The 69,924-nt window shown below is 48.9% G+C and overlaps 2 protein-coding genes across 4 annotated transcripts in view; both read right to left on the minus strand.

Annotated features, from left to right (window-relative positions):
- The window catches only part of Znf385a (zinc finger protein 385A), a 27,608-nt gene extending 27,555 nt beyond the window's left edge, over nt 1-53 (minus strand). The window contains exon 1 of the mRNA XM_008839156.2: nt 1-53. This exon is cut by the window's left edge and continues 18 nt beyond it. The gene's annotated coding sequence lies outside the window, so the exon portion shown is untranslated.
- Nucleotides 54-4,390: 4,337 nt separating this feature from the next.
- Nucleotides 4,391-28,635, minus strand: Itga5 (integrin subunit alpha 5). Of its 3 annotated transcripts, none has more exons than XM_017799669.2 (30): nt 28,147-28,635; nt 21,347-21,477; nt 19,656-19,768; nt 19,404-19,527; nt 18,917-18,978; nt 18,773-18,818; nt 18,405-18,530; nt 18,150-18,194; nt 17,972-18,015; nt 16,294-16,350; nt 16,072-16,124; nt 15,583-15,791; nt 15,159-15,350; nt 14,909-14,954; nt 14,631-14,732; nt 14,435-14,490; nt 14,181-14,335; nt 13,740-13,877; nt 13,561-13,628; nt 13,336-13,486; nt 13,153-13,245; nt 12,962-13,041; nt 12,771-12,851; nt 12,564-12,669; nt 11,970-12,122; nt 10,264-10,347; nt 10,052-10,165; nt 6,722-6,823; nt 6,068-6,187; nt 4,391-5,424 (listed from the first exon to the last, which is right to left on the minus strand). In XM_017799669.2, the coding sequence occupies exons 1-30, from the start codon at nt 28,518-28,520 to the stop codon at nt 5,341-5,343; spliced, it is 3,309 nt and encodes a 1,102-aa protein (XP_017655158.2). In that variant the 5' UTR covers nt 28,521-28,635; the 3' UTR covers nt 4,391-5,340. The 3 variants fall into 3 exon arrangements, with proteins under 3 accessions (XP_017655158.2, XP_029422432.1, XP_008837398.2); XM_029566572.1 differs by lacking the exon at nt 18,917-18,978 and adding an exon at nt 19,159-19,220 and having other exon boundaries at nt 4,393-5,424; nt 6,722-6,820; nt 28,147-28,548; XM_008839176.3 differs by lacking the exon at nt 18,917-18,978 and adding an exon at nt 19,159-19,220 and having other exon boundaries at nt 4,393-5,424; nt 28,147-28,544.
- Between the last annotated feature and the right edge of the window lie 41,289 nt (nt 28,636-69,924).

Below are 69,924 nucleotides of genomic sequence, written 5' to 3' on the forward strand. Positions count from 1 at the left end.
TCCAGGCGCCCGGGGTTCCGCGTCGCTCTGTCCCGGGGGCCGTTCTGGCCGGGCTGGGGGTACGGGGGGGGGCGGGGAGGAGTCGGGGAGGAGCAGAGGCGGGCCGAGGCGGAGCGGGGGCGGGGCCCGCAGCAGGTGAAGATCGGAGGGGGGATCCCGGCTCCCGGGGCTCGCGAGGGGGCGTCCTGGCCGCCTCCCGCTTCCTCCCGCCCTTCCGATCGCTGCCCCCGGATCTCTGGGTTTAACGATGTCGCCCCAGCGGGGGCTGGGGAACCAGACGGCTAGAAGATGGTGTGAGGTGATGGGGGAGGCTGGAAACTAGGATGCCTGGGTTCCCGAGGGGCTGAGCCAGAGGGCGGGAAGTAGCACTCTCGATTGGTAGGAGACTGGGATTCCTAAGTGCAGTGGGGAGGGACGGAGCCCGGGTCCGGTAGGGGCAGTGATGCCCCTCCAGAGGGCTGGGCTGGGCCGGGAGGTGCAGTGAGGTTGTTTGGGACCTAGTTTGTTCTTCCGCTTCGAAGCAGGATGTCTGGGGGCAGGGTCAGAGGTGAGTTGGGGGGCTGAAGATGGATCCGAGGTTGATGTCTAGCTGGGTTTTTAGGGCATAGGAGTGAAGAGATTGCAATCAGTGGTCCTGAGGAAGTGGACACAGAAGCTTGCCGTGGCCATCATTAGAGAGATGACAGAAGGTCAAAACTAGCCAGGTACAACCTTGTAGAGATGTCCTGGACTGAGTTGGGGAGGAGGAGCCTCAATAGGGGGCATTCTTTACCTCGGAGACCTCTGGATTGAAGAGTGGGGAGTGCGGGGCAGAAAGAGCTAGGGAGATCGCCTGAGGAGGGGGCGGTCTTAGGCTGTACCTAAGGCAAATAGGAGGTGTCTGGGGAAGATGCCGCTGCTTCAGCCCGAACCTGTCTGTACCTGCCTCAAGCAGAGCTCCCAGAAGGCCAAGCAGCCAGCTCCAGGCCAACCCCAGCCAGAGGGAACCGGGTGTGGGGGGTGGGGGTGTGTGTGAGACTGGGAACTGGCTGGAACACTCAGGGTTTAGGGAGGGCGGAAGCAGGGATGAAAAGAGGGATGAAGGGTGGCAGAACTGGAATTCTGAAGCAGTTTAGAAGGGGGAGGCACTCCTGCGTTCTGGAGGGAAATTGCCTGTGGATGGCCAAACTCAGATGCAGGAAGTTCGGGTTCCTGTTGTGGGCCTGTTGTGGGCCACCAATGTCTGCCTTCCCCTGCTCACCCAGTTTTGAAGAAAAGATGTTTGCACCTGCCCAGATGCTCCAACTCAAGGCCAAGTGAATGATGGGGGTGTCTTGGTCTCTGGAACCGGGCACCCTGTTGCTCACATCCAGTCTTGGGGGAGGGTGTGGGGCTTCTGGGTCCATCCTGAGCTCCTCTTGCTCTGAATCTAACCTGCCTCTATCTCAGGGGACTTGCACATCAGAAATCTTGATTATTAGACTTGGGCCCTTCTGTCCTCTCCCATGTTTTCTCACCTGGGAAGACTCAGGCTAAACAAGAGCCTGTGGGCATGGTTAATCTGAGGGTCTCCTTTGCCCTCAGGCCTTGTCTGCTTTCCCACACTGCCCCCAGAGTCTCAGAGTTAGTAGATCTCAGAAGAGGGGTAGCTTGCTTACTATGGGGAGGCAGCTGGCTGGAGGGCAGGGTGACCTTGCAGGCAGCTGGGGGGGGGCATTGTGTGGGGTGAATTCATTATTGATGAACCCTGCACCCCAGGCTACTAATGAGCTCAGGCCTGCTGCCCTAATTGATGTCAAGAAACTTGAGACCCCCAGATCATCTTCCCGTCTGCCAGCTGCCTCTTCTGAGCTCCCTCCCCCTCCCTCATCTCCAGCTGCTCTGTTCACTTCCTTCTTTTCTATCTTCACACACAGACAAGGAGAGGGTTCAGGCATCCAGTTCCCCGATCCCCCATGCTCTTCTGGCTTAGTCAAGCTTCAGAATTGGAGACACATTCTATCTGCAGGTTGGGAGGTTGAGAAGAGGGGACTCAACTCAGAGGAGTGGAAGTAAGCTCAGGGCAGACACAGGGACTAGACTGCATTCATGGCATTCCTGAGCCCAGGGAATTCCTTCCTTCTGTTATATATCCACAGGAGAGATGTCACTCTCTCCAAAAAACGCAGACTGACATATTCATGACATACTCCCACACTGACATACCCATGACACCAGCTCAATAGTCCCAGCCCATTTCCCTTCCTCATTTCCTCCTCACAACAGTGGGAGAAATTTTCAACTCTGGTCCATGGAGTTTGGCAGCTACCTTCCCAACCCTTCTTTCAAGAAGAACTGCTTTTCTTTTCCTTCCTTCCTTCCTTCCTTCCTTCCTTCCTTCCTTCCTTCCTTCCTTCCTTCCTTTTTTTTTTTTGAGACAGCGTCTCCCTGTAGCCTCAGCTATCCTGGAACTTGCCTATGTAGACCAGGCTGGCCTTGAACTCACAGAGATCTGCCTGCCTCTGTCTCCTGAGTGCTGGGATTAAAGGCGTGTGAACTACTTTTTGCAGGAATTGCTTCCCTGAGAATTCTCCTGTTGCTGTACTTGGATGCATTGAATGGTTCTTTGCCTCATCATGTCTCTTCCGCCGCAGTTCCTCTTCCTTTATGGGTTCTGGGAAGATATTCCTGAACTATAGAATTCTAAGAACTCACACTGGAATGTGGCTCAGGTGGTAGACCCACAGGAATATTTTGAGGTGATGCAGTCTGCTAAGCGGGAGTCTGAGTTAATGAAAATAGCTGATGGGAGAGTTGGGGCTCATACCTCCCTTCCCCAATTTCCCAGAAATTTGTGGCTATGCTGCCCTCTGGTGGTGAAACCCCAGTCTAGTGTGACATGAACTTCTGCCCCATTCCTCTCCTGCCTCTTGTGCATCAGCACAGGCCAGGAGGACCCTGGCATGATTTTTCTTTGAAAACCTGAGCTTTGTGGCATGTTGGGTAATAATGAGGGCTACCACAGTCAGGCAGAGCCGAGCTGGATTTGCTCTGCCATGCAGGGTATCCTTGGGTGAGTTACATAAGCTCTGGACCTGTGTCTCCTCAGGTAAATGGAGCTAATAGCACCTACTTTACAGTATTGATAGATATTAGATGAGACCTGGGCTGGGGAGATGGCTCAGTGGGTAAAGCACTTGTCACACAAACCTGATAGCCTGAGTTCGACTCCCCAGAACCCATATAAAAGCCAGACACAGTAGCATAATGGTTCCTACTGGGAGACGGAGGTAACCAGAAAAGAGCTGGAGGCTTGCAGGCCAGCTAGCCTGATGTACTCAGTGGTGAACATGAGAGGCCCTATCTCAAGTGAGGTGAAAGGTGAGGACCGACACTCAAAGTTGTCTTCTGATCTCCCTTTTGGTGAGGTGGAACTCGCATGTGCACACACACAGAGACACAGAAATTAGATGAGGTCATAGTGAACTATTTAACACCCTTTCCTCCTTGCACTACCACATGATAGCAGTTAAAACAGAACAAAAACCCAAAGGGGTTGGCAAAATGGCTCAGCAATTAAAGGGCAAACCTGGACTTGAGTTTGATCCCCAAAACTCACACGGCAGAACTGTTTCCTGAACCTTATCCTCTGACTTCCAAATTGTGCATGGCATGTCCCCCTGTCCAACTGTAAAAGCCTGGGGCTGGAGACATGGCTCCGTGGTTTTGAGCACTTACTGTTTTTGTTGAGGACCTGGGTTCAGCTCTCAATCGGCATTGATTCCAGTTCCAGTGGATCCAACCTCCATGGGCACCAGGCACACATGTAGTGCACATATATACATGCAGACAAAACCCTCATACACGTAAAAGTAAATATTTAAAAATGTGAAAAACAAACTCAACCTAACAGGTATTCTTCCAATTTAGTCCCATGTCCTGTCCCCCTTTTGCTCTTTTCAGGGAAGCCCACGTGAGTGTCCTGTGTCACCGCCTCCATTTGGACCTGCCCCTCTGCATTTCGTCTGTATCAGCAAACCCAAGGAGGAGTTCCTTCTCTTTCTCCCTTGGTGGTAGGGAAGACCAGATCTGGTTGGGGCTGGATGAGAGGCAAAGTAAACAAGCCCTCCTTTCTCACCTTTATGTATTTTGGAGACAGTGTCTCAGGTAGCCCAGCCTAGCCTTGAACAATGCACAGAATGTATGTAGCCAAGGATGACCCTGAACTTCTGATCCTCCTGCCTCCATGTCCAGAGTGCTGAGATTCCAAACTGATGTCACCACACCCAGTTCCCTTCAATCACCTACAGTCCTAGGGGTCGCACTCCTGGCTCCAGGGGGAACAGGGCATAGGACACAGGCATCTCCTTGCTATGCTTCCTGTTTCTAGGATGGGTTCAGAAAGTAGGATGGAAGGATAAACTGCAGCTTCGGTCAGTGGGGCAGTGGGTAGGGTTTATTGCACTTGCAACAGAGTTTAAATAAGTTTTAGGGGTGGGTCTAGAGCTGAGGGGAGGGTAGGACAGGGAAGGAGGGGCAGCGTCAGTGCAGCTGGTGGGCAGAACCCAGGTCCTGCAGGCCTGGGGCTCCCTTTCCTCTGGAGAATGAGTGAGCCTGCATCTGGCCAGGCTGAGGTTCCAGGTCTGTTGCCATTTGTGTCCTGGGCGAGTTCTGACTTGTCCTAAGTCGGGGATGAAATAGGCCAAAGTTCCAGGTCTCAAGCAGACCCAAATGCAGTTCTGGATCTGCTGGCTTAGGCTCTCAGTGTCTGAGGCTGGGCTCCAGATCAACCCCAGGTTCCACACTGGATCTGGCTCCATTCTCATTCTCACTCCCCTGGAGATGGATCTGGGCCACCATCCACCTTCGGGATCTGTCCTGAGCTGGTCCTGGAGTACCATCCAGTTAGTGTTCTCTGTTGGCCCTCCAGGATGGAGGCTGTGGAGCTCCCAGGTCTCACTCCCCGAGTCCCAGATTCTTAGCTGTGGGCCTCCTTTGGATCTCTGGGAAGGCCAAAGTTGCATCTCTGCAGGCTGGTGCTACACAGGAAGTCGGGTGGCATGCCTGGCCCAAAGAACCACAACTGGATTCCCTACTCCAACTTGTTTTCAGGAAAGTCTCCATAATGCAAAGGCTGTAGGAAGGCTGGGGCTTCTGTCCCTGGACCTGAGGCCCCCATCCGTGAGAGGGCATATGTAAACGAGGGTCCTTCACAGTGCATAGGGGGAGGGATCCCCAGCTTCTCGCCCCCCAGCTCTGGCCCTTCAAGTATGTCTCTGGGCTAGGGAACTTCTCCCCAGCCCTCAGCACCTTCAGGAAGTGCCTGGTCCCCTCCCTGTTGGGGACTGGCTCTTCAGATTGGGAGTCTGGGATCAGGAGGACTCAGGCATCGGAGGTGGCTGGAGGCTTGAGCTGGGCTTTTTCCATGGCAGTTCCGTACGGGAGGGAGCGTTTGAAGAAGCCAAGCTGATTAAGAGAAAGAGGCACATTGAGAGATCACATTCCAGGGGAATGAAAACTCTCCTGCCTCCGACCTCCCTATCCTGTCAAAGTGGCTTCTATGTTCACTAAGATGCTTCTCCAAGGGAATGGGCATAAGGGCAGGGGTGATTAATTACGGTGGACTCTTACTAATATCACTCTTACTAATACTGCACGGCTGTGGCCACCTGGGGAACAAGTCGGGTGACACTGAAGCCACAAATTCTTCCTACCCTACACTTAAGCTTAAAAATGCCCCCAGTTAACCCAGGAAGGGCAAATAGGTTCAGCTGAGGTGCCACATCTGACTGCCTAGCAGTGGCTGCTACCTGGGGACTCCAGGCCACTTTGGGAAATCTGTGATCATTTACTGATGGCTGCCTCAGATTTTTGGAGCAAGTGACAGCACAAATGTCATGTGTTTGTCATCTGTGACTTTCCAATATGGACAAATTTATCCAGAGACAGGAGGACTCTTTGTAAGCTAGGGGCTGATTGAAGGCAGGGGTCCTAGGAGACAGCATGGATGGGGTTTGAGTAGCCAGGGCAGTGGTGAGGGCCTATGCTGGAAAACGGATCTGAGGTGGATACTTGGGGTTTGCTGGGTCAAGGGCAGGATGCGGCTCACCTTGTAGAGGATGTAGATGAGCAGACCTAGAAGCAGGAGGCCGAAAAGGACAGCTAGGATAATGATCCAGAGGGGCACACCGTTGCCTTCTGCCCTGCTCCACTGCACAGCTGTGGCCACCTGGGGGACAAGTCAGGTGACACTGAAGCCACAAATTCTTCCTACCCTACACTTGGCTCCCTCTGGTTGCTGGATCTGGACTTACTTAGCTGTCATTTTGAGCTAACAGCATTGTGAACCCAAAGATGGAAGTCTGCTGTGCAATATTGTCTCTTGCTTTTGCAGGTTCACATGCACTGTTCCCTCTCCCAAGAATCTTCTTGAACTGTCAACCTGGTTGGTTTCTTCAGGTCTCAGATTCTATGCTCCTTCCAGGAAGCCTTCCCTGATCCTGAAGATTCAGGTGTTCCTGTGATGGATTTCTATAAACTGCCTGGCATTTGCCGCTGCCCACTAGGCTATGAAATCCAAGAGCAGAGACCCGTGTTGCTCTGACCGGTCGGTTATCTCTGGACCTACACAGTTCCTGACATAGAGAAGATGCTCAGTAACTTCTTGCTGCAACAGAAGACTAGCCTTTACCTGTGTCCCACTCCTGCTGCTGACATCATTAGGCCTGTGTTCCTTGACCCAGATCACCGACTCTGAACTCACCTGAAGTTTCTTTTGTGGTATCTGCTGAGGCAGGATTTGGTACGGCATCTTCAGGACTTCAAACACAGCTTCACACTGCAGGCTAAACGGCTGGTGCTCCTGCTACAGGTGGGGAAAGGTGGTCAGGGTAGCCCTTGTGGAATCTAGAGGACACAGGGCTTTCCCCATGGTCTGTCTTAGGCTGTGATCGTTCCCTATAATGGACTCATTCTCTCCTGATGTTTCTTACATGAGATAATAAATGTGAAATTGAGTAATTATAACTAAATAATATATAATCATGTGACTACATGTTCAATAAGAATTCTTAGCTGGGCGTGGTGGCGCCCACCTTTACTCCTGGCACTTGGGAGGCAGAGGCAGGTGGATCTCTGAGTTCAAGGCCAGCCTGGTCTACACAGTGAGTTCCAGGTCAGCTGGGGATACAGGGACCCTGTCTCAAAAAGACCAAAAAAAAAAAAAAAACCCAAACAAAAACAAAAACAAAAAAACCCAAAAACCCCAACAACAAAAGAATTCTGTTGAATCATTAATGGGGTTATCACCTAGAACCATGGCTTTGGTCCTAGGTAGCCCCAGCTGGCCTGGAACTCACTATGCAGACCAGGCTAGCCTTGAACTCAGAGTTCCGCCTGCCTCTGCTTCCCAAGTGCTGGGATTAAAGGTGTAAGCCACCAACACCTGGCTCATCTCCAACTTTCTTTAAAAATTTTTTTAAATTACATTTACTTTGTGCATGTATGTGTACACGCTGGAGTCAGTTCTCTCCTACCACATGGGTCCTGGAGACTGAACTCAGGTTGTCAGGCTTGGTGGCAAGCACTCTTACCTGCTGAGTCACCTCACTGGCTTTGTCCCCTATTCTTTCTTTCATGCTGGTTTGGTGTTGGGAATTAAACCTACAACTTTGTGTTCTAGATCCACCAGTGAGCTATATCCCCAGCTCTTTAACATACATGTGTAGGTGTGCACATGTGTGTGTGTGAAAGCTAGAGGTGGTGTTTTCCTCAATCACTCTCTACCTTATTTTAAAAAATATTTTATTATTTTTATTTTATATGTATGAGTGTTTTGCTTGCATGTATGTAAATGCACCATGTGTGTGCAATGTCCTGCAGAGGCCAGAAGAGGGTGTCAGATCCCCTGGATTTTTTGGGGACAAGGGTGAGCCAAGAGCTCACTAATTGTCTAGACTGGCCATTGAGCTCTTGAGCTCTGCCTGTCTCTGCTCCCACTAGCTCTAGGGTTACAGAGGCATGCCACAACACAAGCTTTTATGTGGGTGCTGAGGACCCGAACTCAGGCACTCATGCCTGTGTGGCAGGCACTTTGTCCACTGAGCCATCTCCCAAAGCTGGCCCCCTTTCTGGCACATTCTTTTAAAAATTTATGTATATGAGTGTATTGCCTACATGTGTGTGAGTGCACCCATGCTGTGCAAAGCCCACAGAAGTCAGAAGAGGGTGTTGGATTCCCTGGATCTGGTCTTACAGACAGCTGTTAGTCACCATGTGGGTGCCGGGACTCCAACCTGGGTCCTCTGCAACAGCAACAAGTGCTCTTAACTGCTGAGCCATTTCTCTAGCTCCTCCAGCACTTTTTTTATTATTCTGAGACAGAGTCTCACTATGTTGCCCAGGTTGGCCTTGAACCTTTGGTCTTCTAACTTCAACCTTTTGAGTAGCTGGGATTGCAGGCCTGTGTCACCAGTTCCAGTAAAAGTCTTTAAATATGAGTGTTTTGTCTACATGTATGAGTGTACCACATCCATATGATGCCCACAAAGGCCAGAAGAGAACCCAGAGTTTCTGGAACTGGAGTGACAGATAGCTGTTAGTGGTCATGTGGGTGTTGGGAACTCAACCCAGGTCCTCTTCAAGGGCAGCCAGTGTTCTTAACCACTGAGTCATCTTTTTAGCCCCATTTTTTTTTTTTTTTGAGACAGGGTCTTCCTGTAGTCATAGCTGGCCTAGAACTTTCTAGACCAGGCTGACCTCAATCTCAGAGAGATCCTCCTGCCTCTACTTCCAGAGAGCTGGGATTAAAGGTGTACACTATCAAGCCCCTCCTTTTTCTGTTCTTTGAGGCAGGGTCTCACTTGATAGCCCATGCTGGCCAGGAACTCATGGCAATTCTCTTGCCTTAGCCTTTCAAATGATGGGATTTATAGGTATGAGTCATAGTATCTGGTCTACCTAGTCTTTACTTAAAAAAAAATTACTCTGTGTGTCTGTGTGTGTGCAGGTGTGCACATGCATGTACCACTGCATGCACATGGAGGTCAGAAGACAACTTGTTCAGGCTGGGTCTTTCTAATTTCTGCCACTGTAAAGCATACTCCAGGCTCACTGATCCACTGAACCCTTCTTTTTCTGTGGGTTCTGGGAATCAAAGTCAAATCATCAGACTCGAGCAGTTGACTAGCATTTTTACCTGTTGAACCATCTCCCCAGCCCATGTTTCATTCATTCATTTATTCACTCCCTCACTCACTAACTCACTCATTCATGCATGCATGTGGAGGTCAGATGACAACTCAAGGGAATGGGTCCTAGGGATCAAACTCAGGTTGTCAGGGTTGGAGGCAGGCACTTTTACCCACTCACTCACTGAGCAACCTCACTGGCCCTCCTCTCCCTCTCCCTCTCTCTCTCTCTCTCTCTCTTTCTGGTTTATGTGTGTGAACACTGGAGGCTGATGTCAGAAGTGTCTTTCTTGATGGGGCTCGACCTTATGTATCAGGGGGCAGGGTGTCTCTGTGAACCCCGACCTTTTGGTCTTGCCTACACTGGCTGGCCAGCTTCTTCTGGGGTCCCCCTGTTTCTGCCTCCAGCATGCTGGAATCACACACAGGTGGGCTGCTACACTAACTAGGCATGCATGTCAGTGCTGGGGATTTGAATCTCAGCCTTCTCTTTCCATGGCAAATGCTTCACCCATGGACCCAGCCTCTCTCATGATCCTGGGTGTGCTAGGTAAACACTCTACTACCCCTCTACACCCTCAGGTCCCTGTCCTGTTTCTCATTCTCTACATGCTAGTCTATCAGTTAGCTGGGCCAGAAAGGGAACCAGTTGCTCCTACTGTGGCCACGAGGTGGCGCCAAGGACACATGCTGGGCTAAACCAGGGTAAGGGAGGGGAGCTATGTGCCCTGCGTGGTGCCCACCGTGCATTAAAGGAGAGGTGAAAGGGCAGCAGGAAAAGGGCCCCAGTTCAGGCAGGCCTGAAGGCGAGTGTGTATGTGTGCGAAGGGCAGCAGGGAAAGGGCCATGTCGTCCAGGCAGGCCTGAAAGTCAGGGTTCGGGCTGCACACGGTTCCCTCACCTACCTGCAGGAAGGTCTTGGCCCAGACTCGGAAATGCAGCTGCAGACTTCGGCTCTCCTGTCGCTGCAGAAACCCCAGCTCACAGCGAAGGCTGAAACACTTAGCTTCAGGACATTTCTTGCAAGAAAGAAGTTTGAACCTAGAATTCTGGCCATCCAGAGAACTCAAACAGCTACCCAGACCTTGGGGCCTGCCTCCCTCCCCGCATAACTTACCAGGATCTGTGGCCCTGAGGAGGCAGGACTCCAGCCTGGAGCCTCTCGTTTCTGCAGATGGTGTGGGGAGCCCTCCGGAGCCAGCTGGAAGAGAGCTAACCCTTAGCTGCCTCATTACACACCTAAGTCAGCCTGCACCAGGGTTCCAGAGCAGTGGGGACTTGCTTCTTTGTTTCTGTCTCTGAGTCCACCCACCCATCTTCACACACTGTGTTTACATGGAGATGTACACACAAGTCAGTAAGTCCCTCCTGCCTCAGGGCCTTTGCACAGGCTGTTCCTCCATTTGGAAATGTTTGTACCCTGTCTCACTTTATTTACTTAGTTATTTAGCAGTGCCAGGATTGAACCCAGGGCCTTGTACATGCTAGGCAAGTGCTCTGCCTGGCTACTGGCTACCTTTTGAAGAGGTTTACTCTCCTAAGTCAATTTTATGACTCATAGCATATTAGCCAAGTTTGCCTTCCTCCCTACCCCCTTCTCTCCTTATCTTCTTCCCTCCCTCTTTCCAGAGTCTCACCACGTAGCCTTCGCTGGCTGTCCTGCTTCCTTCAGCTCCTTTGCTGCACATGTCAATATGTGCCTACTTAGCTCTGCCACTTTTCAGTCCATCTTTTCTTTTTTTTGGTCTTTTTGAGACAGGGTCTCCCTGTAGCCCCAGCTGTCCTGGAACACACTATGTAGACCAGGCTGGCCTCGAACTCACAGAGATCCACCTGCCTCTGCCTCCCGCGTGCTGGGATTAAAGGTCTGTGCCACCATGTCGGCTTTTGTTCTTTTGTTTTGCATCTTTTCATTTTTAATGTAGACCACTGGCCTCGAACTCACAGAGATCCACCTGCCTCTGCCTCCCGCGTGCTGGGATTAAAGGTCTGTGCCACCATGTCGGCTTTTGTTCTTTTGTTTTGCATCTTTTCATTTTTATACTCAGGGTGTCATGTAGCCCAGGATGACCTTGAACTCACTATGCAGCTGAGGATAACCTCGAACTTCTCATCCTCCTACCAAGTACCAGGATTACAGGTGTTCACCACCACACCCGGCTTCATCACTTTTCAATACCTGAATTTTCTTTCTATTTTTATAGTCTATCAGCCTCCACCAGAACACAAGCTTCAGGAGTGTGGGGACCTTGCTCATTTCATTTGGTATTTTTTTTTCCAGTCTCGGCAGTGTTCACTTTAATATACTCGTTCCACGAAGTGAATAAACACACTATAAAACAGGCATGGCGGGGGCTGGAGAGATGGCTCAGCAGTTAAAAGCACTGGATGCTTTTGCAGAAGACCCAGGTTGAGTTCCCAGCACCCACACAGCAGCTAACAACCATCTCCATCTGTAACTCCAGTACTAGGGACTCTGATGCCCTTATCTGGCCTCATCAGGCATTGTATGCGTGGGTGCACTTAGCATACAGTCAGGCAAAACATTCATACACATTAAAAATATAAATGGAAAAAAAAAGGCACAGGGCAGGAGAGGAAGGACAGGCCTGAAGAAGGCTTGGAGGCAGAGGGGGCACAGATCTGGGTCCAGGAGCACACCAGGACACAGAGAAGGGTACTTAAGTAGAAAGAGGCAAATGTGCTGGATAAGGGCCTTTTTCTTTTCCAGAGCTTTGATAGGCCTGTGTCTCCCAACTATTCCAGTGGCCTCCTGGTGACCTTCCCCAAAGGCCCTCCTCCACCCCATGTCGGTGTCCTCACCTCCAGGCCCTGTGAGTTGGGGGTATAGTTGGAGGTACAGTTGCTGAGTCCTGTCACCTTGGTCACATAGAGGAGCTGCTGGCCTTCCAGGGCCTGGGGACAGCTGAGCTCCAGTACACCCTGGCTGATGGAGCTGGGGCCCTGGTTGATGAGCTGAGGAAGATGAGTAAGGGTAAGGAAGGGAGGCTTCCCCAGCACACAGGCCTGGCTCACCACCCCCATATCCTGTCCCAGAGCTCCTGTCTCAGGAGCAGAGGAACATGAGGGCAATGATAAAGCCCACTTCAGCCAATGCCCTTAAGATAGGGTCTCACTCTGTAGCTAGGACTAGTCTGGCCTAGACCTCACAGCAATCCTCTCACCTCAGCCTCTTGAGTGCCGGCCTTCCAGGTCTGCCTTAGCCAACACTGATAGACAGTCCTTCCCAAGTAGAGGGCTGGGTTGTCCTTCCTCTGGCCATCTCTCAGGAACCTTTGGCATTCACTGAGCCCTCCTCTCTTCCTCCCCCTCCTCACTCTGATCCCAGGGGCTGTCACTCACTTATGCTAGTTCCTCCTTCTCTTTCCCCTCATTGACTCCCCCCACCCTTCTCACCTCATAGACATGGTGGACAGCCGGGCCCAGGTCTTCCTCCTTCTGAGGCTGGTCTCGGGGATGCCAGTCACTGACTGGGAAGAGCACGGACTCAGGCTTGGAGACACTGAGGAGGAGGGTGATTTAGAGGGGGCAGGAAGGGCCTATGTGTTCTTCCCCAGAAGTCTATCACTCCTCTGAAAGGCCCCATTCTGCCTGGGTACTTACCCATTAAGGGAGACTTCTGCGTGAGCCTCCACAGAGAGTAGGAAGGAGAACATGTTGCTCTGGGAGTTGTTCAGGTTCTTGCTGTGGGATGGAGGCAAGACTGAGGCAGAGCCAGGAATCTCCTGGGCCCACACTGGCCCCCGTACCACTCTCCCTACTCTACCCTTCCCTCTGCCCCACCCACTTCCTACCTGAGGATCTGAAAGTCAAACTGGATGGTTTTCTTAGTGTCCCGAACATGAGGAACTGTGAAGCGAAGGCCACCCCAGAGCTGTGTGACAGGGAGTGGAAAGGGGCTGTGAGAGTGGGTATCTAACTAAGCTCTGGACTGGCTTCGCTCCCGTGTCCTCTCACACAGCCCCTCCTCTTCCACCTGACTTACATTGGCACCTGCCTTCATGGGGTTGCCCAGGTCACACACGAGCAGGCGGCTCTGGTTCACAGCGGAATAGTCGCAGCTCAGGCTGGAAAAATTCTAGGGGTGGGTAGGCATAGGTCAATCAGTCTTTGTCGTCCCTCTGGAGAGGTAGCGCCACCCCAGCCCCACTTGAGAGTCCTTTCTCACCCCTGGGTGTCTGACGAGTCCTGAGTATTCGGCCTCCAGAGGGGCCGTGACCCGAAGCTCTGCTTCATAGGCACCACCCTCACCCAGATTCTGGGCATGGAAAGTCAGATTCAGTGAGTTCTTGTCACCGAGGTACACATGTTTCTTATCCCTGGTGGAGGGGACACACAGGGTAAGGACGCTGAGATATGACTCTTCAAGCCAGGACAAGGGGGCCCTACTCACCCGTACACCTCCAGCTGCAGGTCAGGCACACAGATGTTATCTTCACCACAGTCCAGCAAGATCTGGGCCTGGGGAGCAGAACAGCCTTGAGAGAGGACCCATGATCCCAGGGTTGCAGGCACCTCTCCCCAGGGCTCCACTCCGGGTGCCAGGCCTGTCCCCCTCCGGTTATTCCTTACCTTGTCCTCTATCCGGCTCTTGGTCTGGTAATGTAAGACTGGCTGGAGGCCATGGCTATCCGTGGGGGCTTTGGGGTCCAAGGAGAAGTTGAGAGCAATGTGAATCGGGGAGAGTTTGTCTCGGAATTCTGACTCGTTCTAGGGCCAGGGGAGAGAGTATACAGGGTCAGAGGCTCTGGGGCCTAAGTGGCCTTCTCCTTAGCCTCACTTCCCCCTTTATCTGCTTAAGGCCCAATTCTGACACTTCACTGCTCTGGAGGCCTTGGCACCTGGTCCCCAGCTCTTCTGACAGAAGGGCTCCTTCCTTAGCCTCTTGAGAGCCTCAAGCCCTCTGGGGAGTGGGGGGTCCCAACCCCATCAGACCCTCCCCGCCTTAGGAGGGCATCTGTTCTTGTGTGGTCATCCCCCATGGTCAGGGCACCCCCACCCTCAGGACCATACCCTGAGGTAGATCTTCATCTCCCTACAGTCCTCTCGAGCCCCATTCTGGATGAACAGGGTCTGTGTAAAGGTGGCCTGCTTGGAGGCCAGGAACAGCGCCCGCCGGATCCCTCCCTTCTGTTTCTGCCAGTCCAGCTGCAGCTCCACCGCCAAGCCTGTAGTCGGGACGCACAGTGTTCGTCTGCGTCTCCCTCCTGTTCTACTCAGTCCCTCCATCCCACCCCAGGCCCGACACACTCAGAAGTGTCCCTTACCTATGGAGTTGGGGACGTGTTTTCCCGAGGCATTGAGGCAGAAGCTAAGGTTGATACTGAAGAAAGGCCAAGGAGAATACACTGAGTGCAACGGGAGCCCAGGCTAGGACATTCCCACTTGTTCCCTCCTGAGGCAGACGTGGCCCCCCTGCCCCCTCGAAGGCACAGATCTCTGCAGGCTCCTGGCTCAGCTCACCAGGACACAGGATTTCCCTCCAAGCTGCAGCTGCGCTCCTCTGGATTGAACATGGCAGGGAAGATGTAGAGGGATGCGCTGACAGAAACGATGGGGCGACCCCTGGCGAGAGTGGATGCAGGGTAAATAGAGTTGAAGCTCCTCTCAGGGATAGGCCTGGGCCTCAGGATGCCAGTTCCCTGGGCAGTCTTAGCTCCTTCCCCATTCAGAACTCCCAGTTCCCAGGACACTGTAGTTCCCAGTTTCCCCAGTCTGCCTCAGTCTCCCTGAGTTCATACCTGTATACCAGAGCCTTGTCCACACCAAAGGACCCCACAATCAGATCTGCAAGAAGCCAAGACACAGCCCTTTACAGCAAGCCCCAAATCAGGATCCGTTCTTCCTAGGCCTTCTCTTTCACTACCAAAGAAGCCCAAGTGAGGGAACTGCGCCACCTGGTGACAACAGCCTAGAACTGCACCCCGGAGCTTAGGAAAGAAGTGGAGGAGTCCAGTGAATAAGATGAAAGGGGTGTGGGACACAACTCACCAGGGTATCCATTGCCATCCAGATCTCGGCCTCCTCTGAGAGCAGAGCCAAAGAAGTCTGGGGTGTGGCCAGTTGCCCACAGGGGCTGAAGAACCTGGGAAGGCTTAGAGCCTAGTCCTCCTGGGCCTCCGGGGAATATGAACACGACTCCCTGCTGGGTTTCCCCACCAAAGGGAGCCCCAATAGCCACATCTGCAAGGCAGAGCAGAAGACATGGAGTACAGAGATAGAAATCCCTTCCAGGAACCTATTTTTTTTCCCCTATCTGTCTGTCAATCTCTGTTCTAATCTCTTCAAAACCCAGATACTGGGACTAAAGTTCAACTATCCCTGAGGAGTCAAGGGCTGGGAAATGAGCTGACACCCTCCCCCAGGGGTGTCAAAGACCCACCCCCCATTCAGCCTCCTGAGTCATGGTGCTTACCATTATAGCCATCCTGGTCCAGGTCCCCCAGGGGTGTCAAGGAGCTGCCAAATCGGCCAAACTCATCTTGGCCAGTGAGGGCGAAGGTGGGTCCAGGTTCTATGCCAGCCGGGTGCTGAAGGTAGACATAAACCCTGCCTACCTCCTGAGGCCGACCATCAGCCGTCCGCTCCATGAGCAGGGGTGCCCCCACCAGCAGGTCATCCAGCCTGGAGGAAGAGCAGACCCAGGCATCTTGGTACCCTGTTACCACTTCCCACTGTCCTTGTGCAGAAAGTCCCAGGCATCCTGGATCCCCAGGAGCCTCCCACAAGTCAGACTTGAGGGTTCTGATGTCGTAGCCAGCCCTCCTCTGCCCTGACCAAGGAAGGCGAACATGAATGAGAGTCCAGAGCAAACTCGCTGAGGACCTCTCAGCCTGCGCTGTCACTGTCCCAGTCCACTCTCTCCTCCTGGATCTGGAAGGTGCACCCCTTTCTCACCACTCACCCGTCCCCGTTGATGTCAGTGGCAGCCACAGCATAGCCAAAGTAGGAGGCCATCTGTGGAGGGCAAGGGCAGGAACAAGGTTGGGGTCAATGAACAGGATCAAGAGGGGCTATGATTGGATATTCAGAGGCTCCAGGGAGGCTGGGAAGTTTGACATTATTGGTTCAGGGCTGAGGTTCAAGAGGGGTGAGGTTCAAGAGGGGTGAGGTGGGGTGTCCTCACCTGTTCCCCTGAGAAGTTGTAGAGAGAGTGGATGTCTGAGCCATTCAGGATGGTGACCTGAGGAGAAAGGCCTGTTGGTCCTAAACATCCCACAGTTCAAGAACAAATGGTTCCTCAGAGGCACCGAGCACTCGTCTTTCTCCCTCCCAGTTTGCCCATCCCTTCCATCTCCAGGCTTTAACCACCCTCTGGGTGCTTCTTGGTTTTTTTCCTGTACCTGATCAGTTACTTAGGATTTCCATCCCTATCCATGAGAATTTATGATCAGTTGGGGAAGTACAGTTTTGGTTTTCGATTCTCCTCAGAAACTAAAGCAGAGCTTGGTAAGAAGCCGACCCTCAGTAATTATGACTGAATACACCCTGGAGCCTCCAACCCGACAGGTTCAAAACTTGAGCCATCCTTTGCTTACCAGTCCCCCCAGGCCACTCATATCTCCTCTGTCTCCTTTTAGCCAAGGACCCCAAGTTTCTTGGATCCTGCTCTCTGACCCACTGTTCTGCTGTGGCCTGGCGTGAGCTACCCCCAGGACTGCAGCCAGCCAGCCTCCATGCCTAGGCTTCCCCGCTATAGCCAGTCTAGCCTGCACACTCCAGAGGTTCCCTGGAGTCTCCTGTTAGTCTCTACCTCTTGGCTGGTCCTCTGAGGCTCTGGTGTCTGGCCTTACCACTGCCTATGCTTGCTTGGCACTCCCTTATCCCCCTCACCCTCAGTCAGCCCATGAGGCTGCAAACTAGACCTAGAGTTCTGCTCTGTACCCTTCACACTTATGGTTGGGATGCCCTCTTGCCTCATCTCTGTGAATCCTTCGCAGAACCTTCTCTGACCCACTCTCTCTTGAAAGAGGTTGCATCTTCCCAAAACCATGTGTGCTCTTACCTTGATCGCTTTTCTAAAACCTACAGTTCAGAGAGAATATGGGTTTTGGTATATGGTAGGCCTGGATTTAAATCTTTATTCATCTGCTTATTAACTGGATGACCTCAAGCAACTGACTTGGTTTCTTACACCACAGTTTTCTCATGTGCAAACTGTGCTAGCTACTCTCTACCCCACAGCGCTGTTGTGGGGAACAGCATGGTGAATGGACAGTGCCTGGGCATCGGGAGGCTCACGAGCAGCAGCTCCCCAACACGAAAACTGTCTTAGCTCACGCACTTGATTAGAAGCACCTTATGAGATGCCGTAAGAGGCCTTCATCTTTTCCTCTCACCTCGCCTTAATAAATGTTGCTAATTGAGTGAACGTGTGTGGTACTCATCTGTTCAGGCACTTGTCTTGGTCTAATAATAGCAGCTGCCTGTTGTACACTGCCTAACGATTCACAAGTGCTTTCCTAGGCACTATCTCATTCCCCTTACAAATGCCTTGTGAGGTCAGAACTATTATTATCCCATTGTACAGGGAAGAGGCAGCTTAGAGAGGTCAAGCAGGGAGCAGAGTAGGAATAAGAACAGAATAACTCATCCAGAGTCAGAGCCAGAACCTGAACCTAGGTCTGACTTCACACACTTCCCTTCCTGACTCTTGAAATCCTGCCCACCCTCCACCCTCCCCAGAGCCCGTGTTCTGCGGCACCCTATAAGCCCCTATAAGCTGCCATGTATGGCTCCTCACTTAGCCGGGGACACACACACACACACACACACACACACACAGAGGCAGGATAGGGTCTTACATAGCCATAGGTGAGGTTCCCTTTGGGCACACCAGCAACAAAGTCTGCAAAAAGAAAAGAAACTGATGGGCTAAGGTGAGGCGAGGGTAGCCTCAACACACAGTGTGTCAGGGCTGTGGGCCCCAGGTCCCAGCTCTCTCTCTGCCCCTTCCTTGGTCCAGACTGGGCACATACTTACCTTCTGTGTCATCACCACTGAATTCACCTACAGCCACAGAGTATCCTGGGGGACAGAGTAGGTGAATCTTAGCATTGCTGCCTTGGGCACCCCCCTGCCCTGGCCCCTCAATCCTTTCAGTCAGCCTGTACATGATAAACATGGCAGCAAAACTGGTGGTGCCAAGTGGGAGAAGCAGGTGAGGGCTGAGTGAGGACAGGACCCCTGAGTTCCTCCTGTCACCCCCTGTCGGCCTCTCCCCACCTGCTCACTCACCCAAGTAGCTGTCATCATAGATGGAGCTGGCTTGGCGGGTCTGCAGCTGCCCCGGTACTGGGTTGATGAAGTAATCTGGGTAATAGGACTTTGAGATCTGCTCTTGAGTAGCAGATAGGATCTGGCCTGGAAGAGGGGCGGGAGGATGGGTGGGGAGGTGGCAGAGGGGCTTTGGGGATGACTGGGTAGAATTTCAGAAGTTTGGTTCAAGGAAAGGAACTATATGGAAAGTGCTGGAGCAGAATGTGGGTCCAGAGGAAGGACTGGAACTGGGAGGGCAGAGGGGGAGGAGGACTGGTGATTCTAGTCTTTCAGGACAGGGACAGAAGGTGGTGCTAGGGCCTGAGGAGCACAAAGGAAGGACTTACCTTGCCAGAAGTAGCTCCCAGGTCCACCCAGTACCACACGACCGGACTGTGAGGGTGAGAGATGGGGGAGGGGAGGGGTGAGTGCAGTATCTGGTGTTGAGTGTGGGTACTCATTCAATGCCTGTCCTCCCCACCACCTCTCACCTTGGTGAACTCAGCACTGAAGCCCCCTTGGCAGTAACCCTGCCCTGCTGCCCAGCCAAAATCTGTGAGGGGAGAAGATGGTGAAATGAGGTCTGCACTGAGGCGCGGACAGGGAGCAGGAAAGGAGAACAGAGGGGGGCCTCCTGGGCAAGCTAGAACATGTAGGCTCACGGTGCATGGTGGGGATGGGGAGTCAGCACCTCACATGGAGAAGGCACTGTAGCTCATGCACCACCTCTCACCTTGGTGAACTCAGCACTGAAGCCCCCTTGGCAGTAACCCTGCCCTGCTGCCCAGCCAAAATCTGTGAGGGGAGAAGATGGTGAAATGAGGTCTGCATTGAGGCGCGGACAGGGAGCAGGAAAGGAGAACAGAGGGGGGCCTTCTGGGCAAGCTAGAACATGTAGGCTCACGGTGCACGGTGGGGATGGGGAGTCAGCACCTCACATGGAGAAGGCACTGTAGCTCATGCCGCTCTAGCCCCTACCTGAGCGACAAGGTGCATACTCCAGAATCCGGGTGAAGTTATCCGTGGAGAGGTAGCAAGTGCCCACTGGGTCGTTCAGTATCTCAGCCTTCTCTGTGCGCCAGCTGTACAGTGGAGCACAGGCCTGGAAAGGTAGTGGTGGTGTTTTCAGGTTTAGCCTGGTAAAGCCCCTTCCCCCTCCCTCCAGGCCTGGCCTTCTCCATCACTGCCCATCCCCTAGCTACCACACCACTGAGTCTACTGGCCCCTCACCAAGATGGAGGAGCCATGGGCTCGAACTGTTGCTCCAAACCACTGCAAGGACTTGTATTCTAAAGGCTCTGCTCCCTCGGTACTGGACAGTGAGGACTCCAAGATCCGGGGGCCTGGGGAAGTTGGAAAAGCTGGGTCTCAGCAGCTGACATCTGGGGTGGCCCTCAACCTTAGCTCAGAGATGCCCAGCACTTCCAGACCTTGAGCCCTGAGGTCCTGGGACCAACTGTGACAGTAATGGGGAAGGATCTTTTGGTTTGCTTTGTGAAGCTGGACTTGACTGGTTCCTGCTCTATGTACCTACTATCTACCTACACACACCATACATACCACACACACACACACACACACTCACAAAAGCGCTAGGGCTTCCAGAGTTGTCTCTAGCTCCTCTTGCTTCCTCCCAGCTGGTGTAAGGACACTGTGGTGAGGGCAGACTGGTTACCTCCCAGTGGGTAACTCTATAGCCAGGCCTGAGCCTCCAACAGCTTCTTGTTCCACTTCCTTGCTAGACCTTCGTCTGTGTCTCTTTCCAGGTCTAACCTCTGCCTCTATACCACTGTCGCTCTTACTCCTCTCGCTCTCATCTGTCTCAGGCTTTTCACTGATTTGTTTTGAGGCAGGGTCTCACTATGAAACCCAGGCTCACTGTAAACCTTTGGCAGTCTTCCCACCTCAGCCTCCTGAGTTGCAGAGATTATGTCTGGCGCTCAGGTGTTTTAAAAGCAGCCTGTTTAGGAACTAGGGGTACAGCTCAGTGGCATAGCACATGCTTAGTGCACATAAGACTTTGGGTTTTACCCTAGCTCCACTTAGAAACTGATTGGGCTCCACTTTTTTTTCTTTTTCTTTCTTGCTTCTTCTTCTTCTTTTTTTTTTTTTTTTTGGTCTTTTTGAGACAGGGTCTCCCTGTAGCCCCAGCTGACCTGGAACTTGCTATGTAGACCAGGCTGGCCTTGAACTCATAGAGATCCGCTTGCCTCTCCCTCCCAAGTGCTGGGATTAAAGGCGTGCGCCACCACGTTGGGCCTGCCTCCACGTTTTCATAAGCTCCTCTTCTCATCCCATCACCCGAGTCTATCACTGAGCACAGACTGCTTGAGTTCATATCCCTGCTGTCCCATTTACTAGCTGGCTGACCTTGGACAAGTGACTTAACCTCTGCTTCCTCCCTTGTAGGATGGGGATAATAATACCTCATACAGTTGCTGGCAGGATTAAGTGAGCCAAGGGAGGTGAGGCGCTCATTACAGTGCCTGGCACAGATCAACAGCTCTGTGAGTGTTAGTTGACCGTCTGCAGATCCCTGGTGTTCATCTACCTCTGGGGACTGAGCTCCCCAGGGCAGGGGCTGAATCACACTGTGTCTGCATTATCTCTTAGTTCTTAGCTAGAGGAACAGAATTCTCTGTGAGCCTTCCCCGCCTTTGTCTGCGTTATGGCCCTGGCCTCTCCAGTTGTGGGTGATTCAGTGGAAATGAGAGCCACATGTTTCTGAATCATGCCCGCCCTCCTTGGGCTGGGCTGGGAACACGGACTGAGTGCCACGGGGAGCCACTGCTCAGAGCTGGAGGACCAGAGCTGCTGCTGGGTGAGCACGTGGTCCTGGTACCGAGGCTGCACCCCGAGCTGTAGGCGCCCTCAGGCCCCACCCACCTACCTACTCTCAGGTTTGAACTCCTCCAACCTACCTTTGCTGTCAAATTCGATAGCGGTGCAAGGGGTAGGGCTGGCACCCCAGGGACACACGTAGACAGCACCACCCTGCAGCACGCCTGGCTGGCTGGTGTTAGCCTTGGGCGCCCCCACCAGAACACTAACCCTGTGAAGGGGAAAGAGACGTGGTTAAGATGGGGGTCCTAGGACTGGAGAGTTGGCTCAGCGGATAAGAGCGCTGACTGCTCTTGCAGAGGACCCGGGTTCGATTCCCAGCGCCCACATGGCAGCTAACAACGGTCCTAACAACAGTTCCAGGGGATCCGACGCCCTCTTCTGACCTCTACAGGCACTGCACGACACGGGTGCACTTACACATATGCAGGCAATACACTCATATACATAAAAATAAATAATAAAATACTTAAAAAAAAAGAAGGGGGCCCTAGCTCCAGGTCAGTCACTGTAGGCAGGAAGTACCCAGGACTTTGGGCCAGGGGTGGGGGTGGGGCAGATGCCCCTTGGGTTGTATTTATATCTCAGAAGATACCATAGATGCCAGAGGCTGGGGTTGGAGTCAGGCAGTCCCCATGTGCTACTGTCACTAACCCCACCCCTCCCCGCCTCCCACATTCTCTCTATTACCTTCCCCTATTACTAGAGAGGAGGAACCAGAGTCAATTCCTGGAAGGGGAAGATGGGCCAGAAGGCCTGGACCCCAGTTTCTTTCTCCATCTCATCTCCATCTACCTGTTCAGGGTTAGATGCCCAGCCCAACCCTGGTTGTAGCATGCGCAAGGCTCAGCACCAGGAAAAACAGTAACAATCAACTGCAATGCATGACCTTTGGTAGGAAATTAAATTGTGTGTGTGTGTGTGTGTGTGTGTGTGTGTATTAAAGGAACAATTTAGCCCCAGAAGCCCGGGCTACCTCTCTTCCCAAGCTAAATCTTGCTCCTGGGCTGGGACTCCAGGCGACTGGCCACTCAGTCTTGGGGCGTGTAGGAGGAAAATGTGAGTCTTGGAAACTAGGCAGTAGAAGTGGAGAGGAGTTAGAGGACAGGGAAAACAGACTGCTCCCCTGGACCTGTTCTGCCCTGCCCTGCCCTGCCCCACCCACCTCACCTTACTGGCTGGGGCCCTGCCTCAGCTCTCATGCCCCCTTTCTACAAGCAGCCGTAGAAGACTGAACTCAAATCCTATTCTATGTGTCTGGTTTCTTCTCCATTGGAGAAGCTGCCTGTGATGGGGTGTCCTGGCACTCCTCCTCCTGCCTTCAGCTGGGTCTCCCCAGCCTTGGTTCCTTGCCTCCGAAGCCTCCACACAGCCCTCTCCCTTGATGTTCTCTTCAGGGTCTCCTGTAAGGACTCCATCTGGCAGCCTGGGCAGCTCGCCCTGGCACCCCGGGCTCCAGGCCAGGGTCCCTGCCAGCCTTGGCCTCTGCTCCCCTCCCCCCGCTGCCTCTGGCATTGCTTCTCAACTTTCTGCCCCTCTGCCCTCAGCACGGCTTGCATTCTCGATTTAACGGTCTCTGTCCCGGTCAGCTTCCAACGCTTCCAGCACTAACCCCTTCTTCGCACCCCTTCTCCACATGTGGCTCTTCCTCAACCTTTCTCACTAGGATGGCAGGCCCAGAGAGGGCTTAGCGGAGGTCACCAAGGCAGGGTGTTTTCCAGGAGGACCAGGTGTACTGAGTGGGAGGGGCCAGAGTCTAAGGAGCAGGGAAGGTGGACCTCCAGGACACTGATGGGGTATGATGGGGTGTCCATGAGAGCAGATGAGAAAATCAGAGTCCAGAGGAGCAGGACTGGGGGAGATGGGACTGGGAATGCCTGAAGTTATGGGGGGGGAGGTGCCAGCTTCAGTTACCCTGGGGACAGGAAATGTTTACTGCTTGTGGCTTCCTGTCTGTTCCCAACCTCTCACTTCTCCGTTTGTCTCCCACCCTCTGGGTCCCACCCCTCTCACTCAAAGCATTAAGTCCAATTAGGGGTGGGAACCACCATTCCAAGGGCCAGGTGACCTTGTCAGGTAAGAATGGGTGAGGCTACAGCCCTAGGGGTGGGAGAGGAGAGAGCAAGGGGGGTGCCGGGAGAACCAGGCCACTCCTCTGGTCCAGAACCGGTACCAGGCTGTCACGCACCCTACCTTTCTCTACTCTCCCTCTCCTACCTCCTGCTTCCCAAATCCTGCAGCAGCTGAGTCCTCACACAAGTCCAAGAAGGTAAAAATGGAGGGTCCTTGGGCTAGAAAGCCTAACGGAAACCATGCATTTACCTGATAAGGCAGCCAGGCTAATTAAAACTTCAAGTGCATTTGCTTTGGGCTGGCATTATATCAACTCATGTGGGGAACCTGGTTATCTCACACTGGTCAGAAGCTCTGATTGGCAGCTATAGATGCTTCTGGGTCATAAAAAAATGAAAAGACCATTAATTACCCCTACAAAATGTAGTTTGGCAGATAGACCCTTCTAAAGTACAGACCAAGGGAAGAATAATTGACATTATTTATTAAACTTCATTTAGTTTCTATTTTTTTTGAGACAGGGTCTCACTATGTAGTCCTTGCTGGCTTAGAACTTGCTATTTAGAGCAGGTCGGCCTCTAACTCACCAGAGATCCACCTGCCTCTGCCTCCTGAGGTTCTAGTCAGTCTTTGGAGACAGATGACCATAGGTAAAAGCCACTGCAGAGAGCATTCACTGGTTTTAGGATGAGTGTGGACGTCATGGGGTTGCTGCATGCAGTAAACGAAGACCATCTTGGTCATGACATTCCCCAATAAGTCCCCAGACTGCTGACCTTGTCTTATGATCTTATTTGACAGATGGGAAAACTAAATCCATGAGAAGTTACGCACCCTAGGGTTGCATAGAATCCTTCCCAGGAAGAGAACAGAGGCCAGGAATTTTGGTTCCTAGACTGGTGTTCTGCTCTGCCCACTGCCAAAGTATCCCCTCCTTTCTTCACTATCTCCCCAGCCAGGCTTCTAATTAACCAAGCCCCTGTTCAATACTCAGTTACTGTTTGACTCTCTTAGTTTGACAAGGTCAGAGTGGAAAACAGACGGGCCAGGGTACAGCTGCTGTAGTCCTCCTCATCCCTGGCCAGGCCAGAGGGGGATGCTTACTTCTGGGACCCCAGGTACATTCCAAAGGGATGTGTCTGGGTGGCTGGGAAGAGCTCTGCTGGCCACAGTTCAAACTGTCAAGTGTCCTGGACCAAGTCACTTTCCCTTTTCAAGCCTTAAATTCTCCCTATAAAATGATGAGTTGCTCTTGCATGGTCCCTAAACTAACTTCTAGTTGTAAATTAAAAAAAAAAATTATTATTTTTATTTTATGTGTATATGTGTATTGCCTGCATGTAGTTAAGTGCACCCGTGTCGTGCAATGCCCACGGAGGTCAGAAGAGGCTGTCAGATGGAACTGGAGTTAAGGACTGGTGTTAGCTGCCATGTGGGTGCTGGGATTCAAACCTGGGTCTTCTTCAAGAACAACCAGTGTTCTTAACCACTGAGCCATCTCTCCAGCCCCTAGTTCTAAATTTTTATGTTCTCTGAAGCTTCAGCATTTTTTGTTTGCTTGTTTGGTTCCTGGAGACAGGGTCTCTCTGTAACCCCAGCTAGTCTGGAGCTCACTGTGTAGACCAGGTTGGTTTCTATTTCACTGATGTCCACCTGCCTCTGCCTGCCGAGTACTGAGATTAAAGGCGTGCACCAGTATGCCTGGCTAGTTTTTTTTTTTCCCTTCTGGTCTTTTTGAGACAAGGTCTCCCTGTAGCCCCAGCTGTCCTGGAAGTCACTATGTAGACCAGGCTGGCCTCGAACTCACAAAGATCCACCTGCCTCTGCCTCCCAAATGCTAGGATTAAAGGTGTGCACCAATATGCCTGGCTAATTTTTATATCTCTAAAATGGGGTGATAATGCTTTCTCTGCTCAGCACAGAATTTTTGTAATAATCCAGTGGAGAAATCAGTATGAAAGCATAAAGGAACACCAGGGACTGTTAGTACTATCACAATTATTAGCAAGTACTGCAAGTACCTAAGAGGGCTAGGGATGGAGCCCAGTTGGTAGAGTACTTGCCCAGCATGCATTAAGGCTCTGGGTTCAGTTTCCAGCCCTGCATAAACTGTGTGTGGTGCAGAGCATGATAGAGCCTGCCTATAATCCAGGCACTCAAAAAGTGTAGGTGGGAGGATCAGAAGTTCAAGGTCATCTTTGGCTACAAAGAGAGTTTGAGACCAGCCTGGGAAATGTGAGCACTTGTTAATAAATAAGTAAATAAATAGGTGCACATAAGAAATGGGAGATTACTTAAACAGAGAATGAGGTGGCTGCCTGAGAAGAGAAAACCAGAACCAGAAAAGGGAAATTTCTCAATAAAACTCACTTACAGCCGGGCATGGTAGTGCATGCCTTTAATCCCAGCACTTAGGAGGCAGAGGCAGGCAGATCTCTGTGAGTTTAAGGCCAGCCTGGTCTACATAGTGAGTTCCAGGACAGCTGGGGCTACAGGGAGACCCTGTCTCAAAAAGACCAAAAACCCCACAAAACTCACTTATGTACACTAGGCTGGCCACCTGACTCTACCCCCTGTGTGCTGGGTTAAAGGTGTGCATCGCCACACCTGGTTACCGGCAGCTTTTGTATATACAGTCTCATTCAGTCTTAGAATAAGTTAGGCATCCTGTTCATCGGAAGGCCAGGGCCCAAGGATTTAAGTAACTTGTTCCTGGTCCCAGGTCCCAGGGCTTGCAGGGCTGCCTGGCTTCAGGCTTTGCCTCTTCTTGCCTGTACAACCTCTGTGGTGCTCACCCAGTTCTCTGGGGCGGCTTCATTGTTGGACATGAGAGGTGATGCAGGAGAGACTAGAACACCAAGACCACAGCCACAGAGGGGTAAAGCTGTCTCCTGGGAAGGGGAGGGGGTGCTGGGTGGGAGGTCATGCTGAGTGTTGCTCTAAGAGGGTTTTGCACAGAGCAAATGGGAGGGGGAGGAGTATATGCTGGACACCTGGGCTCTCTTGGGAGGGGAAAAGGGAGGAGGCTTGGGTCCTGTTTTAGAAGAGGCTTCAGAGACTGAAGGATCAGGCCAGGGGCCAGACATACACCTAGGGGACCAGGAGTGGGAAGTCCAGATGTTTTAGAGGAGAGTTTTAAAAGGGAAATGACAGTCTTGTACAGGGTGCAGTGTGGGTATGGGGAAAGTTAAAAGCCAGACAACTAGACACCCTGAGGGGGAAGAGACCCCTTTTCCCCTTCATCCTTTCAGTTCCATGGGGGTTGTGGTAAAAAGTTGGGGGGGATGCTGGGGGAGACAAGGCCTGGCAGAGGCGCCAGGACAGAGTGATGCAATGGGGTTTGGGCAAGAGGCCAGAGGGTGGGGTGGGGGTTGGGTGGGGACCTTGAAAAGCCCCAATTCAACAGCTGGGGCCTATCTTTTTTTTACCCAATCCCTAAGTCCCCCAGACAAAGGAGAAGTTTGCCCCTTCCCCAAGTGAATTAGCTAGTTATCCTAACCCAACATCCCAACTAAAGAGAGTTGAGCCGAAAACAATGAAACATCAGCTCACCTCTGACAAAGGTCCTACAAGCCTTGAGATCCTGAGAGTGGGTGCAGTCAGGGGTGTGGGCAGAGGGAGGTTCAGAGGTTGGAAGTGGAGAACGGACTACTGCTGTCAACCTGGAGGTTCTGGAATCTACTGCCTAGGGGTTCCCTGGCCCAGCAACTGGGACAGTCCCCTTCCTCTTACTTCCCAACCTCCTCCTCTCTTTTAAACAACTGCTGTTTCAACGTGGCCTCTAACTCTACCCAAGCCTGTAGGCACCGCTTTCCAGGCACTCGGTTCGGGGTCCGGGTCAGCCGGTCACCCTGTTGTGTTGGAAATGACTCTGTAGAGATTTTCCGGAGCCTTGGAACCTTCGTTCGGATGCCCAAAGAGGCCTCATCTCTCTAGTTTCCGACCCCAGTCCCAGAAGTCTGGGTCTCAGTTCAACTGCAGCCGACAAGCTACAGGAAATCAGCTTCTCTCTTCCTCCCCAGAGCCGGAGCAAGAGGGAAGCCGCCCACCCCCCTACAGGCGCGCGCGCACACACACCCCTCCCGACACATCCGTGCACCGCCCAGGGTTGATCCCGCCCCTAGCCCCAGCGCCCCCAGGGCCAGGGGTCCTGGGACTCTCCCCAAGTTCTCGGATCCCCACGCCTGAACAGACTGGGGGTGGGAGACGCAGCAGGAGAGTGAGGAGAAAGGGGAGTGAGCAGCAGTCCTCCTCCCGGGTCTCTTTCCCGAGTCGGAGTTGAGAGGGGGAGGGGAGGATGAGGCTGGACCCCACGTTAACCTTCCGACCCCCTCAGGCTGTCTTCCACTCTTACTGCACACAGCTCCCCCAGCTTCGACCCTCTCAATGGCCCCATGGACCCTGAGGGTCCTCCAGTGCCCCCTGAAGCCCTACCCGGCCTCGGTGCCCCTCTGGGCTCCCACCCGCCGCAGGTCGCCCGTAGCCTGCAGATCTCTGCTGGAGACCCTGAGCTCTCCTCTCGGTTGGCCCGGAGATCTAGACTTCTCCAACTTTTGGCTTCGTGTCCTCTCCCAACTCGACACATGTCTGTCCACCGATCTCACACTTCAGGGCCCCTCCACGTCGGCCACGGTCCCTTCCTGCTCCAGCGCCGGCCCCCAGCTCTAGCGTGAGCCCCCAGCTCTAGCCCTAGTCCTTCCAAACTCCGCCCTCCAACTTCAGCCCCGGTCCCCTCCAGACCCTAGGCGCGCCCCCAGGCTCCAGGTGGCCCCCTTGCTCCCTTCCCGCGCGCAGCCTGGCCACTCACCCATCTGTTCCTGGCCGGTAGAACTCCACCGAGAAGCCGAAGAAGGAGCCCGGGGGCCCGGAGAGCACGGCCGGGGCCTCTGCTTCGAGGTTGAAGCCCCCGACCCCGAGTGGCGGCGACCCCAGCAGCAGCAGCAGCAGTAGCGGCGGCAGCAGCGGCCGGCGACGCCCGGGGCCCCAGCTCAGCTGCTCCGCGTGGAGAGCTGACCGTGGCGTCCTGCTCCCCATAGCGCCCGCTCTTCCCTGTCCAGGGGCCACCGACCCGGAGCCGCTTCCTAAACCTCCCAGAGGCGAATGACTCAACACGGGGAGGAGTTTGCCAAACTCCCGGCTGGGCCCTCCCCCCGGCCGCCGGGCGCGCTGGCGGGGGGGCATTCCTGGGTCCCCGGGACGCCGAGCCCGCGCCCAGCACCCCAAGGGGCGTGGGGGGCCGCACCTCTGCACCCTCTGGCCCCAGCCCCAGCTGGAGGCCGGCCGTCTGGCCTGGTTCAGACTGGGCGGGCTCGGGCTCTTCGCCCTCCTCTCGGCTTCCCCTCCTTCCTCCCCCTCCTTCCAGATGTCCAACGTAAACGCTCGGAAAAGGAGTCGGAAAAAGGGAGCGGAGAATTTCCTAAAGAGGAAAGGAATCACCTCTGGAGGGCGGAGGGAGCCTGAATATTGTGTGTGGGGTCTCCCTCGCTTCTTCTAGGAAGAAGCTTTGGGGTCTAGAGAGACAGGGGACTCCTCTGGCGTCCGGCCAACTGGGATTCCCCTTTGCCTTCCGGGGCCACCGGGTGCCTGGGTTCAGGCCAGCTGGATTGGGGACTCTGCAGAGAGGTACCGAGCGCTCCAGGCAGCTTGATGGAGGGACTTTGCCCGCTCTCCGAGTTCCGCTGCTGCTCCCTCCTCCACAGTGCAAGAACTAAAAACCCCAAGACTTTGGGGTTTCTGATCAGGGGCATTCTGCCCCAGTTCTCTTGCTTCTCGGTTGTAGGATAGGGAAAGCTGTGTTACACCCCCTCTTTGCGTTTGGCAGCTGACCAAGAGCCCGAAAGTAGCTAGCTCCTCAACTCAGGGTCTTCAGCAAACTGGCCTGAATGGACATTCAGGGTAATCCCAGAGATTTGTGGGGGTGGCAGTTGTGCTGGTGGTGGTGTCTTCAAAGGGGCCCAACCTCCAGCTTCTGTTGCCTGTCTGGAACCCAGGACCCCATTCTCCCCAGATGGCCTGTGTAAGCAGAGGAAGGGGCTGTAGAAAGTGCAGGCTATGACCCTCTGCTGCACCTTCCCAGCCCTGTGTGATGAGATCACCTTTCAGGATTGTAGTCTTTATCTTAGTCTGGGGGAGGGGGGCTGAGGGCCCTAGAGTCTCTCCTAACCCCCTCCCCTTTCCACTCCCTTCTCTTTTTCTACAGGGCTTCTCTTTCCAGAATATGCCCCCACAATTAAACCCTGCCCCCTCTTGCCCCTGTCTTTTGCCCCACTGTGGGTGGGGGTTCAGAATAAAAGTCCCAGATTCAAACTTTTTCTCCTCCCCGCTCTGCTCTTCCCTTCATTATGTCATTCTGTTGCCCTACTTCCTGTCCTCAGTCACCCAACTAGATGTTTAAAGCCCATCTCCAGAGTCAGCTGCAGCCCCAGGGAGAGGCCAGCTGGGCAGACCACAGTGATGCTGGCTCTGTCCCACTCTCACATCTGTAGGTCTTGACCCTTTCTCAGGCGTGGAACCCAAGGAATCTGTGGGTCAGGATCTGAGGCAAGCAGTGCCCAAAGGTAACCTCCAAGGAGACCAGCCAGGAGGAACTCTTTTTGGGAGAAAGACAGAGCCTGACTCTGTAGATCTTAGTGAGGCCCACCTCCCACGTGTGTGAATCAAGCTTTCTCCTTTCTCAGCAGAGGCTCTTTTTAGACTTTCAGGATTTGGGCCTGGGGGGTGGGAATGGGGGTGGGGCAGTGTCCAGCCAGGGAGGTGTGTGACTCAGATCCTCCCAGGATCCTTCGTGGGGGACAGGGGACATAGCGTCCTTCCCCAGGCCTCCTCCCCAATCCCCCAGCATTGGCCAACTCAAACAGGCCCCCTCCCTGTCCATTCCTTGCTCCTGTTTACACGGGAGCCCCTTAGTCATTCTCTGGCTAGCTCTTCTACTCTCCCCAATAGCCCTCCTCTCTTGGCTCTCTCTGCCCTTATAAGTCCTCACGCAATGGCCTTGACATCTCCTGTTTTCCCTCTTGCCATGCCGGCCTTTGCCTAGTCTTCCTTTCCTCTTCTGTTGATCTGAACTGGGGTTCCCTCCAGGCCAGTTAGGAGAGGGTCCCTCGAGGCCATTAATCCAATCTTCTTCAGAAGAGGAATGGCTGTGGAGCAATGATTTGTTCAAGGTCATGTGGCTAGCCAGTTATGGAGTATCTAGGACCTGAGTGGTTTAAAAACATTTCTTTTACATTTATTTTGTGTCTCTGTGTGTGTTATGTGTGTGTAAGAGCATGCATGTATCTTGGTGCATGTGCAGGAATCAGAAGACAATCTGCAGGAGTCAGTTTTTTTCCTTCTACCATGTAGGTCCGAGGGACTGAACTCATCTAGATAGTCAGGCTTGGTGGCAAGTGCCTTTATCGGCTGAGCCATCTCTCCAGCCTGGCCTGACCTGAGTGTTTTGACTCCACACCAGTGCTCTCTTCTGAGCTCACCGCCTGTGTCCTCTGTCTCCTCAGGCTTTTCTCTCTGTCTTGTGTATGTCATCTTCTCTCTGCTCAGCCTGCCTGCCTCCATGTGTCTGCTTTCCCTCTCAGATCTGAACTCATTGCCCCATGGTTCAGCGGCAATGATTTGCTGTAGTGACTTTTATTAATCATAGGCTGCTCCATAATGGAGGCACAGGGGGTGAAGGACTGGGAGCTCACCAAGCTCCCAGTCAGCAGCCTGCTTGCCCTGAAGGTTGTAGCTTCAGGCAAAGAAGAGTCAGTTTTGAACAGAGGAGTTCAGGTGCAGACACAAGGCCTAAAGGCAGGAGTCAAGCCAACTCCAGCAGGGGAGAGGTTGGGAAACAATGATGGCTTATATGCTATATGCTTGGCTCTGGACTGACCTTTAACTTGCCTCCCCATTTAATCTTTGCAAAGACCCAGCACTGGAAATATGGCTGTTCTCATTACTGTCAGGAAACAGGCTCAGAGAAGTAGTCAGCAACATCACAGAAAGAAAAGTGCAGAGGAGAGTTCCAACCCAACCCTTGCATTCTGAAGCACTTTCTCTTTGTTAGCCCTCTCCAAAGCTGTTTCTAGGGGAGCAGGGATCTGACTCTAGATCTGCTGTTCCTGGAGGTGGGGTGAGAGGAGGGTTGTATATACAACCCATTAATCCTCTGGAACTGAAGGGAAATGGTTGTGTGTGTACATGATTTCTCTGGCCAAGACTTGGTGGCTTTGTTCAGATTCTCAAATGCCTAAAAACTCCAAGAACACCGAGGCTGAGTGCTTTGAATTTAAGACCTAGGCCTCCGGTTGTTGGGCCTATAAAAAAATAGACTGGATAAAGGGGGCTGAGGTCTTCATAAAATCACACCTTCCAACTAGCCGGGCTAGGTGGTGTGTGCTTGTAATCCCAGCACATGGGAGGCTGAGGCAGAACTGTGTGCTCCTACCCACTCTTTGAACTACATAGTGAGAACTTGTCTCAAAAACCCACAACCAAACCAAAACCAAAACAACTCCACCCCACAAAACCCCTCCCAGCTGGTGTGACTGAAACACAAATGGATCATAGGTGTGACAGGACAGATATCAATCCCCAACTCTGGAAACATGGAAAGATCTGGCACTGCCAGAGACCCCAGACTAGTGGCTTCTGGCCAAAACAGCCTCTCACGTACTTGGGGGAACTGTTTCAGACTTAATGTTCTCAATGTGCAACAGTGTAAGAAAGACCAGGAAGCACTGAGTGGCAGAGGGCACCCAGGGGAGATTTGGCCCTGGAACCCAGTTATCCTACCCTAAGCTGGGGTGAAGAGCAGGAGGGAACCCTCAGGGCGAAGGAAGGAGGGACATTTGTGAAGATGATGGAGCTTCAGGGGATATGCAAATGTAGAGCAGGAGCCTAGTTCCAGTAAGGCTTGGGTGCAGAGACTGCTGAAGTTGTGGTGTGTGTGTAAGAGGGAAGTGGGACCCCTCCCAGCTGGTGTGACTGAAACACAAATGGATCATAGGTGTGACAGGACAGATATCAATCCCCAACTCTGGAAACATGGAAAGATCTGGCACTGCCAGAGACCCCAGACTAGTGGCTTCTGGCCAAAACAGCCTCTCACGTACTTGGGGGAACTGTTTCAGACTTAATGTTCTCAATGTGCAACAGTGTAAGAAAGACCAGGAAGCACTGAGTGGCAGAGGGCACCCAGGGGAGATTTGGCCCTGGAACCCAGTTATCCTACCCTAAGCTGGGGTGAAGAGCAGGAGGGAACCCTCAGGGCGAAGGAAGGAGGGACATTTGTGAAGATGATGGAGCTTCAGGGGATATGCAAATGTAGAGCAGGAGCCTAGTTCCAGTAAGGCTTGGGTGCAGAGACTGCTGAAGTTGTGGTGTTGTGTGTGTAAGAGGGAAGTGGGAAAGTACAGGAGCAGCCCCTCTGCCATGGGCTCTGTCACTGCCCTGACTCAGGTCTCTGCTTAGAGGAACTGAAGGTTCCATCATCTGTGAGTCACCACCCACCCCTCCCACCCGTCTGTCCTGGGAGAACCCCCTCCCTCATGTCCGGGGGTAAAATAAACCACATTGTACTCCCCACCCCCACTTTACTCAGACTATAGGAGGAGGCAGATTAGAAGTGTTTGCTAGTGTAAAAAGAACAGTTCTGGGAGATAAGATGCTTACTTCCTCTTGGGGCTCTGGAACTCTGAACCTAGTAACCAAGAAAGTGACTATATACCCCTGTAGATACCAAATTGGGAGTTTTCCAGACTGGGCAGGAGAAAGGGACAGGGATGAGGCAAAGGGGATTGATGGAGAAGGGTAGGGCTGAAGGAACAGCCTGGAGTTAACTCCCCTAAAACAAAACAAAACAAACAAACAAAAAACCCAAACTACACTGGCAGCTGGGCGTGGTGGTGCACGCCTTTAATATCCCAGCCCTCAGGAGCAGGCAGAGGCAGGCAGATCTGCATGAGTTCAAGGCCAAGTCTGGTCTACATAGTAAGTTCCAGGCCAGCTGGGGCTACAGGGAGATCTCGCTCAGAAAAAGAAAAACAAAACAATTCCTCCACCCCACCCCCACAAGAAAACAAACAAATGAAAACAGATCTAGGCTGGGCATGGTGGCGCACACCTTTGATCCCAGCACTCCTGAGGCAGAGGCAGGTGGATCTCTGTGAATTCAAGGCCAGCCTGGTCTACTAGCTTGTTCCAGGCCAGCCATGGTGATGTAGTGAGACCCAGAACAAGCTGATCAATGGGAAGGTATCCCCTACTGCCACTTGGGTCTTCTCTTCCAAACTTTCTTTAGTTTTCCTTTCCATCTTTGTAGGATCATAAGATTTCCACAGGGAAACGTAATAACTGCAGATTGGAAGTTAGAAGGAGGATAAGATTCTCTAGGGCAGCCTAAGTGTTGCCTCTTTTGACTTACTTGCTGGCATCATTCCCATTTCTTTCCCTTCCCGTTCCCAGCTTTGCTTGTTTCTACCTCCGGAAAGGAAAGGGGTGCCTGACGCTTCTCAGCTGAAGTCCTGGAAGCTGGAGGAGAGACCCATCAGGGGTGGGAGCTGTGAGCAGGAGTGTCAGCTTCCTGGGATGGCCTTCCCAGATGTGAGCACATCTGGAGCCCATCAGGGAGGGACCTGGAGCACCAGAATTCCCAGTGCACATCCGATTGAGGCTGCAAGGAACTGTGGATGAGCCAGGAGTTTCCTCCTACTCCCTCAAGTCTGCTTGCCATTTCTAGCCCTCTTGGGAAGGATTACCAGCCAAGACAGGAAGTTGGGGCATTGGAAGGGGCCTGCCAGGGAGGATAACAAGAGAGACAGGGACTGTACCCCAAACAGACATGTTGCTTCATTAGCTTCAGCTATTTCTGACAGCATCTCTGATCAGGTAGGAATCAGGGTGTGTGTGTGTGTGTGTGTGTGTGTGTGTGTGTGTGTGTGTGTGTGATAGTATATCCTTTGTCCTTAGTATATGGCATGAAGCTGGAGATGGGGCCCTTGCTTGCTTTTCAGGAACAGGTACACAGTCCTCCTCAGGAGATCCCTAGATCTTTGGCTTTCCTCACCTCTCTATCCTCAAACAAACATGCTCCTTTCTTGGCTGCAGATTCCTTCCTGTCCATCATCAGCTCACAATGAGCACATTTGTTTTCTAGGGATCATGTGCAAGGCTAAGAATAAATCCACCTCCTTGCCCTTTCCTTCAGTGAGCACTGACCTGTGGGAGTGCTGAATCATGGGGTTCACAGCAACCTCACAAGGGCTCCAGGTGTCTACTATAGCATTGCATAAAAGTAACAAAGAAGTCCCTGGGGCTGGCATGAGGCCAGTGACTTGGAACACTCCTAGGGATGGATATATATATATGGAGGACGGGGATGGATATATATCCATCCCCGTCCTCCAGAGCAATAGCTAGAAGCCAGGCCTTAGAAGATTCTCTTATTTTGTGTGTATATGTGCATGTCTGTTGTTGTGAGTACATATGTGATGTCTATGTGGAGGCCAGGGATTGACATTGGGTGTCTTCCTCAATTGCTCTTAACCTTGATTTTTTTCAGAGAGAGTTTCTCCTGGAATGTGGAATTTAGGAACTTAGGAATTTGGCTAGACTAGCTGGCTAGCAACCCCAGGGATCCTTCCACCTCTGACTCCCCAGTGCTGAGATTACAAGTGTGTGCTGCCACATCTGGCTTTTTGCATGATTGCTCAGGATCTGAACTCAGGTCTTCATGCTTGCATGACAAACACTTTTCTGAGCCATCCCCAGCAACTTATTTATTATTTATTATTTTTGTATTTTATGAGGCAGGTAATTGAACCCAGGGCCTTGAATCTGCCAAACAATCACTCTACTACTGAGCTACATCTCCAGCCTCAAGATTCTCTGTTTTATAAAAACAATATTTAAGTTAGTCATGATTCCACATGTCTTTAATTCCAGCACTCTGGAGATAGAGGAAGGTGACTGATTCTCTGTGAGTTTGAGGGTAGCCTGGTTTATGTAGTAAAAAAAGCCGGTGTGGTAGTGCATGCCTTTAATCCCAGCATTTGGGAAGCAGAGGCAGGCAGATCTCTATGAGTTCAAGGTCAGCCTGGTCTACATAGTGAGGTCCAGGACAGCTGGGGCTACACAGAGACCCTGTCTCAAAAAGACAAAACAAAACAAAACAAAACAAAAAACAAAAAACAAACCAACTCTGGACTCAAGGTTGTGACTTACAAAGAAGATAATAATATAAAAGGTAGTGAACACAACTTCCAAACTTACGATTTACAGTGAATGGCTTGTTTCTGTGTCTAAGTGTTCAAAATCTGTTGAACATCCTGCCTTACCTGTAGCAAAGACTGAGCATCCATCCCTCCCCCATCTCAGCCTCAGGAAGAGGAGGACCCTCTGGCTGACATCCCAGCCAGAGGGTGCCAGAGACCTCCTTGCTCCAGGTTCTGCTCAGCATTTAGCTAGTGGGTTCCATATAACAGAACACTGGGGATAGAGGGTAAGGCTTTGGTGTTTAAGTCGCCAAGACAGAGGAGAGGTGTGTGATAGAGATTGACCTGGGAGGGGCTGGGTAATACAGCTCAGTAGTAGAGTGATCACTTAGCAAGTGCAAGGTCCTGGGCTCAGCCCTCAGTTCCTGAGAGGAGAGAAAGTTAGGGGAATTAGGTGGAGAGATGGGTTGTGTGTGTGTGTCTGTGTCTGTGTGTGATGGCTTCTATCTCTAAGATATCAAGCTTTCTTTTAGACCACACCCTTCCAAGTCAGGCTTCGATGGCTGGCCACACCTCTTTAGCTGGGGCTAGAGATCCTCCCCTCCCCCAGAAGCCAACTCCTTACAGTTCTAGGAAAGGGGAGGTGAGAAGGAAGGGCAGAATTTAGGGTGCAGGGATGGAAAACCAAAGGAAGGAGGGGGAGGTTCATGGAAGGGAGAAAGGAGGTATCATCAGGTGGGGAGGCCTGTGAAGATGGGGAAGACGTCAGAGAGAAGCAGCAGGAGAGGGAGAAGCATGGCAAGACCCTGTAAAACAGAAAAAGAGGGTGTCCTTTCTTCTGCAGGTCTTTCTACTGACGTTGGGCACTGGACTCCTCCTGAACAGACCTCTAATTGTGGTGTTTCCAACTCAAAAGTGTGCAAGGGATGCCTTGATCTACTAGTGCTATCTAGTCATCTTTGATCTATTTCTTTGAGCTGAGCATACAAAGCTCTGTGGTTTGGGGGAAGAGAAGGAGAAGGAGGGGAGTTGGGGCTGGGTTGAGGCATTCTTTTTTGTTTGAGACAGGGTCTCTTTCACTAGGTAGCCCTGGCTAGCCTGGAACTGAGATCTGCCTGCTCTGCCTCCCGAGTGCTGGGCTTAAAGAGTGTAGTTCCATAGTGCCTGGCAATTCTTGAGGTTGGAAAGAGCTCAGAGAAAAGGCTTAATGATTAGGGAGGGAGAGCCAGGGTGGTGTGTGAAAGAGTGGGTAGGAAGGAACTAGAAAGAAGGGTCCTGAAGCCGGGCATGGTGGTGCATGCCTTTAATCCCAGCACTCGGCAGGCAGAGGCACGTAGATCTTTGAATTTGAGGCCAGCCTGGTCTACATAGTGAGTTCCAGGACAGCTGGGGCTACAAGGAGACCCTGTCTCAAAAAGACCAGGAAAAAAAAAAAAGAAGAAGAAGAAGGGTCCTGAAAGATGGTGGGGGGAGAGGGAAGAAGAAAACGAAGGAAAGACAAAGGGAGAGAAGGAGGAGTGTGGAGAGAGGTGGGGCAGATGTGGGGTCCTGGAGAGTGGGAAGCACACAGATTTTGGAAGCTGGGGAGGGTAAATCCAAATTCTTGGGATCTCCCCACTGGTCAGTGAGAGACAGCTGCAGCTAAGGGGGTGGGAAGTGAGCACCTGGTTCACTGCATGCCCAGACCTCCTACTTTCCACACAGGGCTAATTTCCTATGTCATTTGTCCTTTTTACTCTTTCCTGGATTTCCTGCCACCCCTTACTCCCATCTCCTGGGCACAGGTTTCTGAAGCCACTGTTCTCCCCACTCATCACATGCAGCTTAGTCTCCCTCTCTGGTCTCCTTAGGTTCAACTCCTCCTGTTTATTTCCCTTCCTTGGCCGGCAGGGATAAAACAATCTGGAGGTGCATCCGGCTCTCTGCTCCCTCCCCCTCCAAGCCAGTCCAAGGCTGAGACAGTTGCGTCAGAAGTCCCTTTGGCCCCCTTTCCTGCTCCTGAATCCCAGGGGTGGTGTATGGAGGTAGGTCCGAGGTGGAAAGTCTGATGCTGAATCTAAGCCCCTAACCCCACTCTGATGGGCTGAGCTCATTTTTCCAAGTAACCACAGCTGGCCATTTTCCATGTGATCACTTCGGGTAGGGGGACTGGGCTCCAGAAACCCCAGCAGCGAATAGAACTTCACAGCAAGTAGGCTGAAGGCCGGAGTACCATAGGTGCCCAGTCTACCTTTGCTGGGTTCTGTAGGTGGCAGTGCCAGGAGAGGAACAAGGGAAGGTTTCGAAGCAGGCCTGGAGAAGAGCCAAAGCTGGAACAGTTGGCCAGATTTCTTGGTCCTTCTATGTGAATGCTTACCATTTGTGCTGGCCAGGCTGGGAGAGGTCACAGGGTGGTATGAATGTATACATGAGCTGGGAACCTATGTGCGAGAGTGTGTTCCTAACTGAACATGCTTGTGTTGTATGCTGAGGTGGGTATCTGCGTCCTGAGTGGTCAACGGGCCAAAGTTGGGGGTATGAGGGTATGAGCCCCTCTGCTCTCTTCTCAGTGTGCTGGAAGATGAGACAGCAGGTTTGAGACAAGGGCCATCTCTGCTCACAACTCCCTTGTTTCCCCACCTCCTTTTCCCCAACTTAACCTTCCAACCACAGCTCATCTGAGAACAAGCTCTGAAACAAGTCACTTTGGAGGAAGACATGGGTTCAAGTCACTTTGGGAGCTGACTGAGGTGAGGGTAGTTCTCAGCAGTGGATGCAGGGGCTGTTGGGAGAGTAGCTGGGCATCAGTTATGAAGGTGGTAGAGCTGGAAGTTTGCTATTTATGTTTAAATTTTTAGGCTGGCACTAGGTATGTAGCCCTGGCTGGCCCAGAACTTGCTACATAGCTCAGGCTGATCTCAAATTTGCAGCGATCCTCCTGCCTCTGCCTTCCAAGCACTAGTATTATAGGTGTGCGTCCCCATGCCTGGCTGAGCCAGTCTTTGCTGGCCTTTCCTCCCACTCCCTAGCTCAGAGATGTCCGCATGATCTGGAGGAGGCTGGAGGCAGCAGGGAAGGGGTGGGCAGGAAGCACTTGGCTGTTTGTTCCCTCTCTTTCCTGCCTCCTTTGTGGCAGTAGACTGGCTTCCTTCCTTGCCTCAGCACCTTGGCTCCCAGCTCATTTCCGCCCTTATGCCCCTAGTGTGGCTCTTGGCCTTGCACAGCAGAGTCTTTCCATGCTGGACCTTCTGGGCAAAGGTGGGTGAGTCAGGGGCTAAGGAATGCTAGTGAGATGCTGGGATACCTTCCCTCACCCCAGGTTTTCAGGATTTGGAGAAGGGGCTTTTGGGCCAGGATGGGAAGCCAGACCCAGGTGTGAGATTACCTGGGCCTGCTGTTCCTTCCTTTAGTTTGGGATGTGGAGAGTAGGGTTAGAAAGATACCCTAGTCCAGCCCAGGCTAGCCTCCCTGTTTGTGTCCCTACTTGGCTGTCCTTGCCTCAGTCTGCCCCTGCCCCACCTCCCACCTCCATCCACTGCCCTACAAGTCAAGGAATGTAACTTTTCTCTCACCCTCTCATTGATTAGTCATGGGCATCCCATCCCCGTGGGAACTGTTACTCACGCTTACCCCCCTCCCCAACAGTTTCCCCAGAACTGGCTTAAGTCCTGCTGGAGGAGCTGCAGTCTGCTGTTGGACAAGAGGGCAGGGTGGAGGGGGCAGTGTCCTGGCGTCAACCTCTTTTGGACCAGTGGTTGATCTTATTATGGTCCAGAAGCAGAAGCCCCTCCCGGAACCCATTCAACATCTCAGGAATTTGCACTCCTGGTTCTAGCTTCATTAATGGCTGTGGCTTGGTCAGCAGGGCTAGGGCTGGGGCAGGGGACTATCTGGAAGAAGGGACTATAAAGCAAATAAGCATCTAGGTCCCTGTCACGTGCTGGCTTTAGGATTAGGACCAGGGCCTGGGGCCTGCTTTTTGGACTTGGCCCTGTACCAAGGTCTGGCCTCTGTCTCTCAAAATCCAACGGATGGGACCTTTCCCAATAAGGAGCCTCCCAACTGTAGGTCCGCTCCATGCTGCCCCCTCCCCCACACCTCCAATAGCTCCTCTGCCCTAAAATGGCCAGGTTTCCCCCTCTCCTCCTCTTCGCCTCCCCTACACCCAGGTTTGGGGCCCAGGGGGATAGAAGGGACTGGGGAAGGGTGAGCTTGCACAGGGGCCTTATGAATGGAGAGAGAATGGCCCACATGATGCAGGTTTACATGGGGTGGGGCTGGGGGTCACAGTTTCCTGGAGCTAGTGAGTCTACAATAATAGTAACTCCTTTTTGGCACATAGTCTATATGCAAAGAGCTCTCTATGTGTTAACGTGTTTAACTGGTACTGCCCTATATGAGGAAGAGCCTACTGACCTATCCCACAAGAGGAAGAAACTGAGGCACACAGAAGGTAATGAACAGGCCTAAGGTGAGTGGAAGAGCTGGATTCAGACTCCAGCAATCTGGCTTCAGACTGGGAGAGACCAGCCAGCTCAGCTCTCAGCCTGCCTCTGGGGCATTTACGGCCCCCTAGCAGTATAAGGAAAGCCCTTATGGGGCTCCCAGATGTCCTAGAGACACCACTCCCCCCCCCAAAAAATATATAATTACTTTATTAAAAATAAAATAATAAAATCAGTTTATTCTCAAACTTTTTTTTTTTGGTCTTTTTGAGACAGGGTTTCCCTGTAGCCCCAGCTGTCCTGGAACTCACTATGTAGACCAGGCTGGCCTTGAACTCACAGAGATCGGCCTGCCTCTGCCTCCCGAGTGCTGGGATTAAAGGTGTGCGCCACCATGCCCGGCTACTTTTTTTTTTTTTCAATCCTTTTTTTTCCCCTTTTCGGTCTTTTTGAGACAGGGTCTCCCTGTAGCCCCAGCTAGCCTGGATTTGCTATGGAGACCAGGCTGGCCTTAAATTCACAGAGATCCACCTGCCTCTCCCTCCTGAGTGCTGGGATTAAAAGCGTGTGTCGCCATGCCCGGCAACATTACATTTCTTATTCAAACAGATTTTAATAAATTTTCAGTTACTCTGCATTGTCACGTTAGATGTGTGCATAAGACAGGCAAAGCCGCTGCTTACATGGGTCTTATATGCCAAGTTTGAAAAATTCCTGATTAAATAAAATGGTTTGAAAAACAGAAATATGAGTATGAAAATTGTAGAACGCTCTTTCAAATAAGAAACTGAAGGATGACGATATAGTGTGTATATGTGTATTGCCTGCATGTAGGTAAGTGCAGCGCACTCGTGTCATGAAGCACCTGCAGAGGACAGAAGAGGCTGTTGGATCCCCTGAAACTGGAGTTATGGACAGTTGTTAACTGCCATGTGGGTGCTGAGATTCAAATCCAGGTCTTCTCCAAGAATAGTCAGTATTCTTAACTGCTGAGCCATCTTTCCAGACCCCTCCTTTTTTTTTTCTCTCTCTTATCTGACTTGGAACTTGCTATGTAGACCAGACTGGTCTCAAATTCACAGAGATCTGCGTGCTGGGATCAAGGGACTGTATCACTATGCCCGGCTCAAGCTCATTAAAAAAAAAATAAAAAACAGGACAGGCCTGGTGGCACACGCCTTTAATCCCAGCACTCAGGAGGCAGAGGCAGGCCGATCTCTGTGAGTTCAAGGCCAGCCTGGTCTACAGAGTGAGTTCCAGGACAGCTGGGGCTACAGGGAGACCCTGTCTCAAAAAGACCAAAAAACATGTATCCTTGATATGGTAGTACATGTTTGTAAACCTAGTACTCAGGCAGCTGAGGTAGGAGGATGATGAGTTCCAGGTCAGTCTGGAGTAGTGAGACCCTGACTCAGGAGATGGCTGAGGGAGATGCTGCACAGGTGTGGGGATGGGAGTTCAGATCCCCATTACCTACATAAAAGCTGTACCCCGCTTCAATATATACAATCAAGGAAGACACCGGATGCCAACCTCTGGCCTCCACACATATGTACACACATGTGCATGTGCACTCATACATGTAAACATGCATGCACACATGCACATATATCACATATTCACGGATACTCCCAAAACAAAAACAAAACCAACATAACCAAATTAAACCAACCAAAAATATGCAAATCTATTGTAGGTTAGCACAGAAGTCAAATCCCTGTGACAGGCAGTGGGTGTCAGGGGAGGAAGGAAAGAAAGGGGAGGGAGCAGCTGGAAGAAGGAGAAGTTCTGAATGTAGGGCTTCCTGGTACCCCTCTCCAGGCTTTGCTTACAGTCCAGGGTGTTAAAAAGAATGATTTCTTTTGCCCATTGGGAGGAAGGGAATGAGAATTCTCCTAGCCCAGAGAGCAGATGGGGACCCTGCCTCGGATTCAGGCACGTGTCTTAGAAGTTCCAAGTTGAGCAAGGGTCTCCTTTGGCTCTCAAGCTGTCTTTCCTGAATGAGAGGAATTAGGCTAGCTGATGGTTGTGGCTCCATCTTACTTCAACATGTTCAGATTCTTATATAGAAACTCAGGGGAAAACCAGGACCAGGGCTGAAGTTCTTTTGAGGGGCCAGGAATAAACAAATACTTGGTAACCAGGATGAGCTCAGGGCTCTGGGGGGAATGGCTCTGCAGGGGGTGATGAGGAAAGCCAGGCCAGCAAAGCCAGATTCCAGAAGTGAATGGAGGGTGGCTCACTCATTCATGCGACTGTACTTTCAGAAACTAAAACCTAGAATGTAAGTGTCCTATCCAAGGAGGCTGAAATGAGAGCATGGCTCTGGGCTCTAGGAAGGCAAATACCCAGGTCCCTCCATAACTGAGGAATTTTGTGGAGAAAGCAGCCAAAGTTACTAAATACTAGCTAGTACTCTAAGCAGTTTACATATATTACCTAATTTAACCCCCAATAATCCAGAGGCAGCATTTGATAGCTTTCAAATTGGGTCTCCCTGTAGCCCCAGCTGTCCTGGAACTCCCTATGTAGACCAGACTGGCCTTGAACTCACAGAGATCCGCCTGCCTTTGCCTCCGGAGTCCTGGGAGTAAAGGCATGCACCACCACATCTGGCTGAGATGGTAAGAATTCTAAAGAGCTAATTCCCCTTTGTTTTCTCTAGTTCCTGGTTCAACAGTAGGAGAGAAGGAAATTAGATATATAGAGGAACTTCCCTACCATTTGGGGCTGACAGGAACCTCTGCCTCCTGTGGTGATAGTAAGGACAATGCATTCTTCCATGTCTGTAATGGGTTGGAGGTAGAGGCATGAGAGGTCATCACATGTCTGGGAGGATGAGGTGATTTGCTTGATGACCTATGACCGGCTGGAAGAGCCTGATGATTTTTTGTTGTTTTGCTTTGTTGTGTGGTTGTTTTTGAGACAGGGTCTCCCTCTGGCCCTAGCTGCCCTGGAACTCACTATGTAGACCAGGCTGGCCTCTATAGAACTCACAGAGATCTACCTGCCTCTGCCTCTGAAGTGCTGGGACTAAAGGCATGCTGGGCCTGAGCCTGAGGTTTTTGAGGGAGGACATTTGCCAAAAGGGCATTTGGAGGAGGGTCAGTGTTTTTGGGCTCCAGCCTGGGGTGAAGTCAGAGACATAAATCACACCTCCCAACTGCCTGTTTCCGCTTTGAAGCTCAGTTCCCAGCCAACAGCTCAGCCAGCCTGCCAGAGGAGTATATGGCTGGGGGCGGGGCCCAGGAGCTGGAAGTGGTGACTGGGAATGGGAAACTGGTCCCTATAGGGTCAGGAGGGGTCAGGATTGGGATGGGAGGGTAGGGATCAGAGTGAAAGTGGGTTGCAAAACCAGGCTTGGTGGTACACTCCTGTAATCAATCCCTACAATTGGGAGATAGAGGATCACTGCAAGTTCAATACCAGTTTCGTCTACCCAGTGAGACCCTGTCTCCTCAATACAAAACAACATCCCCCCCAAAAAACCCAAAAAAACAAAACAAAAAACCCCAAATGAACCAAATAAAGAGTGGAGGTTCCTCATCATTTCAGGCAGGACTCCAGTCAGCCACATCCAGTCTGCAGAATTTCCCCCAGGCCTAAAACCAAGGGCTGTGCCTGGAAGGCAGACACTTTTGAGGCACACCTCCATTTCTCCCCACCCAACAGTTGCTCAAGTCAGCCAGAAAACTCCAGGTGTTCTGAATGAGTAACTAAAATGAGTGGGGGCTGAGAGAGAAAAGAGGATCCTGGGTCTTGACTGAGATCAGGACACACCCTTCTCCTGTCACCCTGAAAGACCTGCATTGTACTGCTCTGCGTTCGAACTGTAGGAGAACCTCTGTGGTCTGCTGTCCTGGTGGTGGGCAGGGCCTCCCCACCACAAGATAAGGGAGGCAGAGCAGGAGGCATGGGATTGAGTGTGTATATTGGGAGGGATAAGCTTTTGAGCGCAGGAAGACCAGAAAGCAACTCAGACAATGGCCTTTTCCGCTGGCTTGGGTCCAGGCTGCTGGATCCTGTCTGACCCAACAGCACCTCCTAATTCCCTCTGGTTAGCTTCCCACTCACTGTGCACTTGTGGGGAAAGGCACCATCTATCAGCCCATTTCCAGGAAAGTTCATCCAACCCGAGACTACCCCATCCATGCCTGCATCCTCCTCCAAGTGGAGTTTGTCATGGTCCCCTACAAAGTATGGCAATAGCATTTTGATCTTACGGCAAATATGAGTAAGGATCTTATGTGGACTGCCTGGTCTACATAATGAGTGCCAGGCCAGCTGGGGCTACAAGGAGACCTGTCTCAAGACCAAAAAAAAGATATAAAAGGCAACAAACAGTATGATTAGATTAGACAGAGGAGATCTTGGGACTGCTGAAATGTTGTTATTATTATTATTTGGTCTTTTTGAGACAGGGTCTCCCTGTAGCCCCAGCTGGCCTGGACCTTGCTATGTAGACCAGGCTACCCTCCATCTCACAGAGATCCACCTGCCTCTTCCTCCTACATGTGCCACTATGTCCAGCATATGTTTTCAGACAAGAGGGGCGAGTTAGCGGAACATCATCCCAGCACTTGGGAGGCTGAGATAGGAGGATCATGAGTTTCAGGCCAGCTTTGGCTATAAAGTGAGACCTTGTCTCAACGAAGGAAGAAAGGAAGAGAGGGAGGGAGGGAGGGAGGGAGGGCATGGCCACTGGTACCAGGGTTTAAATGGGTAAATTGACATTGAGGCTTCCACTCTTCCTCCTGCTCTCCCCTGGGAGAAGCAGTCTTCCAGCATACCTTCTATTCATCGTTTGGGCAGAGGCCTCAGCAGCCACTCTGATATGCCCAGTTTATCTTTAGCCTTGTGCCTGTGAGTCCAGGGTCTAGAATGTATGGTCATCTTATTGTTGTTGAGGCCCACCCAAGCCCTGAGCAAGTGTCCCCAGCTCATCTTAACTCTCAGCAGTCCCCTTCTTCTGAAGTCTTGTCCTTGTAGTCTGGCCTGTACAGCCTAGTGCATAATTATCCAGGGTATTTATAGAGTTCCTGTGCAATTTAGAAACTTAATACATTTGAACATACATATGACAGAAGCAACTGTAAATGTTTTATGAAAAAATATTCCATAGATATAGCCAGGCATGGTAGTGCACGCCTTTAATCCCAGCACTCAGGAGGCAGAGGCAGGTGGATCTCTCTGTGAGTTCAAGGCCAGCCTGCTTTTACGTAGTGAGTTCCAGGACAACTGGGGCTACAGGGAGACCGTCTCAAAAAGACCAAAAAACAAAAAAAAAAATATTCCATAGAATTTTTAATGTTGACTTTGGCTTCTGTTAATGTACACTTATTTTGTACAGATAGTATGTCTGTTACATTGTAAAGATTTGAGTTTGAATACTAATTCCCTTATTTAATGGCTATGTGACAGCTGGGTGTGGTGGTACTTGCCTAGAATCCTAGTACTCAAGATGCTGAGGCAGGAGGGATTGAGAGTTCCAAATCAGCTTGGGCTACATACTCAGTTTTGGTTAAAAAAAATACCAATTTGTGGGGCTGGAGAGGTGGCTCAGTGGTTAAGAGCACTGGCTATTCTTGCAGAGGACCCAGGTTTGGTTCCCAGCACCCACATGGCAGATAACAATTGTTGTTAACTTCAGTTCCAGGGAATCTGACACCCTCTTTTGCCCTCCATGGGCATTGTACTACATGCGTGCCCTTACACACATGCAGGCAAAACACTCTAACAAAAAACAAAAAGTATCAACTTATGTAACCTCCCTTGGTCTTAATATATTCATCTATAAAATAGAGATAATACATTTTCAAAGATTTGTTGAGTTAAAGAAATATACTATCTGTGAAATGACAATGCTTAGATGTAATATTAAAACTTAATTTGTCCGATAAGATTGAAATCTGTTCAGAGTCTGATGTTCTCTCTGAATATGACAGTGCATTTCACAGGCCAGTTCTCAGCACAGATATCGTTGATCCTTCACCCAGTACCCCAGACCTCTTCAGTAATAGCACTTGCCCCATGGTTCTATATCTTTCTGCTTGTCTCTTCTACTAGATTAAGTTCTATAAGGTAAAGATTGTTTTGCTTCCATTTTTCCATGGGCTAGAGTGTGTGTGTGTGTGTGTGACAACCTGGGTTGTCATTCATTCTTTTTTTAAAAAAAATATTTTATTTACCATCCCCATTCTATGTGTATGAGTGTATTGCCTGCATGTATGTGAGTGCACCTGCATCATGCAATGCTGCAGAGGTCAGAAGAGGGCTTTGGATTCCCCTGGAACTGGAGTTAAGGATGGTTTATAGCCACCATGTGGGTGCTGGGAATTGAACCTGGGTCCTCTGCAAGAGCAGTCAGTGCTCTTAACCGATGAGCCATCTCTCTAGCCCCTGGGTTGTCATTCTTTAGGTACTATCTGTCCACTTTGAGACAGGGTCTCACTATGTAGCCCTAGTTGGCCTAGGTGGCACTATATCTGGCCACAAATGCTACCACAGCTGGCCCTACCTTGCTTTTTAGACAGGGTCCTTTTCTCACTGGCTTGAAGATCTCTCTGATTAGGCTAGGCTGGCCAGGGAACCCCAGGGATCTGCCTTTCTCCACCTGCCTAGAGCTGGGTTACAAGTGCATGCCACCATGCCTCACTTTTTTATGTGGGTTCTGGTTAAACTCAGGTCCTCATGTTGGAAGGCACACAGTTTATTTACCAACTAAACTATCTTGCCAGCCCTATTTTTGTTGCTATTTTGAGGCAGGGTCTTACTATACAGACCTGGTTGGCCTGGAGCTGGGATTAAAGGTATGTGCCACCACATCCTGAAGCAGCCTACAGTTTTTGAGATGGGGTCTTGCTATTTAACCTTTAGTCTTGGCTGGCCTGCAACTTTCCACCTAGACTAGTTTCTTGTCTCTGCCTTCTGAGTTCTGAGATTATAGGTGTGCACCACCATGTTTAGCTCCTAGTTGACATCTTGGTTGCACCTTCTTGAGTGAGACTGAGCCAGAACTGCCTAATCTACTCTTGAACTTTTTATTTTTGATACTGGGTCTGATGTACCAGGGGATGACTTTGATTTTTGATCTTCCTGCTTCACTGAGTGCTGGAATTACAGGCATGTGTCACCAAGCCCAGGGCTTCATACATGCTAGTCAAGCACGCTAAGTAAGTTATATTCTAGCTGCTTTTGTATTCTTGACCTGAGTGACAATGTCCATTGTTTTATTTTTTAAATTTATGTGTATGAATGTTTTGCCTGCATGTATGTAAGAGCACCCATGCTGTGCAATGCCTGTAGAGGTCAGAAGGGAGCATTGGATTCCCTGAAACTGGACTGCAGATGGTTGTTAGCCACCATGTGGGTGCTGGGAACTGAACCTGGGTCTTCTGCAGAGTAGCCAATGCTGTTAACTGTTAAACCATCTCTCCAGCCCCCAAGAATATTTATTATTCTAAATAAAGAGTTTGGGTATAACCTTGTACACTAATAAATAGTATAGACTATAGAATCCTTAAAGTAAGATTTGGTCTTTTATTTTTTTTTGGACTTTTTGAGACAGGGTCTCCTTGTAGTCACAGCTGGCCTACAACTCACTATGTAGACCAGGTTGGCCTTGAACTCACAGAGATCCACCTGCCTCTGCCTCCCCACTGCTAGGATTAAAGGCATGTGCCACCACATCTGGCAAGATTTGGTCTTTATTTATTTAATTAATTTTTGGTCTTTTTGAAACAGGGTCTCCCTGTAGCCCCAGCTGGCCTGGAACTATGTAGACCAGGCTGGCCTTGAACTCACAGAGATCTGTCTGCCTCTGCCTCCCAAGTGCTGGTACTACAGGTGTGCACCACCACGCCTGGCAAGATTCAGTCTTTTAAAAAAATTTCATTTATTATTTTTATTTTATGTCTATGAGTGTATGGCCTGCATGTTTGTAAGTGCACCCATGTTGTGCAATGCCTATGGAGGTCAAAAGAGGGCGTCGGATCCCCTGGAACTGGAGTTACAGATGGTTGTCAGCCACTATGTGGGTGCTGGGAATTCAACCTGGGTCCTCTGCAAGAGCAGCCAGTACTTTTAACCTGAGTCATCTCTCCAGCCCATTTTTTTGTTGTTGTTGAGACAGGGACTCCCTATAGCCCCAGCTGGACTGGAACTTGCTGTGTAGACCAGGCTGGCCTTGATCTCACAGAGATCTGCCTGCCTCTGCCTCCTGAGTGCTGAAATTAAAGGCATGTGCTACCATGACTGTCTTTCCTTTTCTTTTTCAGATGCTCTTCCTGTAGCTCCTGCTGGCCTGGTACTTGCTATGTAGACCAGGCTGGCCTTGAACTCACAGAGATCCGCCTGCCTCTGCCTCCCAAGTATGGGGATAAAAGGTGTGCACCACCATGCCTGGCTAAGATTAAGTCTTAAAAATTCAGACTTAAGTCTTAACCTTATTTAACCTCAAATTATTGTATTAGCTATACCTCCCCAGAAAAGATCAGCGCACACTAAAACATCTGGTAAGATGGCAGGTGGAATACAGTCCCTTTGAAGTTCAGCATAATGCAAGTGGAAGAGAAAAATATTAATCATTCTGACCATATTTTCTTCTTTGGGGTGAGGATTTCCCAGGGTGAGGATAACAGAATTCAGGTGAGTATTGTTGTCATATTGGAATCTCCCAAACTGTTCTCAGCACTTAGATGGGACATTTTCTTGGGTATTTAGGGAAGCTCTGGTAAATGGGAAGTTTCCAATGTCCTACGGAAACTCACCTGGGCCAAGGAAGTGAAACACCGCCTGAGGGGAAGTAAAGGGACGCCTCTCTTCACAGGATAAATTCAAGCACGGGTCCTTTCCCAGGGACCAGGTGAACACTGAGTCAGCCAATGTGACCATGAGTTGAGTAGAGGAGATTGGTGAGGAAGGGGAGCTTTAGGGTGTAATGTTGCAGAGGCCTGAGAGTCTCAATATACATTAATACAGTAGATGCTACCCAGTGAGCGTCCAGTGTCAGTGTTGCATTGTTTGCAACAGTAGCTTTATTCTCTCCCCTAGTTACAAGACTGACTCAAGCCACTGGTCTTCTCTGAATACAGAAGGTAAGCAGATCTGTTTTCTGATCTTCATATCTCTCTACTGGGTTCTCAGTGGTGGGAATAAGGATTGGGGAAGCAGAGTATTTGGAGGTCAGAACTTTTATTTCCCCACTCTTATGGTTCCCAGTTCCCTTAGATCAGACATAGCTTCTGCCGTGGTTCTGTGGATATGAGACTGGACACCTTCAACAGTCACTTCTCATTTGAAGAGCAGATATTGGAGGGGAAGAGATTCTAGATATCACCTACCCCAGTGCTCTGACAGGTAGGAAAAGCAAGGCTCAGATAAAAAGAGGCAAATATCCTCAAGTCACACAGTTAATGTGGGCTAGAATTCAGGTATTTTACTAGGAGTGGTAGTTCAGGCCAGCACCTGCGAGGTAGAGCCAGGAGAAACCAGAGTTCAAGGCCATCTCCAACATCCACACTTTTTGCCCCTCAAAAGAGTAGAGGGGCTTTGCTACTGCTTTCAGGTAGTGCACCACCCTTTCCTGTTCTCATTTATTCCGCTTCTTTCAACGGAACCAAGTTTATTTTTCCCCAGGTAGGAGGACTCTCGGAAGTTCCTGCTTCATTTAGTTTATGGCAGGAAAGCTGATGGACATGATCTCTGGGATGCCCTCCACCTTGGAAAATTGACTGTATCTAAGGGGTCATGGTTTTGTGCCCAACTGGCAGGCAAAACACTTACCTATGTAGTAATTTGTGTCTGGCTGTCCATGGATGCCAGGCAGCTGCCTGGAGACCTATATTGTATCAGAGATTCCTGGGTTTTGTGTGTCCTTCTTCAATCTGTATATATGTGGCTGGAGAGATGGCTCAGTGGTTACAGGGCACTTGTTGCTCTTGAAGAGGTCCCAGAGTTTAGTTCCCAGCACCCATACTGGGTGGCTCACAACTTCTTGTAACTCCAGCTCCAGGGGATCCAATGCCTCTGGCATCTTGTATGTACACACACACACACACTCACATATACTCCTAAATTAATAATAAAGGCCAGGCATAGTGGCACATGCCTTTGATCCCAGCACTCTAGAGGCAGAGGCAGATGGATCTCTGTGAGCTCAAGGCCAGCCTGGTTTACATGGGGTGTTCCAGGCCAGCCAGAGCTACATAGTGAGACCCTGTCTCAAAACACAAAACAAAACCAAAAAGATTTGCATATGTATGAGTATTTTAGGAGGGTGGTTTCTCCATGGACTAGCACTAGGTCTGAGTTACCTCTTTTTGAACTGTTGATCACTGGGGTTCATAGGTCACCCCCAATGTTATAGGCTATTGTTGTTCTTGGTTACGCTCCAGAACTTGATGGTAAGACCCTGTTGCTGAAGATACCACATAGTTGAGTCATGGGACATGGAGAAATCAAGCTGTTACTGACCTGGAAGCTCTATCCCTACTGGCTAGCTTTCATAGTGCTAGAAGCTACTATGTAGACTACTAAGGGAGAAAAAGAATCAACAGTCTTACTCAGTCGTGAACCTTCACCTTTGAGCTACAGAAACAAAGGACTTCCCTGACAAGATAGGCCCACTGGTGCAATAGTGACACAACTGTTACAGGACTAACCAAGCACTTTCTGATTAGATTTGAAGGCCACTCTAAAGATGGAACTCAAGCCTGGTACTGTTAATGGGCCAAACCCACAAATAAACCTAATACTACTATTTTGTTAAACAGACATAGTAATTAACTGCCCCCTAATGGTTCTTGTCTTTATACCCATAGATTCATGAATTTCCCAACTTTCACCAGAGAAACTTCTTTTCAAAGTAGATGGCTAATAGAAACCCACAACTGGTCAACATTCAGGGAATAAAAGACTGGTGTGTCCATCTCTAAATGTAACATCTCATTCATCCCTCCTACCCTCAAGGTTCAGGGATCATCGAAGAGTGGGCAGAAAGATCGTAAAAGACAGAGGTTGTGGATGTCTGCAGTGAAACAGTATTTGCTAGACATGACAGCAGGGTTGCACACGTGAACTCACAACAGCTGTGATTGCATGCACAAGACCTCACAAGATCAAGCTAGCCAAAATGCCAACATGGATGGGGAAAGGGCTCATGAAGTCCCACCCCTAGCTGGGATGGTAGCTGATGGCTACTGGAGGAAAGTCAGTTTTCTTCAGGGTTGTGGCCCCTGAGAGGCTACTCATATTCCAGTAGATAACCCTACGTCCATGAACATACAGGAAGAACTAAGTGGACTCAGTGGGTTGTTTTAAAAAAAAGAGCATATGAAGTTGGGAGGGAGAAGTGGTGAAGGGAGTAGAGTAAGAACTGGAGAGGAGGGAAAGGGGAGTGGATCTGACAAAAATGCATCTTCTCATGCATGAAATTCTCAATAAAAAGATACTAGTACTCGGGCTGTCAAGATGGCTCAACAGATAAAAGTGCCTGCTGCCAAGCCTGATAATCTGAGATTGAACCCTGGGACCTACTTGGAAGGAGAACTGATTCCTGCAAGTTGTCCTCTGACCTCTATACAGGCAACATGGCATGTGTGCACCCCCTCCCCAAACACACACATAAATGAACGTTAAAAAAAAGACAGTGGTATTTACTGGGGCATACATGTACCCCCATACATCACACACACACAAGTAAAAAAGATTCTGGCATTTCCAGATTGTCAAGAATACATTAATGCCAACCTAGAATCTGTGCTGGACAGTCCAGGGTCTGGGCTTCAGGGAAGTTTTTAGCTGTCTCTATGATTCCTATCTTCCCAACTTTTCCTTACCTCAGATTTTTTTTCATTAAAAAAAATTTTTTTTTAAGCCGGGCATAGTAGGGCATGCCTTTAATCCCAGCACTCAGGAGGCAAAGGTAGGCAGATTTCTGGGAGATTGAGGCCAGCCTAGTCTACATAGCAAGTTCCAGGGCAGTAGGGACTACAGGGAGACCCTGTTTCAAAACACAAAAAACAAAATTTCCTTCTTTTTGTTAGACGTGTTAGCACATGTCTTTTAATCCCAGCACTTGGAAGACAGAGATAGGTGGATCTCTGTAAATTCAAGGCTAGCCTGGTCTACATAGCAAGTTCCAAGTCAGCTGTCTCAGAACATTTTCTAAAAAGTACAATTTATTGTGTGTATGTATGTATGTGGGTGTGTGCATACCACTTTGCTTGTGTGGAGGTCAGAAGACAACTTGCAGGAGTCAGTTCTCTCCTCTATTATGTGAGTCCTGGGATCAAACTCAGGTTATCAGTTATCAGTAGGTGCCTTTACCTGCTAAGCCATCTCTATCTCTCTGTCGCTAATCTTTTTTTTTTCGGTCTTTTTGAGACAGGGTTTCCCTGTAGCCCCAGCTGGCCTGGAACTCACTATGTAGACCATGCTGGCCTTGAACTCACAGAGATGTGCCTGCCTCTGCCTCCTGAGTGCTGGGATTAAAGGCATGGGCCACCATGCCCTGCAGTCCCTGATCTTTTAACAAATATTTGAGTGTTTTGTCTGCACGTAAGTGCAATGCCTGTGGAGGTCAGAAAAGGGCATCAGTTCCCTGGAACGGGAGTTATGAACAGTTGTTAGTTGCTATGTAGGTACTGGAAACTGAACCTGGGTCCTCTGCAAGAGCAGTCAGTGCTCTTAACTGCTGAGCCATCTCTCCAGCCCTTTTGAGAAAGGGTCTCATAATAGCTAGGCTGGCCTTAACTCCAGATTCTCCTGCCTCCACCTTTTAAATGCTGGGATTAAAGGCATGTACTACTGGGTCTGGCTTCATCAGAGTTCTTTGTGTCACCCTCTCCTTAGTCTGACATCAGAAGCTGCTGTATCCCAGTTCAGGCCAAACTAAGTTTCTGTCTGTCTCTGTCTCTCTCCCCCAGTTTCCCACTCTCTTTGAGACAGGATTTCATGTATTCCAGGCTGTCCTCCAATTTGTTATGTACCCAAGGATGACCTTGAACTTTTGATTTGCCTATACTTCCCAAGTGCTGTGATTACAGGTGTGAACCACTATGCCCAGTTTTTAAGGTGTTGGGCATTTGAACTCAGGGCTTTGTGCAAGCTAGGCAAGCGTTTTATCAACTATAAGCCATGTTTCCAGCCTATCAGGCAAAGCTTCTAAGAAGGGAAGGAAGAGAAATGTGTTAGGATGAACAGGCTGCAAAGCGGCAAGGACACCCTGCTTACTGTCTCCCACAGGCTTCAAGAGTCTGAAAGCTACCTCTTTTAGGTCATTTCCTGTGCAGTTCCAGACAGCCTTAGATTGGAACTCCACCTGCTGGACACCAGGCAGATAGCAGGCGCTTTCTCCTTCCAGCTGGTATCAGAGACCTAAACCACTCCACCTTCATCACAGGGTTAGATCCTTCCTCTTTAGGTGACAGCTGTATCTCTTGGGAGCAGACTTCCTTTTCAGGGAGGCTTGGTACATTTTCCCTCAGAGGTTGCCCTTTCCCATCCAAAAGACAAAAAAAAAAAAAAAAAAAAAAAAAAAAAGAAAATCTCCCTGCAGCTGCATAAAGAACCTCTCACTTCCTTGCTTCAGGCCTCCAGAGTGGTTGAACTCTCCTCTGTTTTGGGAAAGCAAACTAAAAAACACAGAACACTGTGCCCAGGGAAGCCAGAAGAGGGTGTAGGATCCCCTGGATCTGGAACTGGAGTTATAGATGGTTGTGAGCCACCTTGGGAGTGCTGGGAATAGAACCTGGGTCCTCTGCAAGAGCAATCTGCTCTTCACTGCTGAGCCACCGCTCAAGCCCACAGATCACTCAATACCAGATGCATGGCAGCAAGGCTCTTTGCACATTAAGAAAGCGGTCTTGCAGAGGACACTGGCTAGCTAGCCTCTGATTTAATTTAGTTTGAAAATTAACAAGAAATATCACCAGATCTCAGTTCCCAGGACTGCCCCGTTTTCAGGCCAATCACAAGCCTCCTGGTTTTGTTTTTGGCCTACTGGCTATAAACTTAGGTCCCTACAACTCCCATCTCCAGTTATTGTGCTTGAATGGCTCACCAAATTCAGGGAAATACACTAATTTATCATAAAGAGTATTACAATGGATGAGGTGCTGGAGAGTTCAGCAGTTAAGAGTGTGTACTGCTCTTGCAGAGGCACCAAGTTCCATTCCCAGCACCCATGTTGGGTGGCTCACACACATACACATAATTAAATCTTAAGAAAAATATTACAAAGGGTATATACAAAAAGATACAGGAGGGTAAGGCATTGTGGAAGGGACACAGTTTTCATGCCCTCTCCAGGCCTGTGACCCCTCCAGAAATCAGATTAGGTATGCAAACTCTCTGAGCCCTGTCCTTTGGGATTTTATGGAGGAAATGTTCTCCAATGCTAACAGACCAGGTAAGGAAACCTAGGAAGCCTGTCTGCTTCTGTTGTCTTCTTGGCCTCTATGAAACATTTTCTCCCTCCAGGGCATGGGGTAGGACCTGTTTGGAATGAGGAGGGTCTTATGACTTACTGTTGGTCAAAGGCAGGTCAGAAAATTTCTTCATGGCCAGCTCTAAGACAAAAGGCAGGGGAAGATTAGAATTTCTATAATTTGCTTTTGGGGAAATAAACATTTTTTTTGAGACACGGTCTCCCTGTAGCCCCAGCTGGCCTGGAACTTGCTATGGCGACCAGGCTAGTTTCAATCTCACGGAGAGCTGCCTGCCTCTACCTCCTGAGTGCTGGGATTAAAGGCATGTACTACCATGCCTGGCTCTTTTTTGTTTTAACTTTAGTTTTTGAGAAAGGGTCTCACTGTGTATTCCTTGCTGGCCTGGAACTCACTATGTAGACCTGGCTGGCCTGAAACTCAACAGAGATCCATCTGCTACTGCATCCCAAGTGCTGGAATCAAAGGTGTGTGCCACCATGCCACCAGCCCAAGAAATTCTAACTTTTCTAGCCTTCCTTGTGGAGCCAGGAACTGTGGATAAAATGCAAAAATTATGTACCATATCATTACCTCTTTCTACTGCAACCAGGTAGGTAAGATTAGACTACAGGATCCTTGGGTAGGGAGAAGGGAATCTAGATGAAGAAACAGCTTTATTTGGCTTCCTGTCCTCCACCTGATTCAGATATGGGAAACTGGGGGTGTCATCTACTGTTCATGTTCCTTGCCCAGTTAGCAAAGCCAGTATCACCAGAACCCATTAAAAAGCCTTAGTCCATGTTGAAACCATGTGTTACCTATTCCCTAAAGTTCCTGGGCTACATTTTCAGAAGTGAAAGCCATTTATGAGTTGGCAGTTCTGAAATGAATCCTTCACTGGTGAAATAGGGACAGAGTTAATATAGACCTTCAGAATTGGTCAGGCTTACAATAATATCAATCTATGCAGTTTACAGAGTTAGAAAAACAATTTACATCAGATGCAGAAATCTCTCCTTCCTCAGATGACACTGTAAGCTACCTGAGTCAAAAAGCAGTCATTTAAAAAAAAATTATTTCCTGGATGCCTGGCTTTAATGTTCTTTAAATCTCTTTCAAGTTTTTGTTTTAAAAGGCAGGCATCAAGGATTTAAGACAATGTTGTGGCTAATCTAGTGCTAGATGTACTTTGTCTAGTAAAATATCTTCATTTTACTCATTACAGCTAAAATCTATTCAGTGTTCTTGAAGACTTTAGTGCATTTGTCCTACTTAATGGACAAAAGGCTCAGCTGGTAGTGTTGCTTCCCATGTATGAAGCCATGGGTTCATTCCCTAGCACCACATAAACTGGGTGTGGGGGCTCATTCCTGTAATCCCAGCACTTTGGATGTGGAGACAGAAGGGTCAGAAATTCATGGTCTTCACACAGCTGAGTTTGAGGTCAGTCTGGAATGTCTCGAAACACAAGAACTAGAACCTTTAAAGAATCTGATGATATAGTACTGGGCCTTTATCTTAATTTCTTTTAACATTTATTTTTATGTGTATGAGTGTTTTGTCTGCATGTAGGTAAGTGCACTTGTGTCATGCAATACCAATGGAGGTCATTGGATCCCCTGGAACTGGAGTTATAGGTGGTTGTTAGTGGCCATGTGGGTGGTGGGAACCGAACCCAGGTCCTCTGCAAGTGTAGCCAATGCTCTTAACCACTGAGCCATCTTTCCAGCCCCAGTTTTCTTAGTCACTACTATGCGACACTTTTTTCTTAAATTTTTATTTAATGTGTAGGAGTGTATTACCTGCATGTAAGTGCACCTGTGTTGTGCAATGGCCGCAGAAGTTAGAAGAGGGCATCTGATGCCTTGGAATGGGAATTACAGGTGGTTAGATGCCATGTGGCTGCTGGGAATTGAACCCAGGTCCTCTGTAAGAGCAGTCAGTGCGCTTACCTGCTGAGGCATCTCTCCAGCCCCTACTTTGTGATTAGTATGTGGAATTAAAATTGTGTGTGCCTGCAAGTTTTTTTTTTTCTGTCTTTTTGAAGCAGGGTCTCCCTGTAGCCCCAGCTTTCCTGGAACTCACCATGTAGACCAGGCTGGCCTTGAACTCAGAGATCTGCCTGCCTCTGCCTCCCAAGTGCTGGGACTACAGGCATGAGCCACCACGTCCGGCTTTTGAGACAGGGTCTCCCTGTAGTCCCAGCTGGCCTGGAACTATGTAGAACAGGCTGGCCTTGAACTCCCAGGGATCTGCCTGCCTCTGCCTCTGCCTCTGGAGTGCTGGGATTAAAGGTATATGCCACCATGCCCAGCAGATGGCATTTTTTTTTTAAGAAAAAGTTGGGTTTTTTTTATTGATCATTTTTTTAAACATTTTATTTGAACCCAGGTCTTCTGCAAGAACAGCCAGTGCTCTTAATTGCTCTTTCTCTAGCCCCTCTTTTTTTCTAACAGAAGAATGGTATATTTAAATGATATGCAGCTATTAAATTTTTTTTTTGAATTTTTGTGTATTTCATACAGATTTTTTTTGGTCTTTTTGAGTCAGGGTCTCCCTGTAGCCCCAGCTGTCCTGGAACTCACTAGGTAGACCAGGCTGGCCTTGAACTCAGAGATCTGCCTGTCTCTGTCTCCCAAGTGCTGGGATTAAAGGCGTTTGCCACTATGCCTGGCTCATACAGAATATCTTAATCAACTTTATACCTCCTTCCCCATTAGCACCTGCCCAGAGGCCCACAGCCCCCCCGCCCCCGCCGCCACTGGAATTCATACATTCTGTCATTTATGTTAAGGCCTATCATGTTGTTAGTGTCCCCAGCCGGTCTCTGGTGCAAGTTCATCCACTGAGGTCTAATCAGCCTATTTAGATAGATCTTATTTAAGATCACAGCTCTTCTTCACCCAGCAGTAATCAGCTGCCAACAATTCTTCAACTAAGATTGGGGCCTGCTGTCCATTTCCAGTTTGCCAGAGTTTTTATGTGCACCATGTGCTTGGGGGTGCTCATAGAGGCCAGAGGGTATTAAATTCCTAGACTGGAGTCACAGGCAGTTGTTAGGCACCTGATGTGGGTGCTAGAAACCAAACTCAGGTCCTCTGGAAGAGCAGTAAGTTCTCTTAACTGCTGAGCCATCTCTCCAGTTCCACATGTGGACTTTTTAAAAGATAATTATATATATAAATATATATGCGCATGTGGGTTTGTGAATGTGTATGAGAGTGCCAGGGCCTGCTGAGGCCAGAGGTGTTGGATCCCTATAGCTGAAGTCGCAGGCAGCTGTGAGCAACCCAACACAGGTGCTGGGAGTTGAACTTAGGTCCCCACAAGTGTAGGTGACCATGGAGCCATCTCTCCAGCCCAAGTATATGGGATTTTTAAGGACCTAAGTCCTTTAAAATGCAAGCATAACTCTCCTTCTTGTAAATTCTTCAAAAGCCTTTACTGGAGCAGTATGTGATTTTAGAAACTTTCTTTTGTATATGAGTGTATAGTGAGAAATAGATTCCCATGCTGCTTCCACATATTGGCAGGATGTGGACACAAGCCCAGGAATCTGCATTTTATTTTTATCTTTTTGAGACAGGGTCTCCCCTGTAGCCCCAGCTGTCCTGGAACTCGCTATGTAGATCCGCCTGCCTCTGCCTCCTGAGTGCTGGTATTAAAGGCGTGCACCAGCGTGCCGGGCTCAGGGATCTGCATTTTAAATAAGCAGCCACAGTAATTGTGATGGAGGTGATAGCTGGACTATGCTTTCAGAACACTGACTTTGACTATAAATGGTCTGATGGGAGTGCTGTAACTAAAACAAATCTTCATGTGTACATCCCACTTAATTTGGCTCCTTGTAGCAATAGATATAACACTAGGGTTTCTATCATCTCTGCCTGAGAACTAAACCCTCTCATTTGCTCATTTTCTTGCAGCAAGGAGCAGCAGCCCTAGGGCTTGTGTGTTAGAAACTCTCAGGAAGGACAGAGACTCTTATGTGCGAAATGTTTTTTCCTAACCTGAAACATTTCTGTGCAAAGCTTTGGTGAAGGCTGTACGAACTGACACGCTAGTGATTCTGCAGCCTTCACAAGAGAAAGCTATTTTATCTCCTCTTGAGGCACCAGGCAGGATGGGGTGGACAAGGTGGGGAAGAGTTCAGGGACCAAGCTGGAAATGATAAACAAGCTTTGAAGCAAAGTAAGAAAGTACATTAGCAGTGGAGGAATGAAGGGCTGTACACAGCTTCTGGAAGAGCACACTGCCTAGTGTCTCTTATTTTGAGAGAAACAAAATACCCAGGGCTTGGCAAACTGACCCTTGGCTAATATTTGAATACTCATCTGTAAATGGTGTTTTGAAAAGCATTTATATCACAGAAGCAAGAGAATGAAAGACAAGTCTTGATGGAAATAAAATAGGCCAAAAACATCGCAAGCACCTCAAACAGCCTAGAGGCAGCGGCAGAGATGTAGTAGAAAGCTTCATTTAATCTTTAGCCTAGCAAAGGGCCCAGAGGCTTCCAGTGCACTCAGAAGCCTGTCTTCTGAGGCTGTGCTGAGCCTACAGTCCTAGAATTGGTCATACGTCTTTGAAGAATTTCCCCCTTAACTCTGGGGAACAGAATCCCAAATTGGGAAATTAGGAAATATTGAAGTCACTGTGTTTTTAAAATCTGTATTTGGGGACTGGAGAGATGACTAAGCAGTTAAGAGCAGTGGCTGCTCTCGCAGAGGACCGGGGTTCAATTCCCAACACCCACATGGCTGCTAACAACTGTTGGTAACTCCAGTTCGAGGGAATCTGTTGCCTTCTTCTGACCTCTGAGGGTGTTGCATGACATGGGCACACTTAAACACATGTAGGCAATATACTCATACACATAAAAAAAAAAATCTGTATTTGACCTAACATGTTGAGGGCAAAAACCTCTTCACTTTAGGCTACCTTCTTCCCTCCACTTTTCTTACCTCATCTGGACGGCCTCAGAGAATATTTTAAGTTTGATAGGAAAATTTTATGGAGTGACCAAACACCCTAGAATGGTTTTATAATCTGATTTTTAAAAATAACCTTTTAGTTGAATAAAAAGCACTAACATTTTAAGGTTAGACAAACCTTGGAAGTTGTAAATATCTATGTCCTTGCCTCATACAGGAGATGACTGAGCACAGGAAATTGAACATTTTCAAACCTATAGGGTTGGTCTTAGACCCTTAAGTCTGTACTATCTCCAAGTTCAGTTACTTTAAACTGTTTTCATAAACACTTTTTCTCAGGTGGTTTACACTGCTCACTTCATGTTCACTTAGTGCTCAAGTATTACAACAAAATTTGTGGGTTTTGTTGGGGGGGGTGCTAGCATGTGGTGCTTACCCCAATGGACTTTGAAGAGAGATAAAGGGAAGTGGGAGAGGAAGGAAAGAAACAGACCAGGGACTTGCATTTAGCATGTAATTTTAAACAACGAAAACCTCACACGCCCTAGAGCAAACTATCAATGCTCCAGGCACTGATTTTGGAGTTTCCTTTTCCTGCCTCAGATGACCAGAAGTCTGTATTAGTCAGTAGCTCTATAAAAAGCATGATGTCAAGTACACCCTGGGGCTTGCTTGGCTTTTTTTGCTGTCTCCTCAAGCTTAGTATTCCAGAGGCCACCAGAGGCTTGCAGGCCCTGGGTGGCTTAGTCTGGTGGTGGTCTGGAGTCATTTCTAAAAGGGCCATCATAGAGCTAGTTCCTCAAGCTAAGCTAATTACAACTCAACTTAGTAACTGTTACTAAAAAAATGTATGAACAGAGAAAAGTGTAGATTTGAGTGTTTGCAAGATTTGAGCAGAGTGTTAGGGATAAGAATGTTTCACCAGCAAGGCCTGTGGATTGTGTGGTCGTTAAAGAGCACTTCAGGGATGGTGAGTTCATCAAGGGTAGACTATGATCAGGGTGGAGCAATTGTAAAATGCAGTGGGGTTGAGTACTGGCTTTTGGAGCTGCAGACATTACAATTTTGTTTTCTCCATATAGTAACCAAGCAACTCTGGTTAGATCTTGTGCATTCTGTGACCCTGTTTCCTTATCTACCAAGTGGGAATCTAACAGTATCTACATTATTCATATGTGGAACTAAATATTATATGCTAAATAAATATATAGTACTTTTGTACAGTGCTCTGTACACATCAAATGTTCAAAAAGCCTTTGTTATGGGGCTGGAGCGATGGCTCAGAGGTTAAGAGCACTGACTGTGCAGAGGACCCAGGTTCGATTCCCAGTACCCACATGGTGGCTAACAACCATCCATAACTCCAGTTCTGGGGGAATCTGACACCTTCTGACTTCTGTCATGTGGGCATGACACCTTCTGTCATGCGGGCATTGCATGACATGGGTGCACTTACAACACATGCAGGCAATACACATAAAATAAAAATAAAATATAACCAGTGTGCATACTATCAGGTCATACATACACCTCAGCAACTCCTCAGTTATCTTGGTACTTAAGCTCAATAAATTCATTGGTTCCCCAGTAAAACATTAATGAAACATTTGCTTGACACTAGAACCTTAAAAGGAAATAAGCATTGCTTAGCATCCCCAGGAAAAGAAGTCTCACAACTGATGGAAAATTTATTAATGCTACTATGTCCCATAATTATTTTAAAAACAGAAAATGAGAATGTAAAAGATGTTAAAAGGATATGGGAATGGAGATATTTTCCAATACAGACAGAAAGAATGAGAAAGCCTAAGCAAATGATGAAGGTCTGTATAGGTTTTTTATGATTTATAAAGGATGAGACAAAGAATATATACATAATCTTAAAATTTCTAAGGTCATAGTTTAGTCAACTAGTTTAAAGAACAAAATATAGCTCTAGTCAAGATTTATCTGAGAATTATTTGGTTTTTCACCCAAGCTTTATCTACATAGCACATGGTAATTAAAAGTACCAGACTGGTTGGGCATGGTAGCGCACGCCTTTAATCCCAGCACTTGGGCGGCAGAGGCAGGCAGATCTTTGAGTTCAAGGCCAGCCTGGTCTACATAGTGAGTTCCAGGACAGCTGGGGCTACAGGGAGATCCTTTCTCAAAAAGACAAAAAAAAAAAAGTGCCAGACTGGTGGAACTAACCTTATTGGATGTTTAACAGCCATACTTTAAGGCCTATACTAATATGGTCAGAGGGATTTAAAGACAGTTTTTGCCCCTTGCCCTCCAAGGTCCACCAAGTTCCAGGGGACTATGGAACATCTCTCAAAATGTCCTATAAATGTGGTGAGTCACTTGTCCTCTTGTTCAGGGAGGACATGGAGACCCCACGAGATGGATTTGAACCAGTGTCCAGTATACAAGGAGGAGGGTCAACTCAGAGGAAATATCTCATTCATGCTTCCAAGTGAAGCCAGACATGTTCGAACAAGACCTTTGACTTATCTTCACATAGATGGAACTGGTAAAAGAAAGGAGCCAGGAGCTCCTCCCAAGCCCATGTGACCCCTGAGGAACAGATCCTCAGATGACCTTAAGTGTAAAAATAAATTGATTTATTTGGGCCAACTGTATGGTCTTAAACACCCAAAAGGAAAGTATAACCAAAGAGTAGAGAAAATTTTCATCTGCTACACATCTGAGAGAGGATTAACATACAGAATATACAAAGAGCTCAAAAAAGAAAGAAATAAAATAAACAACCTCATATGTGGCTCCTAGCACCAAATCCTTTTAAATCCCAGGTCCTTTTAATCAGGTGATGCTATACAGCAGCCCCTTCTATATGAAATAACTACCACCATCACGTCTTCAGCTGATCCTGATTACTAAACATAGTCACAATTCAGCTTGTTGATGGTTGTGCTCATTCACTAAAGGAGTGCCAAGCAGGGTGACTGGACCCTCACCTGAGTATCCAGCCACTATTCCCAGCCAGCTAGTTCAGCCTTGGAAGGCAAAAGAAAATGAGTGAGGAGGAACCCAATAGATGCTTTTGAAAGCCCTTGTCAAGAAATTCCAATGGACTCTCATATGAACATTTGAAAACTGTCTTGTTCTTTTTTCTAGTTCCCTGTTTAGAACTTGTAATGCTAATTACTCTTGCCTTTACTTCCCCTTCAGGGCTCCTAGTCACCAGTCAAGGACTTTCTTTTCCCCCTAGAGATTAAGAGTTATCCAATTTGGGAGTCTTTTAGATAGACCCACTGAAGGGGTACTCCAAATGCCTCACCCTGCGTCCTGTTCAGCATGGAAAAAGCCACAGCGGTCTGCGTCCCTATTCCCTATTGGCAATTTGGGTAACCCCTTCAGAGGATGCTGTGATAAGAATGAGGTAGGAATTGGCTAGCAGTTAGGGTAAAAAGACCCCAAAGAAATGTAGCCAGTTTCTTGGCTAAAAGTTAAAATGTCCTTGGGCCTGTTAGCAACATACTCTGTTCCAAAGGCCAAAAACGTCAAAAGTATTTAGGGGGCTGAGCGTGGTGGCGGAAGCCTTTAATCCCAGCACTTGGGAGGCAGAGGCAGGTGGATCTTTGTGCGTTGGCAATTTGGGTAACCCGTTCAGAGGATGGCATAATATGAATAAGAGGTAGGAAATGGCCAGGCAGTAAGGGTAAAAATACTCCAAAGAAATGTATCCAGTTTCTGTGCTAAAAGGCAACATGTCCTTGAGCCTATTAACAACATACTCTATCCCAAAGGCCAAAAATATCAAAAGTATTTGGGAGCTTGTATCTAGTCCTTAAAAGATTTTAGGGTTACCTCGAGAATTTTGGAGGGGAGGGAGTGGGCATGGATTTGATCAAAACACCTTATATGCATGGTGAAATTCTCAATAAAGTTTTTGTAAAAGTTAAAAAAAAAGCCTGTTATTTGGTAAATTGAAAAAAAAAATTTTTTTTTTGAGACAGGGTCTCATAGTCTAGACTAGCCTTGAATTGATCTTCCTGCCTCTATCTCCCAAATGTCAGACTCTATGTAGCTGGCTTTTTGTTTTGAGAGTCTGGCTTTGTAGCCCCAGCTCATCTGGAACTTAAGGCCATCTTCCTGCTTCAGCCTGGAAGCTGGGATTATAAGCATGCACCCATACACCAGCTTTACATTTCTAAGTTGTGCTAAGACACAGTAAAATGAAAAGCAGCCAGCCAGTGACTAGACCTGTGACAATCCAGGCAAAGGTGATGTCAAGGACAGCAGTGCCAGGGGAGACCTGGAGGCTTCAGAAGCCATCTCAGAGAAAGAAACACCAGGATTTGGTGACTGAATGTTAGGGAATTCTGAGGCCTGGATGACAGTGGTATTAATCTACATTAGTCATGTAGGAAGAATCTAAGGTCACAACTGAAGCTCTATTTGCTATTCAGGTCAAAACCTTTTTAAGCAAAGTGGCCGTAGGAATGCAAATGTACATAACATTAATGCAACTCCTGCTACAAGCATCACAAGAAATCATCTAGGGGTAGGACTGAAACAGATTGTTGGTCTTGCAAATTAGGAGGTCCAGTGGAGAATTAGGGAAAATAGAGTGAGTAGACTGCAGTGCATTAAGAGTGGGAATGAAACTGGGTGTGGTGGCATATGCCTAGAATCCTAGCACTTGGACAATGGAGGCAGGATGACCATGAGTTCAAGTTCAACTTCTGCTACATAATGAGCTTAAGGCCAGCCTGAGCTACATGAGAATCTGTAGCAAAAAATGGGAGCCAAACCAAAAAGTAGGAATGGGGTTAGGGATGTAGACCAGAGCTAAAGGGCTTACTTAGCCACATATGGGACTCTGGGATTGATCCCAGGATGCACACTTGCTCTTCTAATGTGCAGAGGTTGGAAAGCTAAAGACACTATTTCTCTTACTTCCCTGTACTCAGCTAGTTTTTTTAAAAAAATATTTCTTGTGGTGCTATGGATTAAACTCAGCAACTCAGACATTCTAGATATGTGTCTTATCACTGAGCTCCATCTCCAGCTCCTAGGTAGTTTAAAAACTGCCTGAATTAAGTTCAGGCAGGGTGCAGGGAATGTGCCTGGGAAGGCAGCAGAGAGAGAGATGGTACACTTCTTTGTTTGGTGCCTGTGGAGCGGCTTCCTGACTATAGCAGAAGCTTCCTAAAAGTAGCAAGTGGTGGCAGATCCCTTAGTAATGTTTAGAATAATTTATAGAACTCTGGAGTTTATTTCTTCAGCCTTCCACACAATTCTGTGACCTGTGTAGCATCCTTATAACAAGTCTTTTATTGCTTAAACTATTTGAAATGGATTCTGTTCTCTGCAACCAAACCCTGACTGACAAAGGAGGATGGGGTTTATCTTTTTTTTTTAAATTTTAAAATATTTTATTTATTATTTTTATTTTACATGTATGCATGTATTGTGTGCATGTAGGTAAGTGCACCCGTGTCATGCAATGCCTGCGGAGGTCAGAAGAGGCTGTCGGATCCCCTGGGACTGGAGTTATGGACAGTTGTCAGCTGCCATGTGGGAGATGGGACTTGAACCTGGGTCTGATGCAAGAACAACCAGTGTTCTTAACCACTGAGACATCTCTCCAGCCCTGGGGGTGTTATCTTTTAAAAGAATGTAGCTAGCATTTTTGTAGCTGAAAGAGGTAAAGAAAATAAGAGTTAAGGTGAAGAGTAGAGAGTAACTTATGGAGGATACTAGCGGTTTCAAGAAGCCGAGTGGTAGCATGCCTTCAACATGGCCCCATGGAATTTGTGCTCCTGTCAAGTCCCCTTCCATAAGGAAAAAGGTTAGAGTGTCACCAAAAGCATATTGTAAAATGAGGGAGTAAAAGGTGTAAAATTTTCACCTTTGAAGTGAAATCATTAAAGAATTTACAGCTTCCACCTTACAGACTCTAGGAGAAATCAGTTGGCATACCCTGAAGTCTTTCAAAACAGGCTGTGCAGAGTCCCTGAGGTGTGGGGAGGAAGTGGGCACTTCTACCAACAACTAACACTGACCTGCCAGACACTAAACCATTTAGCATCAAATTCTCACCCAGGTCAGTCAAATCTTTAGAAACTGCTGCTCTGGGTAAATTCTGATCACAACCACAAGAAAGAACCCCCTCCCCCAAGTCAAGATGACTCAGCTAAATCACTACTGAATTCTTGACCCATAGAAACTTAGGGTCTACCATTGTTTTAATCTACTGTATTTGAGAGGAGTTTGTTATACAGTAATAGATACTAATAGATACACTAGCCTTAAGGAAGAAGTATTTCTGAGCTAAAGGAAAAGAGATGATTGGGGGGAGAGGCAGGCAGATCTCTGAGTTCAAGGCCAGCCTGGTCTACATAGTGAGTTCTAGGCCAGCTGGCTACAGGGAGACCGTTTCAAAAAGACCAAACCAAAAACAACAACAAAAAAAAGAAGAGATAAAGAGATGTCGTATGAGTTGATCACTAGTATCCTATCAAGAGAGTCAGAGGCAAAGTCATCTGCTAAACGTGGAGGATGGGAAGTGGACTACAAAGTTGAGAATAGTTGTTTTTTCTTCTTTTTCTTGAGACAGGGTCTCCCTGCAGCCCCAGCTGGCCTGGAAATGACTATGTAGACCAGGCTGGCCTCAACCTTGGAGCGATCCATTCGCCTGCTTCTGCCTCCAGAGTGCTGGAATTACAGCTACCACATGCAGCTGAGAATAGTTTTTTTTGAGGCAGTCTCACTATATAGGCCAGGCTGGCCTCAAACTCCCATTGATCCTCTTGTCTCAGTATTGTGAATGCTAAGATCACAGGCATGGACCACAATCCCTGGCTGAGGAGAATAATAAAAGAGTTGCAACAGTCATCAAATCTGAAAAAGCTAAACGGGAAAGAATGTCTGAGTTTAGAAATCATACATAGGCAGTGGAGTCAGGTGGCGTGTTTGGTATTTTCTATATCAACCCTACAAAGAATAGATTAAAAGATGGTGTGTTTCACTTGACTTGGGCATTAGTGAAGCAGGCAGTAGAGGTACAAGGGGTCAAGAGAATTAAGGATGCTGGTTTGGCTACAGAAGTAACTATGATGGGATTCAAGCTGACAGGTATGGAAATGAGTTCAGAAGGAAATGCAGCCTGAGAAAGAAATTGAATGCAGAATAAAAAATTAGGGAAGCAGGAGGGTAGAGAAACCAAAAGCAGTAGTTAGAGACCAGAAGTCCCAGGTTCTGGTTAAAACTCACTATTAACAAACTATATTCTTAGCAAAGAACAAAATTTCAGGACTTTTTCACCTGAATTAAAACATGTCACACACTGACAGCAGAGATTTGCCTCTAGCAAGCATTCTGTAACTTAACATTTAAAAAGTGCCTTATGAAATATTTGTATTTAGTACAATCATATGAAGCCTAATAAACACTGAGAAGGGCTGGGGATATAGCTCAGTGGTCCAGTGCTAGGTTCAATTCCTAGCACTGGGAAAACAAGAAAATCCCCCAAGGAACTCAGCACCTAATTTATCAGACTACTGCTAAAATCCTTTGTTTATTTTCAATCCCATCATGCTGACTGCCCCCTAAGGAGAAGACCACTATTGAAAATTGTGTTTATCACACTCTCTCCTCTTTGAAAAAGGTCATGTTCCACATCTACACAGGGTCTGTTTCTTTACGTGTAAGATAAAACTTTGGATTAAGTGTTTTCTAAGCGCCCTTTCAGCTCTATTTGAGCTGTAACAGGCGAACATCAAACTCACCTGGTGGAACAGTATCAATGCTTATTTTTCAGGAGTTTTCACAAAGCTAAAACTCTTCTGTCAAAATCTCCAATTCAACAAAAGGATACCTCAATGGAACTTCTAATCTCAAGATCAGATTTCCATCACTTTCAATTTGCATGCCTGCTATGAAGATCCAGAGAAAATTGTCACAAGGAGCTGTCCAATAAAAGACCTCAAACCCAAGGCCAGGAGTTGAAGGTCATCCTTAGCTACCTATGGAATTTGAGGCTAGCTTCAGATACTGAGACTCTGCTTTAAATCAAAACAAAATGAAAACCAAAACAAAACATAAAAGCAAAATGCTATCACCTCACTTCTGGCCTGTTCTGGAGCTTAGTATAAATTATAAAAGACAGCTGAAGACTCTTGAGAATGCAATAGAGACTGCATACACTTTGTCAGAGAGGCTCACACAACAGCCACTCCTGTCTCCCCTGAAAGAGTGCTGCAGAGCATCATTTGAAGTTACATTTAAATATTTTCCCTCTTCAGTTCAGGTACAGCTACTGGGAGAGCTAAGCCTCACTTATCATCAACATTTGTTTATTCCTGGAGAGAACATTTTCAAGTCACAATGGCACTTCTAGAACCCTTGCAGAGCAAGTAAATCTTGCAAGAGAATTCTCTCTGTGGCAAAGTATGTAGAACTCAAGAACTGAAGAGGGGTTAGCTCTTTAAATAAGCTGTTAATATTCCTGCTTTAGCTTTTTTTTTTTTTGTCTTTTTGAGACAGGGTCTCCCTGTAGTCCTAGCTGACCTGAACTCACTATATAGACCAGGCTGGCCTTGAACTCACAAGGATCCGCCTGCCTCTGCCTCCTGAGTGCTGGGACCAAAAGCGTGCACCAGCATACCTGACTGCTTTAGCTTTAACTGTAACACTTGATTTGAATAGAAACTGAGGCAAACATTTAAGTAATTTACCCTCCCCTTCACACCCCCGAAGGAAGCCAATCCTCTGAAAAAGGTTCCCAGGATAAGAAGGTCCCAAAGATAAGCTGTCTCCCAATTTCTGACAAACATTTCCAGCAAACTAAATCTAGACTAATGAGTCCTAGGCCCAATAAAAATTGTAAGCAGTCTGTTAATGCTTGTGAACCTGATAAAATGGTAGCTTTACTCATCAGTTTGCTAAAAAACAGGTCTGTCTATTTTGTGAGCTACCAAAATTAACCCAGGCAAGTGTTCATCTACAGGGAGTGTGACTCACATTATCAAAGGCCAGATGTTTTGTGAACAAAGAGCACGTTGTTCCAAAATAGTGAGATGGCCTGGGGATAAGATCACTTGTTGCTCTTCCACAGGACCTGAGTTTGAATCCCAGCATGTAAGGCAGCTCACAAGTACCTGTAATTCCAGCTCCAGGGGATCTAATGCCCTCTTCTGGTCTCCTTGGGTACACACACACACACAAACAAAACACCAAGAAACCCCAAAAAAGTAAGCTAGGATTTTTTTTTTTTTAAATAGGGTCACATGTACCCAAGGCTGGCCTTGAACTCACTATATAGCTGAGGATGGCCTTGAACTCACTATCCTCCTGCCTTCACCTTCTGAGTGCTGGGATTATAGGCATGTGCCACTAGCTTAGGGTACATACTGAGATACTATCTCAAAAAACCTAAACCAAACCAAATAGTATTCAGGAGTTGACAGTAACAGACATTTCTGCTGTAATCCCATACCTGGGAGGGTTGATGCAGGAGGATGGAGAGTTTGAGGCTTATGTAATGAGGCCCTGACTCAAAACAAATAATAAATTTTCAGTGCTGGCGATCAACCCAGGGCTTTGTGTACATTAGGTAAGCACTCTACCAACTGAGCCATACCTCCAGCCCACATCTAGGACTTTTCATAATGAAGAATATTAGTAAGCTTGCCTTACTCCTTTAGATACTTAAAAACACCAACTATTTTCTTTCTCCCTTCTGTTTTTGTCCCCCCCCAATAAGAATTCACTATGTAGACCAGGTTGCCTTCAAATTTGAGGCAATCTTACTGTCTCAGTTTTCCAAGGGCTGAGATTATATAAGGCACCATATCCAGAGCTGCATTGCCATAAGACTCATATCTCTATTATTTTTCCAAAACTAGTTAAGAGTTCTTGGCTGAAGTGTAGTATGCATTATTTTGTCACCACTAAAACCAAATCAAAGAGTTTTATATTTTCCACTAATGTGACTACTTTAAAACAAAGCTGTAGTGGGGTACTGATTAGTGCATAAACGTAACTTGCTAGAATTAAGGATGCATGCCTGTTCTATTTCCTTCTTAATATTCTGCCACATTCTCTAGAAGAAATACTCTATTACTTAAGATCACACGGTACAAGAAACAGTACTGCACTGGCACCTATTTTAAACCAGTTTTTAGAGCTGGAACTAAAACAGGACAAAGTTCTGATGATTGGGAGAGAATATCTTGTGTCAACTCTTGCAAAGGAGCACAAGGAGGAGGTCCACATGGACACCGCCCTCCCACCCCAACACAAACACCACTTGAAATGATTTGTTACTGTGCTTCCTCTAAGACCCCTTCATGCTACATAGTTGTTTGCTTGTTTTTTGTTGTTTTTGAGACAGGGTCTCCTTGTAGCTGGCCTAGAATTTGACCAGGCTTCTGCTCTCCATTTCAATGAGATATGCCTGCCTCTGCTGGTCTGCTGGGGTAAGAGTGTATGCTACCACACCCAGCCATGCTAGGTTTTTGGTTTTGTTTTTTTTTCCTGTCTGTCTTTTTGAGACAGGCTGGCCTGAACTCAGAGATCCACGTGCCTCTGCCTCCCTAGTGCTGTGATTTAAGGCATGTGCCACCACGCCCAGTTCATGCTAGTTTTAAAACCAAGAT

Source organism: Nannospalax galili, unplaced genomic scaffold (assembly GCF_000622305.1).
Source record: "Nannospalax galili isolate Female #2095 unplaced genomic scaffold, S.galili_v1.0 scaffold251, whole genome shotgun sequence".
NCBI classification, from domain to species: domain Eukaryota; kingdom Metazoa; phylum Chordata; class Mammalia; order Rodentia; family Spalacidae; genus Nannospalax; species Nannospalax galili.

What these genes read in the sequence shown, in the direction of transcription:
- Itga5 (XM_017799669.2), bottom strand. Translation starts at nt 28,520, where the DNA reads ATGCCCCCCCGCCAGCGCGCCCGGCGGCCGGGGGGAGGGCCCAGCCGG. An exon ending in ACAACTTCTCAGGGGAACAG is followed by an intron (nt 16,125 to 16,293) that starts GTGAGGACACCC and finishes TGCCCTCCACAG; the next exon opens with ATGGCCTCCTACTTTGGCTA. An exon ending in CCATGAAGGCAGGTGCCAAT is followed by an intron (nt 13,042 to 13,152) that starts GTAAGTCAGGTG and finishes CCTGTCACACAG; the next exon opens with CTCTGGGGTGGCCTTCGCTT.